General features: G+C 43.9%; 1 protein-coding gene across 4 annotated transcripts; it reads right to left on the reverse strand.

Moving 5' to 3' along the window:
* Positions 1 to 1701: 1701 nt before the first annotated feature.
* On the reverse strand, positions 1702 to 45374 carry tncb (tenascin Cb). Of its 4 annotated transcripts, none has more exons than XM_028577979.1 (23): positions 45111 to 45374; positions 33686 to 34255; positions 31651 to 32874; positions 30267 to 30530; positions 30067 to 30182; positions 29388 to 29541; positions 25036 to 25305; positions 23232 to 23417; positions 21061 to 21150; positions 20299 to 20562; positions 15213 to 15488; positions 11927 to 12199; positions 10638 to 10760; positions 9301 to 9444; positions 8971 to 9090; positions 7180 to 7323; positions 6770 to 6900; positions 6543 to 6675; positions 5613 to 5764; positions 4887 to 4983; positions 4413 to 4574; positions 3215 to 3378; positions 1702 to 1981 (listed from the first exon to the last, which is right to left on the reverse strand). In XM_028577979.1, the coding sequence occupies exons 2-23, from the start codon at positions 34170 to 34172 to the stop codon at positions 1871 to 1873; spliced, it is 5085 nt and encodes a 1694-aa protein (XP_028433780.1). In that variant the 5' UTR covers positions 34173 to 34255; positions 45111 to 45374; the 3' UTR covers positions 1702 to 1870. The 4 variants fall into 4 exon arrangements, with proteins under 4 accessions (XP_028433780.1, XP_028433779.1, XP_028433781.1 ...); XM_028577978.1 differs by lacking the exon at positions 45111 to 45374 and adding an exon at positions 39477 to 39528; XM_028577980.1 differs by lacking the exons at positions 11927 to 12199; positions 45111 to 45374 and adding an exon at positions 39477 to 39528.
* Between the last annotated feature and the right edge of the window lie 26715 nt (positions 45375 to 72089).

Below are 72089 nucleotides of genomic sequence, written 5' to 3' on the forward strand. Positions count from 1 at the left end.
CTATGGTCCCTCCCTTACCCCTCATATAGTCCCTATGGCCACCTGGCCAGTGCAAATGCAAATTGAAAAACCGGTTTTGGGGGAGAGTAGTTAGTAGAACTGCTTAAAAGTGGACTTTTCCTAGAACTACGTTACTTGAGGAAGCCTACATCCTCAGAAGATCTGTGGTTAGTTCTCCAAGATGTTTGGAACAACCTACCAGCCCAGTTCCTTCAAAAACTTTGAGCAAGTGTACCTAGAAGAACTGATGCTGTCTTGAAGGCAAAGGGTGGTCACACCAAATATTGATTTGATTTAGATTCCTCTTCTGTTCATTCACTGCATTTTGTTAATTAATGAAAATAAAACTATTAACACTTCCATTTTTGAAAGCATTCTTAGTTTACAGCATTTTTTCATACCTGCCTAAAACTTTTGCACAGTACTGTATATATCTCCTGCTGCCTCTGTTTCCTTCATTTAGAATTCCTCAATAAAACCTCATTAGCTGCTACTTTCTTTACTTAAGGGGGCACAAAAATGGTAACTCACGGTCAACTCCATGACTCCTTGTCAATGACAACTGAGCAAACACTATACTTTGAGGAAGACCATAAGATGTGATTGAAGTAGAAAATAAAAGGCCTGAACATGTTCCTTTGAAACAAAGTGTTTTATTGTAACACAGTTCACAGAGAAACACCGGTTGTTCACCCAGTTATAACAAACATAAAAGCATAAAAACAAACTTAATTTACACAGGCATTCTGCACAGGGTCAGTGGTTAGTGTGCTGCTGTGGCAGGGCTGGGGGGGCAGCAACTACTTCTCTAGTCTTGGCCTGTTCAAACACTATCGGCATCAACAAAAGCATCGAGACCTTACTATGTCCAACAGAAACTCAACAATACTGAGCCTCGTCCTGTTCCACACATATGAACTGTTTTCACATTTTGCAAAAAGAAAGAAAATATCATCACCGCATCTCAATATATACTGAGGAACAGGTCCTGCCTCGGATTCACAGCAGAAACCAAACACATGGAAACACACCAGCTTTTCTTTTCTCTGTTCTTTGTGCATGATGCCTTCAGGGGCTGACGTAATGAATGGAAACATTGCCATCCACGTGGACATGGGATGTGGTGGGGTAAAATACTTTTCCATATATTTTTTTTTCTCTTTTCATTTCCATCTCTATCACATGAGATGTTGCGTGAGATGAGGGAAGCTGGGGAGGATAAAGTGACACTGAGACAAGTTAAGCACAAACACAAACAAATGGCCAGTTAGACGGAGATATCTGACATCTGAGCAATGCCATCTGAGGAATATCCCTTTCCAAATCTTTCATTTAGATGGATACGTGTACAGACTGTAAGATGATCCAGTTGAATTGCTGAATCACTGTATTATCGGTTTTAGCAAAGAGGCCCTGAACCTAAAGAAGACCACATTGTACTACTGCATAAACAGCCTGTCCTTTCTGTGATACTCCAAACGTGAAATAGGAACTGTATTAATTACTGTACACAACATAATGCCAAAGCCCCCCCACAAATGCTGCAACACCGGAGGATGGATCAGAATCAGGGGACATGGAGTTGTTTTTGCTATCTTTGGTGCGTGAGTAGAATCTGTGTGGGCTTGATTTAAGTCCAGTTTGTAACATGCACATTGATTTCCGCACTGGCAGCATTTCCACAACCGTGTCATCGGGGGGTCATCTCATGGAGTCCATGCTGATCTGTGAGCGAATGGGGGGAGGGGAGGTGGAGGCAGCAGGGATCTCGGCAGTGGCTTTGGTTGCTGCAGGGTGTGTGGGTGTGGAAGTCCAGGTGGTCAATGGGGAGTCCAGACAGAGTCGTAGCAGTGTTGTTGGTGGGGGGTGTTTATGATCGTTTCCTTCTTCCTTCCAGGTTCCTGAAGTTGGATGGCCTGATCTTCATCTCAGCAAACTCGATGGAGTGCTCGTGGCCTTTCCAGTGGAACCAGTTGACACCCTAGATAGGAGAGATGGACCCATGAAACAACAGTACGGGACACTTCTGGGAACCCTAGATTACATCCAATGCCAACACTTCTGAATCCAAACTTTCTGATAACTATGCTATGAATAAGGTAAGGAGAACATTTTGCCTTTCTGCAAATAAACTACGTTTAACTTGTGGTTAAGCAGGATTAATGAGGAGCTAATGGCAGAACCACTTTAGACACCCATAGCAGAGGTTTTGATTTGTAGTTCAGCCTCTCATTAATCAGATCAAAGTAAATCCTGGGAGAATAATAGTTTCTCTTTGGGGATATTTCAAAAATTAAATAAAACCAGTGGATCATTTTATTCTATAGTTTGTAGCTGACTTGCCCAGTGGACTTCTGTATTGGCTGGTGAAACAGGTGACGACCCTTACATTATTTTTTTGGGCATTTTAGGCCTTTAATTCCACAGGACAGATGAAGACATGAAAGGGGAGAGAGAGAGGGAATGACATGCAGCAAAGGGCCACAGGCCGGAGTCAAACTCGCGGCTGCTGCGTCAAGGAGTAAACCTCTATATATGTGTTCCTGCTCTACCAACTGAGCTAACCCGGCCACTCCCTTACGTTCTTAAACCAGCCTCTGGAGACTCCACCAGCTGAGCCCCCCAAAACCGAAGTTGAGGTAACTCTCGAGGTAGCCTTACTTTCTTTTTTGATACAAAGGAGTTATCATCACTTTTACGTTTCTCCGCCATGTTTCATTCATAAAATAGTGATGCCGGGGCAGCAGGAAAAACAAGGATGATAGCAGCTAGCAGCTAACAGCTAGCAGCTGACCTGATGACAGCAAGGGTCCCAGGTTAAGAGGTCCCGGAGGTCTACAATTTTAAGCGAGAACACAAATGTATAGTTTTTATACAGACTTTTGTAAACATTAGTGTATTATCATAATTTGTTTAAAATGCAAATATTTTTTTTTTACCTCAACCTCAAACCAGATAAAGACTTGCGCACCCCCTGTGATCTTTGCCGCCCCCCTAAGGGGTGCCCCAGGTTGGGAACCACTGCTCTAAACCTTCCGAAAGGCTGACCCATGAACCCAATGAGGACCCCTAGAACCGCTTCCAAACCAGCTGTACCCTCTTGAGGAGTCCTAGAATACCCTCATATCTATCATCAAGACTAATGGAGCACCATCAGGGAGAACTCCTTTAGGAACCACTGTTCCTAGGGCAAACAGTAACCGAGATACTGCACCTTGCTGTGACTGTTGTCTCCATATCGTCCCATGAGGTTGACGCGGTGGCAGTTCTTATACCAGAATGCTCCCTTATAGGACAGGGCACAGTTGGTGACAGCGATGTCGTTGTCGTGGTCGTAAGTGGAGAATGGACGCCCGTGATGGTACGTCATAGAGTCACCTGCAAAGACACACAGCAGAGGGGCCGGATAAACGCTGGTACACTTTCTCTTACATTTATGTCACAGATGAACACGTCACATGGCCAATACATGCACAGACAAGTCTGTTCAAGTCTGTTGGAATATATTGTGATTCAGATTGTATTATAAATAAATAGAGAAGAAATTCAACGTAAATAAAAGAGTGTCCCCACAAATCTATTAATTAATTAATAGATTAATTAAATTAAATTAATTAAATCTATATCATAACAAATTCAAAGTAAATTTGATACAAATGATGTAAAAATGGACAAATCACACCTCTTCACAGAACAATTATAGGAAAAAGAATGTATTAGCTAAGATAACAGTAGACCACATATACATACATACATATTTTACTCAGTTTACCATTTCATTTTGGCACACACACATTGCACCATGACATCCAACCCTACAGAACACATCTTGTGTAGAGACCCTGATGAACCCAGACATATCACCGGGTGGTCAGGGGTCAGCTGGGAGCACAGGGAAATAAGGGATGCATGTCTCTCAAACAGCCTTAACTATAGAGAGGATTGGAATAGTAAAATCTTATTTTAATCCCAGTTCTTGAAAACCCGATTTGTTTAAAAGATGTTGATGTTTATGTAGCTGTGTAATGCATGTTTGTATCCTTTTCATGAAAAGTGTTGTTTTATATATTATTATTCATTGTGATAATAAAAGTTAAAGGATAAGCGGATATCTTTATTTTGTATTATTATTTTATTATTACAGGTGCTGTGTGTGTTTCACAGCCGGATTTATCATAAAAACCCATCAGTGTGCCACACTGTTACATTACCAAATGTGGGTTAATCTGTCGCTGAAAGTAATCACAAACAAAGTCACAATTTCCTCCTGTTTGAGTAACTTTTGATAAAAAAGTTTTAGGAAATGACTGAACATTTTTCAAAAACACCCAAATATATATCTGTAAGCTGTTTTAGCATGTGTGCCTTCAGTAGACACAAATGGGTCTGCAGGCTGCAGAAGTCAGCGTTACCTGCTGTTCCACTGTATCCTCCTACGTGGACTTTGTAGCGGGTCCGGGGTTCAGAGATGGAGAACTTGTCATACTGGGCGTAGGCTGTTTCTCCCTTATCTCTCAGGTCCACTCGCAGCTCGTACGGACCTCCAGCTGTGATCTTATGCAGGTTGGAAAGACCTGAGTGAAAGAGGACATTCTATATAAGCTGGACGGACAGCCATGACAACGATCCACTGATGGCTTTGATGAGATATTATTATTATCAGATAATACATTCTTTAACATGTTTCAAGGTGTATTTCTTTCATTCCATTATTCAATATGTTTCATTCAAATTATAACATAACAATTATTATAATTAAGTGGATCACTGAACCAGAACTAGTCCGGTCCAAATCAAGCCACGAAATGCAATGCCACTGAAAACATTGGATGCTGAACATGTTGATGTACTATATGTCCATCTCCTTGCTCTGATGATTAAATTACCCAGCCAGAATTCATCGTTCATGTCACCAAAGCCAGCTGTGTAATTCTTCCAGTTGCGGAAAAACTCCAGTTTACCACTCTGTCGTCGAAGGAACACCTAAAAGAGAAGGAAAATAGGTCACCACATCAAGTGAGCTGTATGTGAAATATATCTGACATTATGTTACACAGTTATATATAGGTTCAAAACAAAATGAGAATGTCTAAGCCAAACAAGCTTAAAAATATCATGGATATTTGTTTGACAAAAATGCTTATACCTCCAAACTGAATGGCACAAAGAGGCACAGCAGAGCATAGACTCAAACAGCAGCAGAGAATGAATCACAATTGCTGTGGACGAAGTCCACACGGAGATCCACTGGTAAGAGCCAATGAGGTTTAACCATGAATCAACTAATTTAAATAGCTCACGTTACTGTATTGTGTCAACAGTTAACTTCATTTATTACATATTGTATTTGGCATCTTCTTTATTATTATGCGGGGTGAAAATGTTCCACCAAAACAAGTTCCTTCCTAGACTATTTTAGCAGAGCCATCGTCGCTGCGTCTGGAGCTTAGCGCCGCCCAAGACCGTTGGGATTGGTTTAAAGAAATGCAACTTAAACAACCCAGAGCGTTTTTTTTCTCCTATCTCCCAGAATGCATCTGTGGTGTAGCAAGACCTTACACCACAGCACTATGGAGATAGAGCTGGCTATGCAAGTATAGCCAGTGACTTACGATCCATCCACCTCCATCAGTGCTCATGTCGCAGTAGACCTGGAGGGGCTGGCTCTCATCCCCACCCAGATAGATGGTGTACAGGTCTGATGAGGTGTCTCCATTCAGAAGGGCCTGGGAGCAGTCCTTGGGGTGTCTGTACAGTACACCAGCTACAAACACAAGCACACAACACAGGACATGATGGAATAATCAACACAGTGGACTACACACGATCTGTAACGAGGGAGAGGGGATGGAGCTGCAAAATGATCCTCATACTGTAGTATGTGTGCAGGGTGCACAGGGATTGGCGGATCACTTTGACTACTGTTACGGCTGCAGGCACAGACTCACCTGGGGCCACCCAGCATGCTTTGGGGGAGAGGCAGGGTACACCCGGGACACCAGTCCATCACAAGGATAACATCATAGATAAATGAGCACAAATGTCTAAATCTCAAGTCTAAATGTCAATCTACAGCATACATCCAGGACATGGTCAAACCATATACCCCAACCCGCCCACTTCACTCACTAATCACTCAACGAAATGCCGACTGTTCACTCTCCTGGCTCCCAAATGGTGGAACGAGCTCCCTATCGACATCAGGATGGCCAAAAGCCTACACATCAGGCTAAAAACACATCTCTTCCGACTACAGTTGAAAGCACTTAATTGTAAGTCGCTTTGGATAAAAGCGTCAGCTAAATGACATGGAATGTAATAATGTCTTTGGACTGTGGGAGGAAAGTGAACCACCACGAACCTCCCCAGCACTAACCCAGCACCTAACCAGGATCTAACTTTGTCATAGTTCAGGAGTTATGAATTTGCCCTCCCACTGCATTGTTAATAGTATTAAAAATACAGCTACTGAAATATATTTGACATATGTTGTAACAGACTCAGAACCCAGCAGGGCTGAGACCTGTCCAGTGTCCACTCACTGGTGGTGAAGACAGTAGTGATGACTCGGCTTCTCTTGGGACCAGCGATGGCCTGCAGCTTGACTGAATACTCTGTGGAGGCGCTCAGCTGAGCCATGTTATAGGAGACAGCGTTGGGACTCAGGACCACCTCCTGAAGGACGAAACATGGTCAAAAATTGGGTTCCTAAACACATTGTAAAGATTGAATGCAGTCCTAAATGTGTGGAGGTCTGGTGTCCACTCACACGGACAACGCCATCTGTCGACTCAAAGCTGAGGATGTATCCGGTGATGTCAGCGCGAGGTGGCTTCCATGTCAGCATACTGTTCTCTGTCTGAATGTTACTGGCTGCCAGGTCCTGAGGGGCGTCCACGTCTAAAAACACAACAGCCGTTTAAATCTGTTCATATTTTACCAACATCAGTTTCTCTATCGGCTGTTTCAGCGCCTCTTTGTGATGTCATTCATGATTTAATTAAGCTTTCATTCACATATTTGTACATGACATCACTGTGGCATCATGTACTTTTGGTTCAGATGAAAATACACCTTGTAGTTACAATAACAAAAAAGCCCACTTGACTGCTTTGGTTGTATTTTTGATTTGGTTTGAATCAGTGAAGCTCAAATCAAGTTCTTAGCAGGAATTCTCACCAGTGGTGAACTCAGTGGTGGTGGCTGCACTCTTGGCCAGGTCCCTCACAGCATAGACCTTCACAGTGTAGTGCGTGGCAGGCGTCAGAGAGCTCATCTCAAACTCCACTACGTTTCCTGACACACGCTCCATCACTGGAGCCACTGCAACGACACAGAGCCGACAGTTAGGGAGGGAGCCGACTGGATTGGACTGATGTCTCTGACAGATTATTTCAATCTGCTCATTGGCCCTGTTGTCTCACTCAGATATAAGGTAATCAACATTCCTTCCTTCTCATTAGATCTTCATTGAAAGGCAGTAAAGATCATCTAATGATCATTATTTTAACATCTCCATCATCAATCCACATTTTTTTTAGTACAGTGCCAGTTCAAAATATGCCAGTTTGGAACGGGACGATTGCTTGGCCTGTGGTATTGCTGCTTGAAGCTTTCTCCAGAACCATAGTTCCCCAAAATAGAAGAACCCCAAAGCACTTAGCAACCACTCTGTATATCCTACTACTGACCTACTGTGTACTCCTACTTCAGAGTAAAACTTTGTACTACCACATTTACCTGACAGATGTGGCAGATTCAGAATTTATTCACAAAATATCACAATTAAAATGTGGAATAATCACAGACATTTGCCTCATGGACTGATGGCAGTGCACCATGTGCCACCCAATCCGGCCGTTATGAGAGCCAATCAGATTAAATATCTGCGTTAATCAACCAAGTTGGTGTGTGTGTGTTTGTGTGTGTGTGTGTGTGTTCTTGAAATATCTCATGAACTGTTCATCCAATCTACTTCACACTTGGTTCCCTGGGTACCCATTGGTTTGGAATTTGGGGCAGTTTGGACAGCGTTTTAGTGTTGTCTTTTTTTGTCAGCGACATCGCATGTTGATATCACCACAGTCAGCGTTTAATGAGGGCAGGGCTGTCTCGTCATATAGCCTATCGTTAACAAATTTAACATTTCAGCAGAGGTGTTCATTTCCAAACAGGCTTAGTGGCTTGAACTTGAACAACCGGACCCAGGGTGAGCATAGTGGGTGAGTCTGCATCAGAAACAAAAAGTGGTGAATTTACAGCTCACAGCAACTTTATATAATATAGTGTCTATACGATCTAGTGTCGGCAAAAATGCCTTTTGATTGAATTTCCTCTAAGCGAGTGAATTTAAACAGGGCTTTTATTGTGAAGGGTAAAACATGTTTGTTTTTTTGGGCATTGTAGGCCTTTATTTCCACAGGACAGATGAAGACATGAAAGGGGAGAGAGAGGGGGGAATGAGATGCAGCAAAGGGACACAGGTCGGAGTCCAGGAGTAAACCTCTATATATGGGAGCCTGCACTACCAACTGAGCTAACTCGGCCACAAAACATGTTTTTTATTGAGTTTCCTCTTAGCGAAATGCTGAGTGAATTTAAGATGGACCTTTATTGTGAAGGGTAGACACTGAAGAGCCAGTGTTATGGCAGCATTTTTTCCTCAACCTTTATTCAGCAATCTTTTAGTTTTATTCACAGTTTAATATCCAACGCTGTTCAAACTGCTCCAAATTCCCAAGTTCATTGGGTACCCAAGTGTGAAGTAGATTGGATGAACGGTTCATGAGATATTTCAAAGACAGACACACACACACACACACACACACACACACACATATACATACAGAGGCTTCCCGATTTATTAGAGAGATAAAATTGACTTTTTTATATACGTGTGTGTGTTTATACATATATCTAGAAGTATTGTCTGTGTTTGATGGTGTGTTTGCGTATGTGTGCACTACATACCTGAGTCTGCACTGTAGGTGATGACGTAGCCGTCTACAGTGGCAATGGCGGGCTGCCAGAGCAGCAGAGCCTCAGTGTCTGTGATATTGACTGCAGACAGACCACGGGGTTTATCCAGAGCTGTGACACACACAAACACACACACACACACACACACACACACACACACACACACACACACACACACACACACACACAAATCTAGTATCACAAAACTGACAAATCTAGGCAAATATACATGTTTGTATGGAGCTTTAAGAGGATGAATGAATGTGTGTGTGTGTGTGTGTGTGTGTGTGTGTGTGTGTGTGTGTTCCACATCAGTCCTACCGGTGGTGACACTGTCTGATCCAGGCTCACTCTCCCGTTGACCCTTGACAGCGACCACGGTGACCTCGTAGGTGACCCCGGGGGTTAGGTTGGGCAGCACAGTCTGAGACTCCGAGCCGTCCACTGTCAGAGTCTTAGCATTACCTGGAAGTCCAAACAACAACAAGTCAAGATATCAGAAGTTTGGCTGGACTTTTTTTTTTTTACAGTGTACCCTGATGACCACCCCACAGAATCTTGGCAGAATCTTAACTTATTTTTGTGTTATATACATGAGTAGGCCTACAACAAATGTTGAGTCATTTTAGCAGTTTGGTCTCTATTTTTGTATTTTACAGGTTTACATGTATTTTTAAGGCCAGTTAGGGTTCACAGTCTATTTTGGTCAGGTTTATAGGTCAGGTTTATAGCTGTATATTCTAAAAGTAAAATATGATGGAATGTACTTGATAGATCAAGTATTAATATCATCTTAAATAATTACCTGTTATATAAGAAACGTTTTTATAACTGAAAGGATTGTGTTAACTTCATAAACCGTCAGATTAATGTTGAGCCAGCTGCCTTCTCATGGAACTGTGCTCTCCACATCTGCTAATGTACTTTTATTATGATGACTCCAGGATCTTCAGAGAGTGAGGTCCGCGTGGATATAAATTGATATTTAAAAGGTGAAAACAATTCTTCATCAACTTCCTGTTCCATCTGTGTGCCAGGCTTTTGACACTTTTGTGTCATATCTTTCTCTGTTACTTAGCAACTTCTAAGGGAACTTGACATGTATGGATTAAATTGAATAGTTCAATTCAAATCTTAGAACAGTAGGCTGCATTTTCATTCCAATGGATGCTGAAGTGAAGGGGCTGAATGACATCATTTGGAGATAGCCATTAATATATAGAGATATCATAATGGTAGTCATAAACTTCAAATTAAAAAAATAATATTATATTTAATTTTCTTTCTTTGCATGATGTTCTAATTATTACTTTCATTTGCTCTGGACCTCTCACGCCTCATTCAGAAGAAGTACCTTTAGCCCGTCACTAGGGGGCAGAAGCAGTCTATCGTTGGAGAAAAGAGTTTGCCCTGCAGATGATGGAGGACTGAACTGATTGATAGGTCAACAATAATACAGCAGGGGGAATGTCCATACTGGTGATGAAGTCATTCATAAACTGGAATATACTTCCCTGGTTGGAAGATAAAACTAATAGTGCTACGGGCTAAATCTTTATGTTGTAAATGCTTAGTTTCTTTACTTGTTTTACAGTTCTGTTCAGTCTTGTTAATCAAGTGACAGTGGCCAGATGGTCCCTGTTTTGCAGGACACTGACCTCCATGAGCAGGCACATAGGTGACCCTGTAGCTGTCCACCCAAGCTCTGGGAACCACCCAGTGAACGGTGGCCGACGTGTCGGTGACATCAGAGAAGCGGAAACCCTTGGGTGGACCCACATCTGGCACAAACAAGACAGACACAGCAAGGAAGGGGCAAACACAGAGAAAGTATAACTTTAGTTGATATGTTATGTGCTTTTTAAGACTGGCGAGGACAGGGAAACAGAACATACGGTATGTCTGTCACATCGGCCAATACATTTACATATATTAGTGGCTCTGCTTCAGAATTAACAGAAGACAAGAAAAGACACACATGAATAACATGTTACTGTAGCCAAGGCAGATCCACCACTGAAAGGCACGCGTTAAGAAGTGAAAGAGAGTATGTAAGAGAGAGCGAGGTAGACAGACAAAAGGGGCCTGGCGAGGCCCGGCTCACGGTGGGACCCTTCCTGGCTAACAGCGAGCCACAGTATCTCGCGTGACAGACCTGAGGAGATTAACTTGCCCCCATTTCATGGCAACACAAAAGTGAAACATGCGCCACGCAACCCAAGAGTAAAGCCTTACCCCCAGGGAGTACAGGGGACACACACCCATTCTATGTGACACAGACAATCCCCACCCCTCCAAAGCACACTTTACAAAGAGCGACCCGGACACATGGGGCCAGGCAGTCAAAGACAACATTTGGGAGGACAACTGGACAGAGACAACACAATCAAAGAAGCGGAGTAAAGAGCTTAAAGAACTGAGTAAATTTCCTTGAAATATGACATTTCAAAGCCTTTCAGATAGTTTTGGGTTGAAGCTGTTTGGCTCATATGTGCAGATATTCAGCATCTTTAAATTAGACCTTGTTATTTATCCACAATTATATTAATTTAAGGTTGGGTTAACATTCAGACCATCATGGGATACTTATGTGATCTCTGATATTGCTGTAAACCAATCAGGAGCACCGACAGACACCCCAACACCTAGCATCTGACTCAAGGCACATAACGCAGCCATGTAAACTATCATCATTAAAACGGATTACTTTCTAAAGTTAACCCTTTTTTTGCAGCGTTAAGTGCCTTAGATGAATACGACCCTCTGTTAACAGGTTAGTAGCCAAAACGTCAGAACACAGGTGTTAATGATCATGTTTTCATGCTGTTACCATAGAAGACAAAAGTGACAAGATACGACATCACTACACATTGACCACGCTGACAAGACCAGTACAGAGCTTCAGTTCACAGCTCTGATTTTTCTTTTCCCTCCCTTCACCGTGTACCTGTTCTCACCCACTCCATTACAGACTTGGACCTTCTTCCCAAAATGAGCCCAAAGATTTCGATTTTGTACTCGGTGTCCTCGGTGAGATCTGTGATAGCTGTGCTCCGCTCCTCGCCACCCAGCACCAGCTCTCTTGGTTGGCCTGGGCCCTCGGCCTGGCTCACCATTATGACAAAGGTGTCGAAGGCTTCCTCTTCAGCCGTCCAGGCCAGACTAAAGCTCTCAGGGGTGACATCGGAGACGAGGAGAGCCTCCATCTCCGGTTCGGCCTCTGAGTGACAGGGGAAAGTCAGTGTGCTTTGACATTTGAGGAACATGGCAGCGAAAAAGAGTGTATCAGTGTAAATGCCAGTGTTGGTTACATAAAAAGCTCAGCATCAGAACTGGAGGAAGGGGAGAAAAACTTCAGGTTGTTGAGCCTCAACTGGCCTTTCAAAGCCACGATGGTTAGTAAGATGGAAAACTGATAGAGATAAAATTGTAGTTAAACAATACATTAGTGACCTAGGGCTGCCACTTTTTATTCAAAATTTAAACTACTGTTTGAACATGGGAAAAATATTCCCCATCCAATTTTTAACAGTCTCCTTGAATGAAAAGATCAAAGTGTTTAAGACAAGAAGGCTGAAGTTTGGACTCCAGCAGGGGCGTTCCTATGTCTGTCCAACTCAGACCAGTGAACTGGGCTATTATTGTCCTCTACACTAACTGTTCTTTATGGATAATCACCAAACCATCTGAGAAGTAACGTGAGCATTTTGGATTCGATACCATTGATGAAATTGTAAGGCAGTGGAGGCACCACGGATAACGGTAACAACTTTAAAGGCACTGCGAAATAAATAGGTGTGTCTCTGCAAAATATTTTGTTCTAAAAGATCAACTACTACTATCACTCACCTTCTTCAAATTCATTCAAACTTTATTTTTTGAAATAGTAACAGCCCTGGTCGGATGAATCTTATTCTAAGTAAAAGGCTTTGTCAAACTACAGCTGCTTCTCTTAGAAATGTGCAGTGCAGTAGCCTACAGTGCAAAAGCTAGTAGTTAAGTAGTCATTAGCAGCAGCTAATAATGGCAGTGATAGGAAGAGATGTTGCAAGACAACAGGAGTCTACAGCTGCTGGAGAAAAAGCTGTGTCTCTGCAGATCATGAGTCGGCCGAAGCTAATTAGCTGGAGAAACTTCCGGTAGCAGCACAGATGGATCCACGGACCAGACAGAGCTTTTAAAAGCAGCCGGGATAGAAGCAGATATAAGTGAGCTCAGGAAAGCCGCAATAAAGCCCAGCACCACTGATCATTAAAACACTAGACCAAATGCGAGGGTCTCAGGGGTCCTTGAACTAGCCTGAAACCCCTTTTTATTGTGAGGAAAAAGGCATGAGGCATTTGTTACGAGAAGAAGTGGTGGAAATGAGAAGCAGAGCAGACAAATCCCAGGGAGCTGTCACTCTTCATTAGCCGCCGGGCGGCTTCAGCTGGTCAGTGGAAGAGAGGGAGGGCCACATCCATCAGCTAACATGTGCTAGCTTGCTACTGTTTTCACCCTCGCACCACCACCCCTTCTACCCCTCACACCCCCTTCACACCCTCAAGACCTGAGGGAACACAATCGCCGCTCACAAAAGGCAGCCTGTTATTGGAGGAGGTCTGCGCCGGCGCCAGCTAACCTGCTGAAAAGGGGGTCTGCAAGCGAAAGCCCAGAGCTGGTTCCAGTCTCGCCTGATAACTTTACAAGAGCAGCTTGTGGTGTTACGAATCACAACCGAGTGGAGCTTGTTCTGGGAGCCGTCCACATCTCTTTGTGGTTCCATCAATCATTTGTTGTATAAAACCCAAGTTTCCTCACTCCCTTTTCAGAGGACTTTATTTCCCCCACAACGTCTACCTCCAGTCGACCAACGATGACCACCGTGCATCACATAATCAAATTAGTCAGCACTTGTATTCACTAGTTGGAATGTTTTATAGATTAAGAGATGCTAATGAAAAATGTTAAGATGGTTTCACCAGCCATTAGCATGCAGACAATGGGCCATGTTGAGCGCATGCCATATTCTGCGTGGCCCCAGAAGCCCCTGGCACCCTAGCACCAGAGCCCAGGGGCAGTGGCAGCATGAGAATTAAGACTTGAGGGAACTGGGGATGCATACAGAAGAGAGGCCTCACACAAAGTGACAAAAGCGCCTCAGGGTTTTTTTTGTCCTCTGTCAGTCCTCCCATCTTTCTTCCACTTGACTGATCCTCGTCAGTGAAATGCTGAAGGATATTGTCGGAATAGATGCACACATAAAAAAAAAAAAACTGCTTATTTTTGACATCTAAATAGTTTTATAGGGTGACGGTAAGGGTGTTTTGCTTTATTTGTCAAGGTGCTCAGAGGCCATTACAAGGCGTCATTAGCAGAATTTGGTTTCACTGTTTACAGCCCACTCTTTAGGCACATACTGTAATGCACAGCATGTTAACCATGGGTAATGACTGTGATTGGTGTGGTGGGTGGGGAACTAGAGCACCTGTTGTGCCCCAGTTTCACAGCACTCTGACCTTGTTTATAAGTTCCTGCCTGTTCACATGACAGACCAGGTGCTGCTGTAGGCTGGACTCGTCCCAACAGGCAGACTGACAGCTTAAAGGTGGGTCAAATACGTATCTGCAGCTGGGCTCATATAGACTGAATGGGTTTTGTGTTGTTGAGTGTTAGCCCATTTTCCTGCATCAAAGGAAGGGATACGTGCATGATGGATGGCTGATGAGGCAGTGTTGTTAAGGGATTTGGATTGTGAAATTGGCTGAATGGATGTTAACCCAGTAAAGAATATCTTCCACCACAAAAGCTGGAAGATTGTCTTTAGAGTTAGATGGACAAAACCAGCCTCCATCCCTACAAGTGCACAAAGATTTGTCAAATTTAGATCTCTGGGATCACTAAAAAATGGCTCAGTTAATACTTTTGCTTCCAGTTATTTCGCTGCATCACTTTTTCGAGAATATTCTTGAAATCATTTAATATCTGTTATAGCCAATGAAAGTGGCAGAGTCATTAAGACATGAAAATTGATAGCGCTAATTGAAGTCTGACAGTGTACGACCAAACTGTAACACCTATTAGAGTCAATGTAATGTCAAAGAGAACCACACCAGAATTGAATAGACAAACATCTTTTGACAACGGCAAGTATCTGCTCCTTAGAAAGTCCACATGGAAAAACAGTGGTTAATGCACTGTTGGCAGAAGAAGAAGAAGGAAGCAAAGAAAAGAGCAAGCCCCAGCGTTGATACCTGTGATGGTGTCTGCAAAGACTGGGTCTAATAGGGCCCCCCTGAACACCCCGTACAGACTGGCCCTGTACCAGGTGCTGGAGGAGAGGCCAGAGATAGCCAGGCTGCGAGCATCGGCGGGCACCGTGTGGTTTTGCCACTCAGCGCCCGTCTCTGCATCGGTAACCTCGATCAGAAAGGCCTCCAATGCCCCGTCGTCAGCAGACCAGGACAGGAGGAAGCTGTCCCACGATACGTCGCTGACGGTGACGTTGGTCACCACAGGCTTCTCCTCCTCTGGGTGATGACAAACACATCAACATAGAGTTACAGGACTGGGACAGACATACAGAATGAGGACAAAAGGTTAGACCAACACAGGTTTGTCACAGCCAATCTTGGACAGTTTTAGACTGAAACTAGATTTAAACAGCAGATTTTAAATGTTCAAAAATCCAGAATTGGCTCCATATGTCGGTCTAACGTTACAACACACAAAGATACACATTCTTATGTTCCATTTCTTGGTGACAGCAGTGTACTAACAAACAAGGACAGTGGATGAGCCCACCTTGACAATATCAGCTGCAAAAAAGGGTCAGACATTGATGAAGAGCTCTCATTTGTATTTCAATCAATTAATTTTGCTGTCAAGACAAAAGGCCTTCACTTTGTCTGTAGTGGAAATAAGGGAATGCCAGAGGGAAAACCCAGCCTCATTACCAGTGGCTGCCTATACCCATCTCCTCTGTATTACCATATAATGGGAAGACTTAAAGATAGAAAGCAGCAGGCAGACATGCTGATGCAGCTTGTTTGCATTAATGGCTGTGAATGAGCCATTAACATTTGAAGATGCAGTGTAGCCCGACCGGTATGGCAGAAGTACACCGTCCACTTCAAAGTTATGGGGGGCATGCAGAGCCCCACAAGGGGGGGTGTGCAATCGTTCAGAGAGGAGAGTGGAAAGAGATGGTGCAGGTAAACATCAAGGCTGCCATTATCCTCTCCTCACTGTGTGGCAGAGTGTAGACAATAGTAGTGTGATGGGGGGATGGGGGAGGGGGGTTATAAGAGTTCATATGGAGAATGAGGTGCATTTACTGTGTGATAGTCTGATGAGTTCCTGGCCCTATAGTGTGGGGAGGATTTGAGTCAGCGTTGTGTTCACGGCTGCAGTAAAAAGACATAGTGCTGTACAGCAACACTATAAACAATATATACACATGTGATACATGCTTTATAACACGCTATCATGTAGTTGTAAGCACATATAAGTGCATATGTATTTGTCACCTCCTGTGCACACCCATAAGTGAAGGCTGCTGCAAAGACATAATCAAAGACAATACAGGAAAACATTGTCTTCATATGAGAAAGTATATTTGCTCGCACATACTGTAAATTAATAAAGACTTAAAAACAACTACATTATACTGTGTTATAAACCATGAATTCATGTTTTTTACATATAAATGCTAAATAGGGTCTTTAGCCTTAAGACAAAAAACTATTTGGCTAAAAGGATTTTAAGAAGTTCTAAGCTACATATTGGGGAAAGTAAAGGGAGACATTCTAAGCAAAATTTCCTTTTAGCTAGCCTTCCAATGCCTATATCAAGGCACGATATCCTTTTAATAGGAAATGCCCCCCCCCCTCTAACTTTAAAGGGTCAGTTAACCCAGATTCCAAAACCACTTAAGCAGAGGTATGTAGCCGTGTTGATATGTTCTGGTTTTATTGGCCCGAGGCCTCTGCCCCAGTACAATGGAGGTGAATGGAATACCATTTGTGGTGCTGACATTACAAAATGACTTGGGGAAAAATGGTTAACAGCAACCTTTCTTTCCAGAAACATATTGTCACAAATGTTCCTACAAACTTTCTCTTCAGTAGAATGTAGTTTCACTAAAAACAGAGAGCTGCAAGTTCTATCATCCAGAGTAAAGGGACTGTCTTCTGTTTCTGGAAAGAGACTCTGCTGTTTGCATTTTTCAGTGCCACAAACTAAATGTGATCCTTCTCCATTTGACTGAGCTGTGGCTTGACACCACCAAGGCTCATTTCAGAGTTTTGAGTAAACCAACCCTTAAAGCCCAAGTTCACATGCAGATGAAGATGTGTGTAATGACTATATCAAATGTTCTCCTGAGATATTGCATTCTCATGCTGATATCTGCCATTTGATACACACTCATTCATATCATATTACAGCACTACACATGTGTTTGTCTTCTCTAACCCAGGCGAAGTCAGTGCTGCACAGATCACGTCAGGGCATGCAGGACAATGATCTGGCTTTTTACATGCTCTATCTTCTCTGTTTTTCTCCGCAGAGAATCAGCTGTCAATGCATTTTATGAAGTAAGACATCCCAACATAATTCCAAAAATGATGGCAATAGATGTATAAATCGTCCGACACTGGTGATCAAACATACAACATATCAAAGACTCTCTGCACAGCTGATAGCAGTTTAAGTACAACAGCTGTCAAGCATGTTAGTGCAATTTCTTCATTGGCACAAATATGGGCACTGGATGTTAGGACTACTGCTGAAGCCGTTATCATGTCCACGTCTGTTGTTCCCCGAGCTCAACTCTTCAGTCAGCTGATTACTGTACATTACAATAATCCTGGTTTTTGTCTCTTGATTTCAGAATTTGAATTACATCAGTTTGTTTCCTTTTTTCATTCTGTATCTTAATGTTTAGAAGCACATTTTGGCTTGGTATTGATTCTCAGCAGGTCACTTAACAGCTCTTCTTTCTGTGATTGGCAGGCACAACCCAAATCCCTCCCCTCTCCTTCACTCCCTCCTGTAAAGCGAGTACGATCAGTGTTTGTGCTACGTGTCTGGAGACGATAAAGGCTGCAGATCGGCCGGGCTGTGGATTAGAGGGCTGCTGATTTTGGAGACAATGTTTTAACAGCATGTGGCCTTTTATCTGAGAGAGCCGCAGTTCATCGTGGTCAAATAGCACGAACCAGAGGGGAGCGGGGCTCACGCCAACAATTATCACATGAATGAACATTGTGCGGGCTGCACATATGTCCACACACACACACACACACACACACAGGTCTGTATTCTGTTGTTCTTGGCAGCGTGCAATCCAAAAAAATGCAAAAAAAGAGAGTTATTCTGAAGCTCACCAACTTTTCCCTCATGCCATATCGATTTTTGCCCGTGGCCGTGCATTTAATGGGCACTTGTTGCACAACTGGAAGATTTACTTTTGAAATGTTTGGCTTGGAGGCAGCCTGACCGCAGCACCAGAAATATGCCACGATCCCTTCATTTGTCTTTTCTTGTTTTGGTTTTAAAAAAAACATGGAAAAAAGAAAAATAATCCCACATGCTATATAAATGAGCCTGGGGGACTTACATTGAGACGCTAACAATGAATTCAATTCATCGCCTCAGTTTGGCTGTAGTAGTGAAGGACAAAAAAATGCACCTATGGTTATTCTCTAAGCTCATGGAAACAGAGGAGCCTCTGTCTGTCTGTGGATACTAAATATCTCAGCAAAGCTACTTCTTCAGTCAAAGGCTCTGCTTGGTTTTCAGAGGTCAGCTCAGCCAAAGGATACTAAAATGCTCCCTTTCTTCCTCGTGGTGTTTGGCTATGCAGAGCATTTAGTTTTTATCTGCCCAGATTTTGAGATATTTTGACATGACTGTCAGGATTGCAAAGAGTTGTGGAAGAGGCTTGGCCGAGATAAGCGACTCCAGGGTACAGGAGTGGTGTTGTCTGAGTGCAGGCTCTGACCATGTCTTAGAGGAAGGAAAGACCAGTTCCTTTCACTGCTCTTAAGATGGAGAGAGGCAGAATTCCATACTAGCTCAAACATCACATATGTTTGATTTTTGATAGCTGTATAAAGTTGATACGACGCGTTAGCCAACAGATCCAACAGACAGGAAGCAGCATGAATTCATTTGGAGTTTCTGAAAAGCTGACAAACATTAAGTCCAATATTTATTCTCCTGCTAGCTCTGTGCTGGCTCTTTAACTGTTGTCTGACTGTGTGCTGTTTGGTGCTGGACAGGTAGAGAAAATTAGGTTTATCATCGTTTATCGCTAAAAAAACTAGCTGTGAGACTAGTGAGACTGAAACAAAACAGTAAAGGTGTGGGCTGTAGAACTGAAACAATTTATTAAACTAGAGCTGGGAGGGGAACTGATCATTCTCAATGGGTTCGTCACTCTGAGTGACCCTATCCATTGTACATAGTCATTTGTCCCATATACTGTACTAAAGACATTAGTGCAGCATGCGGTCAATCCAACGGCCTGCCCTGAGACGCCCCAATCACAACCATTTATCTAAAATGGGTCATGTTTGAGCGAAGACCTTACAGAAGAGTGCCAATGAGGCGTTTTCGAAAACAACCAAGATGGCCACGGCTGATGAAGCCGCTAACCGGTCAGTACTGAGCAAACTGGGCGGAACAATCAGCTGCACTTCGAGCTTTTATGGACCAGAAAGACGTGTTTGTCTTACTTCTGACAGGATTTGGCAAAGGGTTAATTTACCAACTGAGGCCAGCTCATCTCTGCAGCTGTACTGTCCACCTGCTTTGTGCTGAGTCCTTCCCCCCTAATGTGCTGTGATTGGCTGGTAATACTGTGCTGTGATTGGCAGACCTGGTCACTGGTCGCTCAGTGCTACGTCACACCCGTTGATAATGCTGCCTGGAAATGGAAAATAAAGTGAGAGGTTCCAGACCAACTGGTTTAACTGTTCTTGGTCTGACATGCTACAGGACAGTGTTTCTGGAAAGCCAAAACTATCTGTGGGGCTACCACTTGAGGTGCATGTGAAAATATGTGTTTTTTAGTTGGGATTAATCAATTCTTTAAAATTGTGCACAAAAGTAGCCATTGTTAGAAATGGTGTCTGGGTAATGATACAGAGTAAAAAGTATCTGAAATGTCAGCATATTCACGTTGGAATAACTGCCAAAGATCAACCTCCAGACATCTGGGTCAGAAAAACCTCCCCTGCCTCCCACTGTTTCCTCCCACACATGTCAGACACTGTAAGGTCAACCACTAGCGCTGAGTCAGGAGTCAGGAGCTGTGTTTCTGGCAGTGCTGACCTGTTGGTGCTGAGGTGGTGCTGGGTGCACTGGTCCTGCGGCCCCTCTCTGCAATGATGCTGATGGTGTATAGCATGCCAGGTGTGAGGCCCCTAAGAGTGTGGGACTCCGAGCTGCCTGGGAGCACCTCCTCAGCTCGGTGGCCGTCAGCAGACACATAAACCAGTCTGAAGGAGTCCAGTTTGGCTAGCGGGCGTTTCCACTCCAGCATAATGGTGGTCTCCGTCACTTCTGCAACACGCAGGTCTTTGGGAGAATCCAGGGCTGGTCAAGGAGGCAGAGCACAGGTTGTCCAGGAAGTGTTAAGATTTGAGACTATAGAGCAATGGGTCTAGGACTAAACTTGACATTATGTTCAGATGAGTCTTATGAAGTACATTGCTGCGATGATTTGATGTGTGACTGTATTTTCAGGCACAATGTGCATTATTGCAGTTAGAAAGATGCAAATTTGCCCAAGGTGGCACAAACTTACACAAAGATGCGTCCGCTCCAGTTTAGAATTATTCAGCTTGAGCAAAAAATTTGTGTGAGTTTTATGAGCTTTATGAATTTACTTCATAAACTGATAAACACAAACACAGACAGCTAACGTGTGCACAACTACAGTACACAATCAACACAAACGGTTGCGAGAATGACATACTGTCTGAACAAACATGAGCACACAATAAACTGAAGGAAAATGAAATAATAATTATCATTAGCATATAATATTGAAAGACAAGAGAAAAAAGAAGAACAGAAGTGAAAGCATGTTACCAGTCACTGCGTTGGTGGTCGTCGGCAGACTCTCCCGCTCATCTGTCACTGCCGTCACACCCATCCCATACTCGGTGCCCGGTCTCAGGCCTGCACAAAAGGGCAAAGTCAAAGCACTGGGATCCACAAATTAAAAGCAATGTCATGTTTTGTTTGTACAAATCCACTGAGGTGTCACCAAATGAACGATTGGGGAGGCTCTGTAGTCAAGTGGCCAGCTGTTTTGGCTAATGGCTCCAGTGCCTATGGCAAACACAAAACGCTCTCATGTGGCTTGGTTGAACAATAGATTGCAGCCTAATTGCATTTCACGGTAAGCCTGTGCTCACATCAGTGTTGTATTTGCATTGATGGATCTATACGGCCCTTGTCGCAGAGCAGAAACACTACTTGCTATGATACAGCGGGCTCTGGAGGCCCTTTGGTCCCTACAATTAAGTCCCCTCTCGGCCTGATCGCCCCTTATTCCTTTATTAACTCCCACAGAGGTCATCGCACACAGTCTTGCAGCATGAAATTACACCTAATGGCCAGGAAACTCATTACCAATAAAATCACGAGCGTGAAGGCAATTACAGATAATAACTGTGTGAAAGAAGTGAGAGGCCGAGGTGTGTGTGGAGCGGAGTGGGACGTCGGCTGAATGGACACAGTGCTTTATTTCCATGGGATGGGCCTCCCAAGGACAAAGAATTGGGCCAGACAAAGACACTATTAGCCCCTTTTTGGAAGCTTTTTTTGTTTCTCATGGTGTCTAATCCTGCCATGCTGCAGCACACAGTGCAGAAACAAACACATCCACCTCAAAGCATGGCTTTCTACTGTCAGCGGTGCAGACAGATGAAAACGCACCCGCTTCTCTTGTTTGAGCAAGATCTCACAGTGAAACAAGCGGCAGTGTTATTCCATTTAAAGTCTGAATGCCAAACCCCCCTGGGTGCTTTTCTAATAAAGTGAGCCTTTTGTATGCAGGCAAACATTTCACCCATTTCATCTGAAATGAGCAGGCTAAATATAACATTGACCAATAAACAGGGAGCACCACAAACACTTGTTTAGGAACATAAACAAATCATTTGTTTTCCATGAGGCTTTTCAACTGGGTTATTTAGAGGCAAAGTGGTAATGGGCTAACAGCAGACACAGGAATGAGAACAGTGAATATTCTTTCAACGCGCAGGACTTTTTACAGTAGATGCCATCAGAAATATCATAAACAAATCAAACTGGTCCAACCCCTGAACTCTAGAACATGTCTGCCCACTGCCACTGCCTTTGTGTCTCATGCTAATGAAATGTAATGAGATCATATAAAATGTCATCTGAATAGAGATTCAGTTCTTTAGTCTGCATTATAGACATTAGCATCGCCACAAGCTGGCAACCCAGCAGTTGTTCTGCTGAATGGTTCAGAGGCATTAGGAGCTCCTCTGAGTTCACTGTTCTGCCCAAAGACACTTCAGCTGAAAAACTGAGCTTATATGAAGACTAAAGTGGAAACAGACGTGAGGAATCAGCAGGAAGAATGGAAAGACTGTGGGATCCTGACACTAAGCTAACGATATGGCCAACGTTACTTTGGCAGCAAGTATTTTGTTACCAAGTCAAATATGCAAAGTTTTAGGCTAACTATATGTCAAAAAGTTAGGCTAACACACGTAACGTCAGACATATTTGAGTTGGCAGTTCTGGGTTCTTTACATGGTTGGTCGTAAATATCAGCACACAGCAGCTTTTAGGCCTTTTTCTGTTGTTTGTTAGCAGACGGAATAAAGAGGAGGAAACCTTCACACAATACAAGTCAACGGAGAGATGTTTCCCCCCCGGTGGGGGTGGGACTTAAACGTGATCTGTCTCAGTATACACTCGGCAGCCACTTTATTAGGTACACCTGTACAACACCATAGATCTCTCTTCAATGACATGTTTACTGAGCTGAAAGTTAAAGGAGCTATTGGACATTATATTCTACTACTAACCTTTTTAGTTTTCATACATGAGGGGGACAAAATATTAGAAACACCTCTCAATATAACGCAGTCCAGTACAACACCATCACTAACTACGATCTCAATGCTAAACCTTCTTGACAGGGTTAACAAAAACAGACACCATAAATGTAAGTGTGTGTGTGTGTGTGTGTGTGTGTGTGTGTGTCTGGGCTCCAGTACCGGTGATCTTGGCCCGGGTGGTGTCCTTGGGTCCCGGGGTGAAGAGCAGCTCTCCGTGCTCCCCCCCTGACAGAGGTCCGTACTTGATGCGGTAGTTGTCCACCGGAGCCTGGCTGTTCTTCCATTCCAGAGTGATGCTCTCGTCAGTCAGCTCCACTGTCTGCAGGTCTCTGGGGGCGTCCAGGTCTTCAACACAGAAAGGGACTTTAGAATGATGTAACCAAAAAATAAATAAAAAATAAAAACTATATTTCCTATTGTTGCCCACCCCTTCAACAGTTCCCTTTAAATTGCTCATATTATGGTCATTTTCAGGTTCATAATTGTATTTAGAGGTTGTACCAGAATAGGTTAATGTGGCTTAATTTTCAAAAAACACCATATTTTTGTTGTACTGCACATTGCTGCAGCTCCTCTTTTCACCCTGTGTGTTGAGCTCTCGGTTTTAGCTACAGAGTGAGACATCTCACTTCTTTTCCATCTTTGTTGGGAGTCACACATGCTCAGTAAGTACTGCTATCTAGTCAGAAGCAGAGTATGAGGGCGTGCCCTGACAGTACCTAGGTAAGGACTACTAGCCAGTCAGAAGCATAGTATGAGGGCGTGCCCTGACAGTACCTAGGTAAGGACTACTAGCCAGTCAGAAGCAGAGTATGAGGGCGTGCCCTGACAGTACCTAGGTAAGGACTACTAGCCAGTCAGAAGCAGAGTATGAGGGCGTGCCTGACAGTACCTAGGTAAGGACTACTAGCCAGTCAGAAGCAGAGTATGAGGGCGTGCCCTGACAGTACCTAGGTAAGGACTACTAGCCAGTCAGAAGCAGAGTATGAGGGCGTGCCCTGACAGTACCTAGGTAAGGACTACTAGCCAGTCAGAAGCATAGTATGAGGGCGTGCTCTGACAGTACCTAGGTAAGGACTACTAGCCAGTCAGAAGCAGAGTATGAGGGCGTGCCCTGACAGTACCTAGGTAAGGACTACTAGCCAGTCAGAAGCAGAGTATGAGGGCGTGCCCTGACAGTACCTAGGTAAGGACTACTAGCCAGTCAGAAGCAGAGTATGAGGGCGTGCCCTGACAGTACCTAGGTAAGGACTACTAGCCAGTCAGAAGCAGAGTATGAGGGCGTGCCCCTGACAGTACCTAGGTAAGGACTACTAGCCAGTCAGAAGCAGAGTATGAGGGTGTGCCCTGACAGTACCTAGGTAAGGACTACTAGCCAGTCAGAAGCAGAGTATGAGGGCGTGCCCTGACAGTACCTAGGTAAGGACTACTAGCCAGTCAGAAGCAGAGTATGAGGGTGTGCCCTGACAGTACCTAGGTAAGGACTACTAGCCAGTCAGAAGCAGAGTATGAGGGTGTGCCATGCTAGCAGCTAGGCAAGCATTATAATGTGTGTTCCAAAGTGACCACATTTGTCTCTGAAGTAAAGGCTGGACTACAATAGAGCTGTTTGGAGCAGTTGGTGAACAGTGTTTTCTGTTGGAGATGGTAAGTCCCTTTGGGGGGGACTTCGGGCTTTTTCACTTTGTAAACCTATAACATGCACAAAAAGATAAATAACACCAAGGAAAGGGGAAAAGCCAAAAAGCAGAATATGAGCACTTTAATGCTCTGACACACCAACCCGACAGCCAACCGTCGGCAGAAAAGGCACACACCCCAGCAGGATCTCCTCCCTCATAAACATTCAACCATTAGTGTTTGTGTGGTCCAACCCCCCCACCCCCCAGGGAACAGCTGAAGGTAGCAGGTTCAGGAATCCATCTTGGTCTGAAAACACATAACAGTGTTATTTCAGCCTCACCTGTGAGGAAAGACTCGTAGACGGGAGCGCTGGTCCGTTCTCCCCTCCGAGCCGACAGCGACACCTCGTACTGGGTGTCGGGGGTGAGGCCCCCCAGGTGGTACTGGGTGTCAGTGGAGGACAGCTCCACCAGCTTGCGATCAGCGGGGTCGGAGCTGGGCCCGTAGGAGACACTGACCCCGTCCACCTCCGCCACGGGTTGGAACCAGGTCACCAGCGCTGTGGTGTCTGTCACGTCACGCACGTCCACCTGGCTGGGGGCATCAATCACTGGAGGGGGGGTACACAGATGATGAAATGTTGTTCTTTGGCATACATAATGCACAACAACAGGACTTTTGGATGTCTCTTTTCATTTGCTGTTTTCTTTTACACATAAAGCACTCTGAACTGCTTCTGTATAATATGGTGCCATACACATACATCTGAATCCAATTACATTTTGTCTCCCACAGCGCATCAGGAGGAGATCTTTAAAGGGCTCTTTACTGTGGGAAGGTCTGAGGTCCTTTGACAGGGGAGCTTTGTATTTATACCCATGTGTCCTATTAAGGGGAAATCCTTTAAGTTCCACATATTTAATTTAATCATATTTCATTAACTCTCAGCCCACATTTACATGAACTTCATCGTAATATTACATTGTTAAAAAGAAAGAGAAAGGGAATAAACATTTATTATTTATAGAGGCAAAGACGTGTGTCTGCTTGTGTCTCAGTTTGATTTCTTCCCAGCTAGAATGTGTGTTTGAGCAGAAGTAGACATTGTTCATCATGTTATATTGGGGTGCCGGAGCCTTGCTGTAACCATTGATTAATTGAAGCCTGACCATAGACCATGAAGCTACTGCAGGAAACACATGGATGGTTGGTGTGGGGAGGACTGATATGTGCACGGATACAGTCATTTCAGCATTGCAGGTGCTGTAATGAGACGGCCCGCTTGCATTTATGAGGTTATTCAGCCTGTTTACAGATCAAATCCCTGCACCATGAAGGGCGCTGAAATTGATTTGTCACACGTAAGCAACTTTAGGAAAGTCAACCTTCTGCGCAGGGCTGATAAAGTGAAGAATCTGCATTTGAGCTTAACACAGATTTGTCTTCTGTGGAGGCTGCGAGTGTGTCGTTCCGGTGTCACGATACCATTCTCCTGGGAGGCCGCCATCCCTCTGAGCCTGACTGCTTGACTGACTGGTGCCTCCCACTCATGGTGGGTTGGGTGGGAGGGGCAGGGGGAGGGGGAGGGGAGACCGGAGCGACTCGCTTCACACAATTAGCCCCTCAGCATGCAAATCCCACAGTATACGCACCCGCAAGCTGGTGTAATGGGAGACATTAAGAGAGCCTGAGTGACACGGAGAACTCTGAACCTCATAATCCAAGTAGTGCTGACACGTGCACACACACACACACACACACACACACACACACGTGTGTGCGCCAGTGCACACATAAACATCCCCTTTGACTTTTTCTTGCATTACGAAGTTTGTTCAAAATCCATCAATGTCGATGTGGAAAAAATGTCCAAATCCTTTTTCACAAACACACAATGGCAGACACATTTTACAGCACCTTATTGCTGCCACCATGACAAAAAAGATTATCTTTTTATTTTTTATGTCAGAATCTCATATTTATTGATTTCCTTTCCACGTTATTACAAGAGTTTTCATGTTATGACATTTTTCTTTCTATTACGAAATGATTTGGTTTTTCACATTTCTTGTTCCCATCTCACTTCATCTTGCTATCAGAAAACTTTCTCGTTATTACCCCAAATCAACATGTAAACAGAAAAAGACGAATCATCAACAATTGGAAGGTAGTTCTAACACTACGGTGGACGAGAGACACCTCCATGGAGACATGCTGCCAACGGTTTGACATTTTGGGAAAAACACTTTTTCTCTTTGTTGTTGAGAGTTAAATCAAACCATATCATATCGGTCTGTTCGATTTGAAGCTGAAGACAGGAGGTGGTTAGCTTAGCTTAGCACAAAGACAGGAAACAGTGAAACAGCTAGCCTGGATTAAAACCCACAACCAGCACCTCGGAAGCTAATTTCCATGTTTTGTTTTGTTCATTTATAGTTCTTTATTTGTGCGTATAAAAACTAAAGAAATACACAATAACATAATAGGTGGGATGAAAACCCCTGAGGGCTTCTAAATGCAACCTATCTAACAATAATATTAAAGACTAATAATTAAATTTATAATACAAGAAATCCTACGGATGAAAAAAAAATAAAAAGGGGTAGGATTAAATAAGTGTATACTTCTTCCTACTCCTTTCCAGGCATGTCTATGCTGGATCCTGCATTGTATGTTATGGATAATGCTTTTCATTTCATTTTGCTTAGTTGCAAACTAATTTATACATTTTTGTGTTTATGTTTTGTTTATTTCATTTTTTCAATCATTCATCTTCCAGGTTTTATTTATTATTTATTGTTTTATTATTTTTGATTTAAATCCATATAGAGCGAAGAACAGTGTGTGCTACTTCTAAGAATAAGGGAGCTGAACTACAGAGCAGGCATTATCAATGCACTTCCTTTTCTCTGGTTCCACTGTCGATCACACTGTAGAAAAAACACCTGAATGTGCTCTCGCTGTAATTTACCAGCCCAGCTCTTACTGCTGAGTGTACATGCAAGGCTTATGATAGGCCTCTAATGGCCTTTCCATGCATACTTCTGTTTATCCTGGCACCGCGCAGACCATTTTCACACCATAAATAAGCAAAGAAGTGGCCTGACACACTGCTAGATGGAGCTGTCATTTATTGCACTCAGTGCTGAATGTGGTGAACATTGCTGCGCCTGTTGAATCTGCTTTGTTGAAACAGAAGTCTCCCAGGGGTAACAGCCACTATGACTTGCTTTTAAAGAAAATACAAAATTCCCTGTTTTAACCCACCCCCAAGTCAACACCTACAAGAGCTAAATATAGCCTGGTGGTTGGTGGTTGATCTGGCAGGTGAAGTCACAAATGTACTGTAACCCTGTGTTCTCTTTTTATATTGATCCCCAGCTCTGAGTTCCTCAGACTGTTACAAGCCACTGAGCTTTATAGCCTCATGAAACAATGGAGATAGCTCACAAATTGGCAATAGAACTGGAAATCCATATCAGTTTTTACTACCCCCCTAAATTGCAACAATACAATGAAATCTAATGAGCTGATCACAGGGGGGTTGACATGTCGGGCTTTTTTTAATACTCTGTTGGGGGCTGCAAGATGGATTACCTAGATATAGAACCCAATGAACCTACGACAACCTGTTTTTGTATTTTACTTTGACAGCTCTAAGTGACAATTTATTCCACAATAACCTCTATTTCTGGTAAATCAAAGATCCGCAATCTGCAGCACTGGGTCAGAGTTTAGGCGTATTATCCTGCAAATGTGTTTTAAATACAACAGTTAGGATTAATACAAAGAAATTAAGATTACAAGTATTTGATGTAGCCTGTACATGTCTTTATCAACCCACTCTATGAATGTTTCTGTGTTATAAGTGTCATGAAGGGCAAATGCATCAGCACTGATATTAATTCACAGTGTCCTGAAGATTTCCCCTACAAACTATGTCATATAACAGAAGTAAACTCTCTACTACAAGGGACAGGAAGTCGTTTTTAATTTAATAAATATTAGATTTTTTTATGTGATAGCTGATGTCTCTAAAGTGGTTATAATGTGGTTTCATTAGAGTACGATACATTTGCTTTCATATTTCACATCTTTAAGTAAAGCTACCATGTGCATAAATCTCATATTGGGTTCATTCATTAACAGTTTAAAGACATGTTTTATTTTTTACATTATCACATCTGGTTAGGCTTGCATTGCAAACATAGACTATAAAAATAATGGACGTAGCAGCAGTGACATCAACCATGGTCCATTGGTTTGTGGACTGACTTTTGAAGCCTTGAGTTTGCATTTTGGCCTTCGCCATCTTGTTGCATGTTTTTTTTTTTTTTTTTTTATATATACATACATTTTTCGATATAAGCCAAGTACAAAAACTTGTGATTTTTCAACTTATTGAATTTCCTTCGTTTCCCACTGTTTTACTGCGCAAACTCAAAATTTCACAGGTGGATGAAAAACCACTAATATGGGAGTAAAGAATAGAAGAGAATAACATTCAGCCATACAAATATACAGTAATGTATTTCTTATGTGATGCCAATCTCCTTTTCATGAATGAAGGCCTGATAGTAGGTTAGAGAAGCCATGGCATACCAAGTACCTCCTGCTGGAATGAAACTATGAAAGCATTCCAGTAAGTCTAAAACAAAGGACTGATAAGCCAGTGTGAATGTGTACACTCACTTGTGATGACGTTCTGGGAGGCAGGCGGTCCACGCTTGTTGTTCTTCACCACCTCCAGCTTGACCTCGTACTCCTGGCCGGGGCCCAGGCCCGACTGCTCAAAGGTGGTCTCTGGACGGCCGAGGGAGTTGAGAATCTCACCATCTTCCTCTTTCTGCCAGCACCAAAAAAAAAAAAAAAAAAGTCATCAACCACTACAAAGACTAGTCCTGGCATAATGTGTGGAGTGGGAGGAAAAAAACCCAAATCATACATAATGGCGCTCTGGGTGGCGTTTGGACTCAAGAGTTGACAGGGGACTCAGTTTAATAGAGTGTGGCTTTGAGTCGATCCCAGTAGTTCTGCTTGGGAAAGTTTCTATGAGCACTCAAAAAAGGAAATAAGTAACGTTGTCTCTGTGCTCTTTGGTCATCGGAGCTGTCAGGAAATACTAACAGTTTTAACTGCTGAGTTTTTGCATTCTGGCTCGGCTCCATATTCCACAGGATACCCATCATGATCCTCATGTATGCACTTTAGGCAATTACTGAATTTGAAGTTGGGGTCTGCAGTGGTTCGTATATGGTTTCTACCAGAGGAAAATGTGCATAATGATAGAGGCTGTGGTAAAGTAGGATCTAGAGTTCAACCACCTCCTAGAATACAGAAGGTCCTTTAACATATTGGGTAGCAGACTCACTGTGTTTCTGAAGATGAGGTTCCAGCCATCGAAAGAAATGTCTAACGGGTCCCACTGCACCTCCACTGACGTCTCCCGCACGGACTTGAACTTAAGTCCCTCAGGCTCGGGCAGATCTGGGAGGCATAGAACAAAACTCTTAACTACATTTCATCTAGATTTATACACTGCATGTTGTGCCACAGATGAGATTGACATACGTGTAGCCACACGAGCACTGACAGGAAGACTCCTCTTGTTGTTGAGCACAGCAAAGACGCTGATCAGGTACTCCACGCCAGGCTCAAGCTCCCGAATAGTAGTCGTCTTCTGGTCCCCAGGCACCCGCATGTCCATCTCCAGACCTCCAGGGGCCGTTGGCACGTAGGTGATCAGGTACTCGGTCACACGCATCTCATTCTCCCAGGACACGTCCACCGTCTCTGGGGTGACCTCCACCACTGTCAGGTCCTTGGGAGGTGAGACTTTGGAGAGACACTGGAAATCACTGATCTGTAGGGTTGTTAACTGTTTGGAAAATGTCTGTCTGTCTATGTCTGTGTATAATTTCAAGCAGTGTGAATGTTTTGGAGTTATATGCTGCACTAATCAATATTTTGACATGAGCCGCTCTGTGTAATTCGAAAGTAGTCGCTCATAGTCACAGACCAACAGAGAATCCTGCAGTGACCCTCAGCTCTACAGAATGTTGTTTTTGCCTCTTTTAGCTAATTGTTACAATGTTTTTGTTCACTCCTACCACTCTCACAAACCCTGTTGTAGCCGCAGCAGGCAGCCGTTTTTAGCAAAAAAGAAAACTTTAAAAGAGACTGTACACTACCTGCCAGCAGCAAACAGCAGACAGACACAGTTGGAGAGCAGCTGGAGAACATAGTGGAGCATTTAGCAGCTGAACACATCCCCTCCACCCCTCAGGGCGATGAATAAACCTGGCCCAAGAAAGAGATCTACAAGGGTTCTTTTATCCCAAAATGCAATTAAACTACAGTGAAGTAAAATATGAAGGTGTAGGCTGTACAACATGGTTATGAATGCCATGTCTGTTGTACAATTAAAAGATCTTTGTTCTATTAATGTGTGATGTTTTTGTGTGTTATGTTGATATTTTCCTTGGTAAGATAAAAGACAATTGTCCTGCCTTGGCTGAACCATGAAGTTTATTCTATTTTATTCTAAAGAGGCTGATATATTTCCCTCAGGAGTTGGTCGAGACCAAAAAAAGAGCTAAAACCGAGAAAGAATATTGGACTGGTACATTGAGATCACCAGGCGCTAGACTCCAATTAGTCTCCTGACAATGTTGCTCCATGTTTGGTGGATGTGTAAACAGGTAGTATTTTGCCAACACATCAGTTATATTAACTTTAAAGGGTGAGAATATGTCAAGCACATGCCATTTTAAGCTTGTTGTAATGTTGTGACCCCAATTGGCCAAAAGAAAGGATTCATTTGTAGAATAAAAAATGTATCTGACTTTTGCGGCACCCACTGCTAGTATAATAAAGTAGACTGTGGACTGTGTGGTCTAAATAGCACAATGAACTTGTGGAAAGCTGTACAGTATGAATGCATGGTCTATCTTACCCCCAGAGCAGTCCTCCCCAATGAAGCCCTCGTTGCAAACACACACTCCGTTCTCACAGTGCCCCTGGTTTTGGCAGTCTTCTGGGCAGGTCAGCATTGAGCAGTCGGGCCCAGTGAAACCTTCATAACACATGCAGTTGCCATCAACGCAGTAACCTCTATCAAGACAGTTCTTGGGACATGTCTTCTCACTGCAGTCCTCACCAGTGAAACCCTTGTGACAAACACATTGTCCGTTCACACAGTGACCACGGTCCAGGCAGTCATTGGGGCAGGTCAGCTGGCCGCAGTCTTTCCCAGTGAAGCCGACAAAGCACACGCACTTGCCATCCACGCAATCTCCTCGTCCCATGCAGTCTTTTGGACAGGTCTTGATGCTGCAGTCCTCCCCAGCATAACCTTTGTTACACACGCACTGTCCGTTAACGCAGCGGCCACGGTCTTGGCAATTGTTAAGGCAGGAGAGCTCGCTACAGTCTTCGCCCTGGTATCCTATGTCACATACACATTCTCCGTTAATGCACTGGCCCCTGTTGCTGCAGTTCTCAGGGCATGAGAGGATAGAGCAATCTTCACCCTCAAATCCTGGATCACAGATGCACTTCCCATTAAAGCAATGGCCTCTCTCGTTACAGTTCTGGGGACAGGTGAGCTTCGAGCAATCCTCTCCAATGTAGCCGGTCTGACACACACACTGGCCATTCACACACGTGCCACGGTTGTTACAGTTGCCTGGACAAGTGAGCTCACTGCAGTCTTCTCCAGTGTAGCCCTGTTCACAGTAGCAGGTGCCGTTGATGCAGCGTCCACGGTCATAGCAGTCGTTTGGACAGATGAGTTCGGAGCAGTCGAAGCCCGTCCACGGCTCATCGCAAACGCACTCATCATCTTCGCAGCGTCCACGGCCCAGGCAGTTGTTGAGGCAGTTGGTCTGGGTGCAGTCCTGACCAATGAAGCCCTCTTCACAGAGACAGGACCCATCTACACAGTGGCCATAGTCACCGCAGTCCAGCAGGCAGAGCTCTATACCACAGTCGTCCCCACCAAAGCCCTCAAAGCACTCACATTTGCCATCCACACAGCGGCCCTGGTCCTGGCAGTCGTTGGGGCACTCAGGTTCGGTGCAGTTGGGACCCTTCCATCCAGGCTCACATATGCAGCTGCAGGTGTCAGTGCTCCAATTCCCATGCCCATTACAGTAGGGCTTTGTGGACACTTCACCTGCTGGAAGGCAAAAAAGGAAAAGGAAGTATTGTAAAGCTATGTGATTCAAATTGTTCAGTAAAACATGTGCAATGCATCCTCTAACCCCAGCCGCTACTGTATAAGGCAACTTGTCCTATTATTAATACATAGCATTTAATGGATATGAGGCTCTAGCTGCATTCCATATATATTGTCTATGTATGTTGATATACCACCATTTTTCAGAAATATAACATAGGTTTTTGATTGCATTCTAACGTCCAGGTGACCATTGGTTTCAGTCCATTTTAACAAACTGAAGATGTATTTACAGAGACTTGAAATGTTTTTAATAGATTGAATGTTTTCAAATGCATGCAAGGATGCTCTGACAACACATAACTGTCAGTCCGCTGCTAAGAACCTTTGCATTGACAATTCAAGTCATGACAGAAGACAATCAAAAAGCTAACTTAGACATCTTGAAAAGGAACATGGAAATCTGGTTGTTGTTTGCATTAAAATGTTTGCTGGTCAATGTTGGAATGCAGAAACAGAGAATTTTCAAAAAGGTCTATGCTCACAACTCCAAATCTATGTATTTATGCATGCTTTAGAAGTGGGATGCTAATCATGTTAAAGCCTATGCTTAGGTTTTTGTTTAGAAAAAAATTTCAGCTTTTGAAATTGTGTGCTGCATTTCTTATTTTAAATCTATATTAATGACCTTTCTGCTCTCAAACACAATTTGCTGGAAGCACTTTAGAAATAGATTTTACTTGAGTTGACATCATACATAGTTAGAAACACAGAACACAGAAGAAATACAGTATAAGGTATGTAGACCTACCGGTAACCTGAGCTCCACAGCAGCCTGCCCCACTGCTGCACTGCTCTCTCAGACTAGACAGCTCGGACTCCAGCATCTCCAGCCGGTTCAGGATGTCCTTGATATCGGGCACCTGGTTGTCACAGCCACATGCCTGCTTGGGGATATTGATGCGGTGGGTGAAAACGATCTGATTGTCACCGTCCACTGTGTGCTCCATGTGCTCGCTGTTCTGCATGTCCGTCGAGGCACTCTTGTGTTTGAGTTCAGTGGCACCAGGCGAGTCCAGGTCCACAGAGCAGAGGGACGTAGAGGGGACATTGATGTTGTAGACGTGGTTGAACACCACCGGCTGGTCGGGGTGGGGCACGGTCACATTCTCCTGGGTTTTCTTGGGCATCAGTGCCTCTCTACGGTGGCGGATGACCTTCTTGACCAGGCCGGCAGTGGAGAGCTGGAGGAGCAGGGCCACGGTCAGGCAGCGTAAGAGGAAGCCTTTCATTCCCATGATGACACCGTGAAACTGCGGCTTCTCAGAAATTAGCAGCAGAGTGCAGACTAGAGTTTGTTCAGGTATCACGTGTTCTTGTCCTGAGTCAAAGAAGGACAGAAAGAAGGGAAAAATGAACAAGATTGCTTCTTCCAGACACCTGTCACATAGTTCTTCTTTATGTCTTTATTCTCAACACATTCAACCCAGAGCAATCCTCACAGAGTTCTGCTTGTAGCTACCTTTATGGTTTGCTCTTTCCATTCAGGATAGAATCATTAACAAAGTCACACACACACACACACACACACACACACACAAAGACGGCCATAGCCAGACTGAAATATTATAGTATCCCACTGAAAAGCAATTAACCTTCTTCTATTGCCCCTAACAAAAGTCCTATCCTGTTGCTGCATCTGACCCACTTTGGCCCCCCTTCTCTCAGAGGAGGAGACGCACACTTAGCAGATGACATCGAGGCATTCTTCTTGCAATTCCTCCAAGGAACTACTGCAGGGGTGGCATGTGACCGTGGCGATTCGAAGCTTTCTTTCTCTGACCACGTTGAGAAAGGTTGCCAGCAACACTTGCATGGTGGGGAGCCTCCTGTTTTCTCTGCAGTCCAGACCACTAGCCAAGCTGACAGATTAATACCGGTGCATGGTTGGACCATCTGTGGGCTTCCTGTAAAGCACAGAGGTCTGCACAAACTTCCTTGCTACCTGCAAACAGTCAGGTCAGCATTCCCGTACTCTCTGACGGCCACTGGGTTTTCTTTTATTTCTGTAACATAATTTTTTTTTGCTTTCACCAAATGCTTCGGAGACACGATGCTTTTAAAAGGTCTGCTGGAGAAATGTGCTGCGGTTGTGGCATTGAAGCCAACCTTAAAACCTGATGTTTTTTCTTGCAGTTTGATCTTAGCGTTAAGTTAAATATACAGGTTGGTTAAAAGTATGTCCTTGTCGTATACAAGTCTGGGTCTGTTACACCTAACCTTTGCTGTTATGTATGAAAACGAGGACTGACTAAAAGCATTTTGTTTCTCTAATAATCACTCTAGTTATTTACAACTGAACGATGATGAGAGTAATTAAATGAAATACTTACTACGTACTAGTACCAAAAGGGAGAACAAATTATGAAAACAGATTTCATGCATGGCAAAAGTGTGTTTGGCTCAGAAGAGTCTGGCTCAGCCTGAGTTTATATAATACACTTTTTACCTTATCAGCGAGATGCTGACACCAATCATTAACTACCTCTAATAAAACCAATGTGTGCCTTGGCTGCTCTAAAGGTGAATAACAGCTGTTAGCAGCCAACATGAAAATGTCTTGAATAAGCATAGAGCATATTCCAAGCCTGTGGTGGAATATGTATGAAGGGGTTTTATTTTGCGGATGCAGTCAAAGCACAGGGCGTCTTTGCTGATCATCGTCATGTGGAACAGTCAGCAGGTAATATTCCAGGAAGAGGTGCTCATTCTCCTCATCCCAGGCTGACGTGTGATTAGGCAAGCTGACAGCTCAGCTTGGAGGGATCCCACGGTTTCAGCCCCCCCCACACCCCCTGCACCCTCCCCAGTCCCATGATTAGACAGACAGGGATGAGCGCCTCCATGATGGGCAGACTGTAAAAGTGCTAATGTGGCTTGCTGATGGGAGCGCTGAGGATCTGGGCCCTCAGGGGTGTCCCCCTCCCTCCCCTCCGCCACCCTCCGTCTCACCCTAACACACTATGTCACACATGCACATCCACACGCACACCAATACAGTCACGCCGCTGTGCCCAAGCATCACAAACTAGGGATTAAATCAACAAAATAGCCAGAAAATTGCTTTGAGTCGCTGCTAAGGTTTTAGTTCTGGGCGGATGGTTGGCTTTCTCACTTTGAAGGCTGGCTGCTCTCCACATGGACCTCTGAGCAGGGCAACCCTGAGAGACCAAAGCGCACTTTGTTTAAGAATCTCTGGCTCTGGCAAAACTCTTTAGCTTTATTCAGAAATACATGAAGAGTAGAAACTTCCAAAGACTCAGGGAAGAAATCTGATTTTAACCTTTCCCCTCTTAGCTGCAGTCTACCACTCTTTAATATGAAGCAGAACAATCACAATAAGAGAATCTGAGTGTGACCCTGAGAAACACAGAGCTGATCCTTCAGTTTGGACTTCCTTCATGAGCACCCTGTGGCCCTGGCATTATGCTAATGCAGCTGGTTGCTGGCACTGTAGACACAGACGTGATGCAATCTGACTGCTGCTGCTTTCTTATTCCCCTACTTGGTTTTGCTGTATAGTTAGCTTCTCAAACAGCAACAAAGCCTGTTGCCTGCATTGTGGTCGAATGTGAGGCAAATTTCTTCTAGGGGAAACCTGCTGGCACGCACACACACACTTGGTGCAACGGATCTAAATGACCCTGTTGTGAATGAGAGAAACACATGAAGTGTTATACCTCACACAGTGGAGATCTGGAAATGCTTTATAGATCCAGTTGGCGTCCATTTCAAAAGTGATTATGTCTCTCGCTGTCAGGAATGTTAAATTCATTTTATAGTAATTTGTTTGGGATTAAAGTGACGGGGTGCGCCAATCAAAGAGCCAACCTAAAACCATGACCTGGCCCTAAATGTAACCCACCCCTACCCTGAAAAAAACGGTGCTTCCTTATCACAACCAAGTTCATTAAACATTTAACATTTAATTAACAAACTCAACATCTTTTTGATTGTCTGACCAACATGTTTCGGCGTTTATGTACACGCGTGCAACATGCATGTCAGTGGTATGTACAACCCTTCCAACAAAAGTTGATACTCGTCAGCATTGAAACAGAGGTGAGTGGTTACATCCCTGATTTTCCCATCAATGTAATGTCAAAAACATTGCACCTCTAACCAGCTGAGGCAGCAGTAACTCCCTCCTTCCTCACAGGAACAAGTGTTTTCCAGCATGTCCCTTTTTTATGCGTTATGCAAGTCTAAAACCTTGAACCCTGGCACATCAAGAGAATGCATTTATTTCTTACAAAGAAGAACCAAGGAGATTGAGATGAGAGTAAAACCATGGCAGTCCAGTCAGCACAAATCCCCAGAAGGTACTGAATACCCCCAGTCTTAATGCAGTGCTCTACCACTTAGCATTGATCTTGCTTGCATTTGAACAGTAGGGTTCGAATGGAAATAAATCAATCCTCGGTGGATGATTACTTTACCAGTGTTATTCTTTTCTCCTTTTAGACACAAGTTTTACTTTCAGTTGGTTGAGAGATTGATGAGCAGACTTTCCGTCTGGGGATGGTTGCAGACATCATAAGTTTCTTTCAAACTCAGCCAGAGCCCCATGCTGAATAACTTAGGTGGTTTTGTAGTTCACCTTTGCAGAGACTGCCATATGGCGGGTCCAAGATCAATGAAAAAGAAAACTGTTACTCTGCAGGCAGCGGCTATCTGTACAGCCGCTCTGATGAGAAAATGCTATTTGTTTGGCACCACAGAAAGGCAAGTGTTATCAGCAGCCATGTGTGGTAGTCATTTAAAGCACACCAACATGTGCAGTCAGTGCTTTAATGACAGGAAAAGAAAGATTTGCTAACCATCAGTAGATAATGGCAGCTGTGAGTGTGAACAGACAATGCAGCCGCTGTCTGATAACTCAACAACAAACAAACTGAATAATGAAGTGCTGTGCCCCCTTTGGTGTGTTAAAGCTGTAAATATTCAATGACTACCACTACAACGCAAGTCCCAGGACTGTATGTTAAACAGCTCTGATAGGATGCACACGCTTTCTTTTCATTTCTGAAGAATTTATCAAGCTTGTCTAGTTTTGTAGGTCACTCATGACAAAAACGCAGCTTGCCTTCTTTGGTACAGTATCCAAATGTGGGTCGCTGGTGTGAGGACTGAATGAAGGGTTATTGTCAGGGGCTCTTTTTACCTTGCGATACTGTCACACTGTAACAAGGGAAAGTAACCAGCAAATGGGCCTCTGTCACAGACACTCACTGCCATGGCCAGAATCATCAAATCCCACTTTTAAGAGCTCTTATCCCAAAGAAGTGCAAATCTACAAGAATTGCAATGTGCTGATGAACATATTTATTGCAATCAACTTGCCTTCAAGGTGAAGGAAACCTCCCACAAAAGTCCTGAGCGAGAGCAGGTGAATATTGATTTGGAGCCTGTATTCGCACCAAGGTCAGCCACAGAGATAGAGAGTTGCTGAGGATAGCACTCTGGTTCTGAGTTATAATCATCAAACACAGAAATGAATTTCCAGGAAGAGACATAGCTTGAGGTGACTGCTCGACGCCCGATCGATGGACCGTTGTTGCTGCTTCTCAGAAGAGGTTTTTCAGATTTTATCACCTCACGCTCTGGAAGACACACACCGTCTTTCACTCTCAACCTTTTATAACCGACGTTATAAAAAAAAAAACTGAACTGCTGTCCCTGTTGTGCTGAACTACACAAAACCCAGATGGCAGAATAAAGAAGTGAACTGCTCGCTCAATGGCTAAGGAGATGCAGTTAGAAAACAAGACTAAGAGGCAATCAGTTTTGACTCATTTTATGTGAGGGAAATGAGTCAGCAGGTAAGACAAGTGCAGGATTCGTTCAGATACGGCAGTGATGTGGTCAGGCCATGGCACTGGGACACAGCTGATTGGGTGAAGACGAGCCTCCTCTCAAGTCTGCTGCTCGGGAAAATCCTCCGGCTTCGCTCCCGTGTGACTGATGCAGTTTTCCAAATCAAGTACGGTTCAACAGGTGAGACCAACATGAACGCCCATCACAAACATTACCTGAGCTCAAACATCTGTCATCTCTAAGGTCATGGAACCAGCTTCATACATAAAAGAATATCTTTTAAGTATAAAGCTTCATTGCAAAATATGTCTCTGTGACTTTCACAGCATCATCTTTTTATGTTTACAAAAATGACTATATGTAATGTGAAATGGGTCCATGTTTGCTTCAGTCTCTGCTGTTGTTTAGTACCAGAGCACACCTATGACATGCTCATGCTTCAGTTGTGGCTCAGGTTATGTAACCAATGGAAGACTACATTATATTAGTCAACTCTTACTATAAAATGAAAGGCTGTTTTGCTGCCTTGTTAGCTATAGCTTGATAAAAAAAATAATAATTGAATTCACTGTGCTGCTCAAAGGCTACTGGCAACTTTGAAGGTGGGATGTTTTCTTGCATGTTAACAAGGTCGCCGCTGTCGTAGACAAACACATCATTCACAACACTTCATATGTCTTATTTAATATCTCCAGATCAATACAGTGTAACAGTTAGAGACTTACTTTTTTTGTTTGGAAGCAGAGAAAAGCGCCGTTTCATCGAGGTCCTCTGACAATTGTAGGCCATCCAGAATCTTTTTTAATCCATCATGGAATTACAGTATTTTATAGTGTCTTTGTAACATAAATAAATGATTATGAATCAACTTGCACGTATGTTCCGTTTGTTTCGGACCGATTGTGTCGCCGTAGTGCTAGCTAAATGGCTGAGAGCTAGCCCCTTCCAGAGACCTCATCTGTGTCTTCATAGCCCTTCCAGAAGCTTAGAAAGTAAATTTGTCAGTCTGAAGATGAAGTTGCCCAAATTTGGTGTCAATTGAAACATGTGGGAGGAGATAGGTTTAAGAAGTTTAGCAGTTTTTGCAAAAAGTAGTGATGGACTTCAAAATTGCTACATGATAACAGCAGAACATAGTTTTTGTCTATTGGGGCTACAGTTTTGCATAAGTTGCGACATTGTAGCATGTACTGCTGATTTGTTATGAATTTTTAAAGTTTAGTATTTAAGATGGCTGTTGTAGCGCCACCATCAGAACAATTAGCTTTGCTGCTCGGCCCTGATTATATTCAACTTCTGACAAAGCTTCTTTGCCTTTAAAAGATCAAATATTTGTTATCCCCTCTCACACCTAACAAATCTGACTGAAGGCACTAACGTGAAATCAATAAAGCATATCAATATTTTCACTACAACATTCATATCATTATGTCCCAGATGGTACAACATAAATAATAATTTGACTTGTTAAACAGATATGAAATGGGGAGGCTGTGCTGATTGGCTCTCCTCTGTGACCCCATTGGATCTGATGACACAGATAGCGGGGGATTGGGGGGGGTTAGTGTGTTCATGGCTGATAAGGCAGATGGGGAGGCTGGATCTGAGATACCGGCAGAAACACTTATCTGGAGACTCGGAGAGAGCGCCGTGCCAAGGCTGAGTCCTATCGCACTCACAGAACCGCCACAGTGCTTTGGAGCCAGAGCTGACATGTCTGATTGATACCGCCCCAAAAAAGTCTATTTCTTCAACCAAAACCAATTTCCGACTTTGACACTAAGATACGGAGAAAATGAATGTAGAGTGAACAAGAGTGCTCACTGGGTCAATCGCATAGCAGACAGTCAGATCTCAATTTGTTTTTTACTGCATTGTGATTTGACTCGCGGCTCGCCCTGAGGCCCATCCATATTCTTTATGGCTCTTTCCCTGCGGCGCCTCCGTCTAGTGCTGCTGTTCTCGCTGGGTCCAGATGGAGAGGTTGGAAGCTAGTCATTGTTCATGAGCTTTTGAACATGCTGGGTGCTGGTGACCTACTGTTTATTAGCTAACCCCTGTGTGGTGTGGAGACTTGGCAGCCTCATGTGCAGCCTTTACAGCACATCCACCTGCTGTTTTTCTCCAGGCACTTGTAATTGTGTAGCCCTCCGTTCTACCTATTTTCTCCCCTCAGCTTTCACACAAGACTGCAATTACTACAAAAATCTGGCTTGTACCGGGCTGCTGCCTGTGTCGTAATGCTACACAGAGGTATTGATGTCGACTTCTATACTCGTCTAAGCTTACCATGTAAGGAACACCTTCCTCTCAGGTAATCAGCTGCAAGGAGAGAGCACCATCTCAAGAGAGTGTTTGGCTTGCTTATACAGTATAGCATGACTGTCTCTTCTTGTGAACTTACTACTAACAAACAGTATTTGCTTTTTTGTACCAAACAAAACTATTTTTAATCATCTGGAGAACAGAAAATCCCCTTTTCCTATGTGAAATATTTTTGTAATTTGAGTCGTACAGTGACTAGCATGTTAAATCCAGACACTGGAGGAAGAGATTCCCAAGAAAGTGCAAGGAATGCTGAGTAAACATGTAAAAGGACTTTGCAAGGCCTTCCACATACTGCATATTGTAGCACTTTACACTGGAGGTTTATTGGTTGCTTCCATTCAAGCAGGATGGAAAGTGTGGAAAGTGGAGTTTTTTCTCTCCACTATAAATGGAAGCGAGTGTGTTGGCGGTGATACCCGGACATCTGTTTGTCCTTGTTTGTGATGAAAGCCTGAAGCGTGTTGCATGTCCAAATTGGGAATGCCTTTCATTCAGACACTTGTATGAGCCTAATGACCCCGGTCCCCGGGGTCGGCTCTTCATTGGCTTCCCCGTTCTTTTACTATTTTCCCCAATTTAAATTGTCTGCCCCTCTCAAAAGGGCCTCCATCTTGTTCCAACAACATTATGGCTCATGCATTCCAATGTGGGAGGTCACTGGTGGAGGCAAAGTGTCAGAGCAAAGTGTCTACCACATGTGTTCATCTATTCGATGCCTCCAATGAAGGGGCGGCAAATACAAAGCCATCCCGGATCCCACAGCTCCAAGACTTCCACGCCTTTCCCGTTGCACATTAGCATCAGAGAACCATTAAAAATCATCTGGGATGCTTTAAAACGCTGGATTTCTTCGAGGGGTATGGGGGTGTGTTCTGCAATGATGAGTAATCTGACTAGGCCTGAGTGGGACACAGAGAAAGACTATGGTGACTGTTGTGGGGATATTACCATCATTGGTGCCTAACAAACATGTGTTTGAACAATACTCTGTGGAGAAAGAATCCTTCAAGTTCAACCAATAATCCCAGAATTTGAATCTTCCTTGATCAGATTTTCCTAAAATGTACGTCATGTAAAAAAAGTGACACCTACTACACAACTATAGCTGAAGCTGATGGGAATGTCAGTAGTTTTGTGGGTATTTGCTTTCAAAACAAAATCTTGAGTCTGAGCTGCTGGTGGCACTAGAGGAAGTCAGAAGGATTCATCCTCTGGGAACCATGAATCTCTGTAGAAAAATGATTTTATTTTCTATACTTCAGGCAGTGATTTGTGTTTTACTGTTTGACTGTCCTCTCTTAACATTAGACCTTCAGTTTCACTGTGGTGAATGTGTCTTTTGGTTCACTAGATTCAAGGTATTGAGAACCATCTGGACCACAGGTGGTCATAGAAACTGGGCAGCAAAGTCCAGGTGAAAACATCCAAAGATGTACTCAAAAGTTATATAAAATTTGGCTAAATTTAATTGAACATCGCAGTATCTAAATATGGACTATCTAAACATTCCATCAGAAACCAGTGACAATGTTGAAGAAGAGAGACAGAGGGAAGGGCAGGAGAGGAGGCGACAATGTTCATTTAGTCCAACCAAAACATATCTGCATCCCTCCTGAGTCTAGTGTGGCTCATCTGAAAATACCCTCCAGGAGCAAAGTGGGGTTAAAGACAGTCACCCTCTCAGAGCGCTTTGTGGGGCACGGAGCGTTGGGAACTAACAGCTGTCCAAACAAAGGCTTGTTTCCCACTCATCGTTATACCGAGTGTCACTGTCAGTGGCTACTCTTATACATAACCAAAGCTTCATGAAACATTAATGCACCAAACCTGCGCTGCCACCAACAATTAGACAGCAGATATGTGTATATATACATAAATAATCAGTATGTCAGCCGAATCTCACGTTCGATTATCCTTGAAATAAATCACAATAAGACAAGAGATATGTCCGATGGACTGATTGAACCAGTGAACCTGAAGTGTTAGCTGCTGACACTCAGCCAGGCTCCTTCATTGTGTCCGCATCTCCGCATCAGACACAATCACCATCCAGCAGACGCTGCCCTGGTATCCTGTGGGTCTCCTCCATCACAGCCTACCACACACACCCACTGACCCCCCCCCCCCATTAACTCTCTCTCTCTCGTTAAGATATACTTATGAATTCCAACATCAGGCACCATGAGGATACGATTTTCCGCAAATAGCTACAGGGTTCTACAGTGTAAATCTGTGAACCCTGCAATAAATCCTGCCTTAGAGACCTGCTAACTTAGCTAAAGAATCCCATTAGCTTCCAGTGGAGAATCCCACTGTGGGCTGGATACAGATTTGGAGACTTGCTCACTCTGGCAAGATTAAGATTTGACGCTAAAAACTCTGACTGAATAGTATAAATGAATATTTACATGGTCTGTACGACCATGTAAATATTGTAAGCAGAAACAGCCCATCCGTTCTCATAAAAATTAAAAGTTGAAATCATAAGCAGTAAAATGCACCCTTCTCAATGTAATACACTGGTCTGGTATGACCAGGAGCTTATTGTGGCTAATGTTAGGAAACCTTATCCAGACATGGCTGTGTAACTGATACTCAGAAACATTACTAATGATTCTTCTTTACTTGTGCTGCTGTTACACTAGATTTTAGTATTTAGCCTTAACCCGTAATTGACACATATGGCCACAGAGGACGCTGTTAGGGAAAAGTTACATCAGCTCGTTTGAATTCTTACAATTTCTTTAACACAATTGATGGACGGTAAACATTGTGAGCACACAGAAAAGATATATTTACTGTCAAACAACCATATCAGTGAATACCATCTTATTTAGTAATCCATCAAACATCCTTTATTTCATATTGTCTGTTTCTCTTTCTGCAATCTCAACTGATAAACACATGAAGCTGACCTAAAGATATGAGACTGGGAAGCACATGGAGAAAATGTGTGTGTGTGTGTGTGTGTGTGTGTGTTTGTGTGTGTGGGGAGGGGAAGGGGTGTTGGAGATCTGGGAGAGGAACCAACCAGCAGCATCTAATACAGAGCAGCTGTCTGTCTCCTGGGTTACACAAGCCTACTGTCTGCTGGCAACCATAAAGTGTACAGCTGGAGCTTCTCCGGCGAGCAACACACACACACACACACACACACACACACACACACACACACATGGACAGGGACACACACAGACACACACAGACACACACACACACACACACTAACCCTACCCAGTTCTCCTCTGCTATCCTATCAGCATCAGCCCTAATGCCAGCAGAAGAATTAATCTGATCATCACAGACTTCCATCTCTGAACACATTACTCCTTTAACTGTAACTGCTCTGCTAATAAATAGGAAATAGCCAGCGAGAAGAAAACTTTGACAGTAAAAGATAATTGGCACCCAGGTGCAGTCAGTAAAGAGCCAAATGAAGCCGGTCTCTGAAGTCCTCGCTTGTAAAACATGATGAATTACCGAAGACGCTTTGATGGATGGAAATGATGTTTTTTTTATTGCTAACATCACCTGCATTCTTAACTGGCAATAATATTGATAATCAATTAATGGTCAATCAGAGTCATTTATCAAGTGAACATGTCAAATGTTTATTGCTTTTAGTTTTTCAAATGGGAGGATTTTAAACTTAATTAATTAACTTAATTTTGGGCTTTTGGACAAAAGTAATTTGAAAATGTCACTCTCAGAATTTCAGAATAGCATTTTTTATTTTACTGTTTTAACGTTTTGTAAATTAAACAATTATAATCAACAGAAGAATCGCAAATATTCTCAGCCCCACAGGGCATTTCATCAAAATGACTAAAACAGAAAATAATTACTCCAAAAAGTTTAAATATCAATTTATATAAAAATAGAAATAATCTGGGAGAATGTAGTTGAAGTTGTAAAGTTGCAAGCTTTGCATTTCATTTTTCTCAATGATGGTAATTAATAAAGCAATCAGCCCATTCATCCTGCTCCCATTGGAACACAGCGGCTCCATGCAGGTAAGGAAGGTGACTTACCACACAATGCCCACAGCGTCTCCACTGACTAGAAAATGGAACAGTGTTGAAGAGCGTCTTATCAGCCAGCCCCGATCCAAATGTTCTCAGCAGTGTGTATCTCTCAGAGCGCTGACAGCTCTGTCATCTTCCCTCTGCTCCCTGTTCTCTTACAGCGGTTACTCGAGTCTACCTAGAGAGCCGGCTGATGCTGTGCAGCCAGTGAGGAGAGAGAGAGAGAGAGAGAGAGAGAGAGAGAGAGAGATAGTTCCCTTTCTCTTGAACAGTAGCCCCTCTGCGGTCAGACTCCACTCCCACCTACTGCTCTCTTAAATGCCCCCCACCCATTCACCCTCCTCAGTATTGTGACTGAAAGCGAAGGAACTGAAACAGGACGCCTCAAGGCTGGAGAGAAAGAGCGAGAGAGAGTAACTGAGAGAAAGAGAGTCGGAAAGGAAAAGGGGGGCGATGGAGGGGAGGGGGTGCTTGGACCATTAGCAGCAAATTGCAGCAGGCAAGCCAATAGAAAGCAAGATATGAGTGAATGCAGGGCCTGCATTTACATAGCATTTAAGAAGTTGAAAGCAGGGAGTGAACAGGGAGCACCACAGCTCCATTTGTGACACTGATGAGGACACAGAAAAACACTGTATAAAGTACAATAAAATCATCAATGCTGCTGTTTTTGGTTGTTCTGTATAAAAGCCCAGTCACGCCAGAAAGGGGCACTGTGAAATCAGTCAAATTAACAAAATATTTGGTTCAAGAAGCTTGACGATATATACTACTGGCAGGTCTACTTGGTGAACTACTGTGGCTGGTGTGCTAATGGCTAACTTGCTAGTTAACTCGGGCGCTGAGTGGACAATAAGTTGTCTTTGTGCTTTCAACGTGTCTCATATCTGTCTGCACACGTGACATGACATTTTGGGATACACTCTATACTCTGACTGTGGAGGATTACATAAAAGTGCAGCTTATAAAGAAATGATAGCTTTCTCCATTTTGGGCTCTCCATTCCCTCAGAGGTTAGCAATGTTGTGTTTTGGTCAACAGTGTAAATTTGCATGTCAATGTTTACTAAAGTTGAATTTGGCGCAAACTATTCAAGTAGATATATTACATTGAAATAAATAGAACCAGGAACTGTTTTAAATGTTGGTGTGACAGTGCTTTACCATTACAATCCTTAAGATTTCAGTCCTGGTTGATTTGGTGATATGTCTGTGTGCAAATGCATTTCAATTATACAGTAGAGGTCAAATGTTTGCATGGATCCATTTGATTTTAGACATATTCTCACTCAGACACAAGCTTCACGCTAAGCTAGACCAAACATAATGTGGATTTGAGTATTGGGTCCGATCTCGGGTTCTATGAACTGAGTGGACTCCTGAAGACCTTTATAATACAGTTTTGTTTCAAATGGCACGTGTATTGACCACCAGGGGCAGCGATCAGTGAGTCTATCAGCAATATAACAGAGGAAGAGCAACTTGTGCCGACATGGTTTAAAGCACAGCCATACTTACCATAGCAGCATCTCATGTTGCTTAAATTGCTTCCTCGAGTCCTCCACTTGCCTCCCTTCCTAGCATTTTAGTCCCTCCCACTAAGGAGGCACGAGAGAGATGCGAGGAAATCATCGGAGGAGAGAGGCAACGAGCAAATGTGTTTTAGAGGGATGAGACGTCCTTTCCTCTGAAGCGTCCCATGAATTTGTCAGCTGTTTGGGCGGAGTTAACAACTCCTTCAGCTGCACGCCTTCTGGGAAGGCTGCTCTCTGTTTCCTCACCTATAGCTCCTCAATGATCCCTCCTCGGTCCTCGGGGCAGAAATAAGAGCTTTGAGATGGCCTTCACTGAGGAGGGACAGAACAACTTCTGGTTCAGCCGAGGACCGAGGAGTCGAGGAACTATCAGATAAGCAACATGAGATGTACCCCATGTCTTAAATTCTTGCCTTGACAGAGAAGGCCAGACAGAAGACAGTCAGCAACCACAACACCCTAATTCAAATGTCCGGCACTAGCTGTGAATCCCTTGTGTGTGGGTATGCATTTAATAAAGGTATATTTTAGCCAGTTACAATGACAACTACTGCATAGAAAAGCAATTTCAGAAAGCAAATGTATAGACTGGTGATGGCTGACAAAAAGTTTGAAATATAAATGCTATCACAAATGGGTATAATGCAATTATTATGGATTAGTATGAGTTTGAGTTGTGTTCTGGAAATTGCCTCGCCTAAAGGGTAGGTTCTTCTTTTTTGACTCTGACATTCGTTCAACTGCCCAGGCAGCGATCACCATGTACAAGCTGACACACTGGATCAGTAACCATCTCTTGATTAGAGTTTGCTTGGGGTACCAAACGTACGCTGGTTGCAATTACCAGCCATTCTCCACTCCAGACTGTGATGTAAACAGGCAGAACCGCCTCCAATAAACACAGGAACAAGGAGCTCAGGAGGATCCTGCTCACACAGCTCCTATCGACCCCTTGTTCTGGGGGAAAATGCAGACTTCAAAGAGCAGAGAAATGAGCATCAAAAGATCTTCCATGAGAGCCAGTGTGGAGGATAGCATGACACTCATTAAGTCAGAATATGACCCCTCAGACTGATCATACAGGGCCTGCGGGTGCTGATGATGGTGGGGAATGATAAAGACCTTCACATATATAACTTCTCTCTTGTGTTTGATGTATAATTTCTTGAGAAAACTTTAAAAGGTGTCGGGTCCAGGGAAACAAGTCAGTTTCAAGCTAAATAAATATGTTTTTCTAACATATATGCAAAGGCCTTTGGGGAAGTGTGCTTTTCAAATCTCAAATTCCCCAAGTGTTGATAGTGATTGGTGGTATGTGAGGGAAGATCCATACGGAACATCAGTGGGGTGTGTGTGCTGAGGGTTTGGTGGAGTGTGGAGCTTTTCTCAGCAGGGGAAATGATCCTCATCTTGTTGCTGAGAGCTGGTAGCCAGTCAGGCAGAAAATATCCTCTCTAATCCTATATACAGCACAATGGCACATATGTAGCACGGCTATCGGGTGATAAAAAGCAAATTCAATGACTTGAGGGGCCCTAAATTCATTTTCATCCCTGCTCCCAAGAGAGAGGGAGGAAATCTATACAGTCTGGGGGCATAGATCTTTTTTAATGACTTCTGGCTTTAATGATATCATTTAGATGAGATGATGGGTTGAAAGCTTGGCTATGTATAGCACCTGGTTTAAATGACTGTAAATGTAGAGTCCCTGCATCTCTCCATCTGTTCCTGTTATCACCTTCCTGTCGCACTCTCTCTCTCTTTCTCTCTCCTTCCTTCACAGCCTCGCCAGGCTTCGCAGAGAATTGCTATGGGAGTTCTCCACCTCCCTGTTTGCGAAGGCGTACCTGTTCATCGACTTTCAGAGCAAGTGAACTGAGCGGGTTTGATTTCCCAGATGACACCTCGTACGTGCATCCTCGCCTGTCATCCATTCCTGCCGCTCCGGAACCAGGCGTCTGCATGAGGAAACCCATTTTATTTCCATTAGAGCACAACAATGTTCAGTTTTATCGGCTGTCATTTAACATACAGAGACGGAAAAATGCCACAATACAATGCAGAGTAAAGAGAGAACAGCTATCTGCACTGCATGTTACAGCACTGATGTTGTCAGGGACTGCATAAGCACAGGCTATTTCCAAAAACAGGTTCTCCCGACAAAACCCAAAAAATCCAATTTATGATCTGCAAAGTGCAATGGAATCAATTATGAAAGAATATACAGTAACTTAATTGTGGAGCTGGTATTCAGTGTATAACTGTGTAAACTGGAAAACTTAATCTAGTGGCAGCAAGAGGAAAAGTGAGTCACAGGTTGCCTACAGCACTTATAATAAGGTCTCCTTGCCACTGTATAATTGGTGCCATCTAACTTGAAGGAAAAGAAAGGGACTCTGTGGGAAGTGAGACACGTTCTGTCAATGACAGTGAGACCTAATTATACTATGGAGCCCCTGCAGCCATGGAGGATGTCAACGCGGGCAGCAATAAGGCAGCAATGGGGAAGACACACCACCCGCCATGGGTGTGTGTGAGCTTGCAGGTGACCTGGAAAGACCTGTTTACCTCATTAAAAATGAATCACAAGGTAATAAGGCCCCACTCCCATTCCCTCCCTGCCTCCGTGTCTGTCCTTCATCCATTATGCAGCAGCGAGGTGGGACGGTGTGGGTTAAGTCCTCAGGGAGGGTCACTTGGACGGAGACCCAGTCTGCCTCCTCCTCCCTAAGCTACTGAAGCCCCTGCCTCTGTAATGCAATAATGAGACAATAACACAGTGGTGGGAAGCCTAATGTAGGTGATGAGCACTGAGGTAGGGAGTCCAAGTAGAAGCAGTCATCATCAGCAACAAGCCTGTGGCCACGCCAAGTTAAACAAGGGAGAAACAGCCTATTAGCAGTGATCCATAATTCATAACGCAGGGAAAAGATGGGCCCCACCATAGCTTTCATGAGACATGCAGGCACAGAAAAACCAAGGGTTTCTGTTTTTGCTTTTCTGCAGCTGTTTGCATAGTTATTTGCATCATATATGTAAAGGTAATTGTCTACTCTAAGAGGGATTGTAGTTTAGAGGTCAAAGAAACAGGCTTAAGATGTGAAGAACTAGGAAGAACCTGACTGGAGGAACTAGAGAGAGGAACAAGCCAACAATTCTACAATTAAAGGAACATGTCAAAAATAATTACTTTTACTTTTAAGTGTACTGTAAGACCCGCTGTGTTTTAATGTGCTGGATAATGTCCTTTTTCCCGCGATGCGCTACATTAAAATCAATGCGACACACCTTACAAACAGCGTGGAGGTTGTCGATATGACTAGGTAAGATGCATGTAAATTGTTGTGCCCAACACTGTTGAAATTTACAGCTATATTTTGATTTATTTGCGGAAACACCGCCTTCACCTGCCATTTTTATTGGCTCGTTTTCGGGATCAACTGCGCAACTGGGTTATAGGTTGCCAGGTTGAGGTGACAAACAGGTTGAAAATTGTATATGGTGTGTGGATTGTGTGAATAGGATGCATTTCATACAAGATCTGGCAACTGGTCAGCATTAGACAAACATATTGGTCTGATTATTTATAAAGGAGTTTGGGCCATGCATGTTACGGGAGTTTCCCGGGAGAAATAACAAACCGGGAGGGGTCCGGGAGATAGGGCTAAAAAACGGGAGGAACCCGGGAAAAACGGGAGTGTTGGCAGGTATGAGCTAACCTGGCTGCCCTGTGGAACGAACACCTCTAAAGCTGTTTAACTTGTAAATAAAGAGTACAAAAGTGGAGTAAACAGGTTGGTAGTACTGAATGGTGGGCGTGGCAGAGGGTCATGAGGTAGGCGTGACAGAGGGACAGCAGGTGGGTGTGACAGAGGGTCATGAGGTGGGCGTGACAGAGGGTCATGAGGTGGGCGTGACAGAGGGTCAGCAGGTGGGCGTGACAGAGGGTCATGAGGTGGGCGTGGCAGAGGGTCAGCAGGTGGGCGTGACAGAGGGTCATGAGGTGGGCGTGACAGAGGGTCAGCAGGTGGGCGTGGCAGAGGGTCATGAGGTGGGCGTGACAGAGGGTCAGCAGGTGGGCGTGACAGAGGGTCAGCAGGTGGGCGTGGCAGAGGGTCAGCGGGTGGGCGTGGCAGAGGGTCAGCAGGTGGGCGTGACAGAGGGTCATGAGGTTGGCGTGACAGAGGGTCAGCAGGTGGGCGTGGCAGAGGGTCATGAGGTGGGCGTGACAGAGGGTCAGCAGGTGGGCGTGGCAGAGGGTCATGAGGTGGGCGTGACAGAGGGTCAGCAGGTGGGCGTGGCAGAGGGTCATGAGGTGGGCGTGACAGAGGGTCGTGAGGTGGGCGTGACAGAGGGTCAGCAGGTGGGCGTGACAGAGGGTCATGAGGTGGGCGTGACAGAGGGTCAGCAGGTGGGCGTGGCAGAGGGTCATGAGGTGGGCGTGACAGAGGGTCGTGAGGTGGGCGTGACAGAGGGTCAGCAGGTGGGCGTGACAGAGGGTCATGAGGTGGGCGTGACAGAGGGTCAGCAGGTGGGCGTGGCAGAGGGTCATGAGGTGGGCGTGACAGAGGGTCATGAGGTGGGCGTGACAGAGGGTCAGCAGGTGGGCGTGGCAGAGGGTCATGAGGTGGGCGTGACAGAGGGTCATGAGGTGGGCGTGACAGAGGGTCAGCAGGTGGGCGTGGCAGAGGGTCAGCAGGTGGGCGTGACAGAGGGTTATGAGGTGGGCGTGACAGAGGGTCATGAGGTGGGCGTGACAGAGGGTCAGCAGGTGGGCGTGACAGAGGGTCAGCAGGTGGGCGTGGCAGAGGGTCAGCGGGTGGGCGTGGCAGAGGGTCAGCGGGTGGGCGTGACAGAGGGTCATGAGGTGGGCGTGACAGAGGGTCAGCAGGTGGGCGTGGCAGAGGGTCATGAGGTGGGCGTGACAGAGGGTCATGAGGTGGGCGTGACAGAGGGTCAGCAGGTGGGCGTGGCAGAGGGTCATGAGGTGGGCGTGACAGAGGGTCATGAGGTGGGCGTGACAGAGGGTCAGCAGGTGGGCGTGACAGAGGGTCATGAGGTGGGCGTGACAGAGGGTCAGCAGGTGGGCGTGACAGAGGGTCAGCAGGTGGGCGTGACAGAGGGTTATGAGGTGGGCGTGACAGAGGGTCAGCAGGTGGGCGTGACAGAGGGTTATGAGGTGGGCGTGACAGAGGGTCATGAGGTGGGCGTGACAGAGGGTCAGCAGGTGGGCGTGGCAGAGGGTCATGAGGTGGGCGTGACAGAGGGTCATGAGGTGGGCGTGACAGAGGGTCAGCAGGTGGGCGTGGCAGAGGGTCATGAGGTGGGCGTGACAGAGGGTCATGAGGTGGGCGTGGCAGAGGGTCAGCAGGTGGGTGTGACAGAGGGTCATGAGGTGGGCGTGACAGAGGGTCATGAGGTGGGCGTGGCAGAGGGTCATGAGGTGGGCGTGGCAGAGGGTCAGCAGGTGGGCGTGACAGAGGGTCATGAGGTGGGCGTGACAGAGGGTCATGAGGTGGGCGTGGCAGAGGGTCAGCAGGTGGGCGTGACAGAGGGTCATGAGGTGGGCGTGACAGAGGCAGTAGAGTGGCAGCTCTTGGGTTCATCAGGAACACAGGTTGCCTGGCTCTGGGGGCCAGGCAACCTTTAAAAGCCTCTTGGATTCAGTTGTGCCCTTTCCTCTCTTTCCATCATCCTGGCTTTTTCCATCATCCTGGCTTTTGGATGCTCTTTTGATTTGTTTTGCTGCACCATACAACACTGCACATACATTCTTACTGATCACACACCCCAATGTTAGTTTACGTTTCATCTTATGTCCTTATTTAAACTCATAAGTCATTTGTTTATTGGCTTTGTTGTGTGTGACTGACCGGTGTGCAACTGACTATCTATAGCTTCCAAACCACACTACAGCCAGAGATGCTGCAGAGACCTACTGATGGATACACTAAAACTACATGTTGTCATTTTTAGATTTTGGTTCATGTTTGGGTTACAAGAACATGATACAGGATATAGCATGTAAACAAGTTTTAGAGGTTAAGGTGTATTGTTTCCTGTCTCCAGTCTTTATGATATAGCTGTTTCCTGACTGGAGCTCAGAAAGAGACCAAACCACTGTACTATTCCTTTAAAGATTAAGAAAACCTGACATAGATGATGTGCATATATGATGCTGTGCACACTGTAGCCATAGAATATAAATGGTATGCAGTTCTTTGTTCATACTGCAAGCTAAGGCAAAGGAGTTGTTTCAGGCCACACACAGTCACCACTGCTGCACCCATCTGTATAAATGGCCAATAAATGTCTTCAACACAACGTCAGGACCTCGTATCTTTGCTGTGGTCCCTAACCTTTGACCTCATAAACCATTCACCTTTTGTGTTGATACAGTTAGCACCCTGTTCCTTCAGACTGCCGCCTGCGAGTGACAATGCTGACAGTGCACATACTTTAACTCTCACGATCTGTTTTATACACAAGACATTTGATGCTACAAGATGACAGAGAATATAAGCACCCTTTCAGACCGCAGACTGATTTACAGGCCACGTGTTACGCAATAAAAACTAACCCCTCATTATTCCTCTATCACACAATTATGTCTTTATATAATAAATGGCCCATTTTAACCACTGAACACCAACATCCTTACAAACAGAGGTCTAACAAAACATGTCAAGACAAGTAAACCATTCCCCCCTGGCTGGCTGTGCACAAAAGACTCTGGGTTTTAGGCTGAATGAGAACTTTATTACCAGGGACCTGACTAAGCTACAGGAAGCCAATGTTGAAAGTCCTGTTTAGTTTGAACGGTTAGGTGAAGGAAGGCTGTTCAACTAGCGATGACAAATAAGACTTTAAATAAAATGAAACGTCAAATGTTTTTCAATCAAGTACTTTGATTTGGAAGAGAGAGGATCCATGATCTGCTTGGACTGTCCAAAAATTGCTGTCGTCCATTCCCAGATAGCACGGAGCAGAATGTAGTTAGCAAAAGGTGGGGACCTCCTGGGTGAACTGACCCCCTGAGACCTGACCTCATCCAGGAGTGACAGGGAGCAATGGCACACAAACCCACTGGGACACCCAAGTGAACCCAGGTTACAAGTCTCAAAAATGGAAGTGGAAAGGGTGGAGAAGAGAGTGAACTGCATCATGCGTATCTTTAAGACAGCTCTAGACGACCTAATGACTGTGTTCAGACATTGCAGAACATTATCAACATAGTGTCACCGAACCAAGAGTGAAGCAGTGAATATTAAGGCCCTGAGAGAAGATGGCAAAGAACTAGTGGCGACAAAGCCCAACTGGCGTTGCCTCAGGTCGCCTGTGTCCCGCACGGTGTCTTGGCCAAAAAGTTGCACTTGAGCACACCGCAAAAAACTATAGCCGACAGCCAACCACGTACATTCTGCGCCTGAGTGTAAAAGGCAAAGTGTAAAGTGTTGCTACGATACAAACAACAGAAGAGTGTTTCCCCATTTAGCTAGCAGCAGCACAGAGCCTACGGTCCCTCTGCTTCACCCCCGTCCAGACGACAACTGACACCGAGAGATGGCTAACCAGACTGTCCGGGCCATCGTCTGTTCTCTCGGCAAAGAAGTGGAGTGACCAAGCAGCCTGATTCAGCCGTTGGCTAACGTAAGTTGCCAAAGTTGCCAAACTCAAGGCTTCCAGTGTTGGTGTTGGAGGAGAATTTACATCACTTGTTTATAAAACAGCTTATTATTTCACTCCTGAGTTTATTATTTCCTGTGGGGAAACGTTTTAGCCCCTTGTCATGCCTGACTCCACTGAGAGTTAATTTCCTACACTGCTTATAGGTATATTTTCTTTCACATTGCTTTGATATAAATAGGACACTGTGCATCATTAAAGGGCTACACTGGGATCTTATTTACTTGTTGTAGTTTTTTACATATGTACATAGGTTTGTATTAGCAGGTATTATCTTTAAAACCTTTCATTTTCAGTTTACAATTCTGTGTGCCTCATTTCTACACAGAACACATATCAGCCCACACCATATTTTTTTTGTAATAATATGTAACAGCATGGATGCCTCCCGAGACGTGGTCCTTATCTCTTCTATTTTAAGCCGTGCAGCCCCTATAGAACAGTATGGCAGATCCCACCCGTTGTCTCCTCGCTGAACCCAAGCTCATATTGAACATCACACAGGTGGAGACAGAAACACAGCTACAGTATATGTCAGACTTTATTGCTTTGTAGATTAACATGTCGGGGAGTTCAGAGTATTCCTACAAGCATATAAAGCCTGAGCTACAGTAATATAGCTTATGATTTAAATACGATGTGATTTGTGCCGCAAACCAGAAGCATAAGCTGCAGGATTCAATCTGACATCAAGGATCCAGAGCTGATATTTTACTATCAGGAGCAAGTTGCACTGCGGTGAACAGAAAAAAATCCTATATCCTGCTTCCTCAGCATACAAACACAGAGTGCGCATACCTGCCACTGTTTGCTATGGTGGCCCTGAAAGATCAACTACTACTCAAATAGAGACAATACAACCAATTACAAAAATCACAACAATTTCTGCCCCGAGGACCGAGGAGGGATCATCCAGAAGGGATCATCGAGGAGCTATAGGCGAGGATACAGAGAGTTGTTAACTCCGCCCAAACAGCTGACATATTCATTTGACGCTTGAGAGGAATGGACGTCTCATCCCTCTAAAAGACATTTCCTCATTGCTTCTCTCCTCCGATGATTTCCTCGCGTCTCTGTTTCTGTATTTGTATTTGTAGAGCATTTCTGTGTTTGGTTGTGTTGTAGCACTTCTGTGCACTTGGATGTCTATATAAATTGCAGCATGTTTTATTGTGCTGCATACTGTTTGTCTTGTCAAATCAAAGAAGATGTTTCCTTAATTTGATTGCGATTTGTCTTTTTTGTGGTTGTGTTTTCTTTAGGTGCAGTGCGTAAGATCTCAGGGCCAGCGTAGTTTATGCTATAAGTTAAGGGAATAAAGATGCACTAACTGAAGCTTCCTTCAATACACATTGCAGATATAGACATGGGGGGGGGCATCCTCACAGACAGAGCCCATAATTAAAGCTAGAGAGCTCCCCATCACAGTGCAGCTCCATTCAAGCCCAGCATCTCTTTATGGTCGCTTTACCACAGTCTGGTTGGGCAAAGGGTTCAGGCCTGTGTCTTTTCCTCTTTTGTCTGCTCTCCTGGGGGACATGAATGAGAGGTTGGGGCCCGAACAAAAGGCAGATCATGGGTCTATTGGGGGGGACAAATGAGCTTAGTTTGGGTAATGGCAACCAAAAGGAAAGGGAGGTCTGGGGAAGTATTGAGGCTCACCTAAGACCGGAACGGGAGGGGAGATGAGTTCTTCAGGATGAACAGCTGAGATCCTCCTTCCCACACTGCACATGCTCCGTCACTATCTGACAACAACAGGGCCCGTCTACAGGCCGAGAGTTATGGGGGGTGAAAGGGAGAGAAACACCAGCTGATTGCATGTTTCTCCATGGTAACTGTTAGCTCTGATCAATGATGTAGTCTAATAAAAACAGACCGTGAACTATGACCTCTGGCTGGTGATCATCACAACAGCTATTGTTTCTGCCATAATCTAATATATCATAACACTTACTAATCACTACTGTGTGATTATAGATACAAAGAGTTTATGTGGCAGTTTTTTCAGCTTAAAAAATACTAATATTTTTATTGCAAAAAAAGTGGGGAAAGTGAATTCAAGTTTATGTATGGCCTAAAAACAGTATAATCAGTGTCTATAAAATAGCTTCATTTGCCAATTAAAATGTCTGCTGTGCCGCTGTATATTCCTTTACCACTACAACTTGTACAGCAACAGCCAGGCCTTCTAAGATCAAGATAAGACCTTTGCTTTAAAAGGAGATGGAGTTGAGATTTCTCTAAATGTCACCTTATCACATATGCCATTTGAATTGCACCTTTCCACCATCCTTTGCTGCCTCACACTTTCATTTTTTTGTGTTGTATAAAACATTTCTTTGCGCACACCCTTCTCCTTCCGCATGCACACACGCACACACACCCACACACACACACACACACACACACACACACACAAACACACACACACAAACACACACACACACAAACACACACAAACACACACACACACACACACTTCACCGTCCTGATGTCATTCCCCCCAACTCCCTTGTGGCTTTCCTCGTCTGCTGCTGCCTCCTTACTAATCCTGCAGACAGCCACACAGAGAGCAAGTTTCACTGCAGACAGCAGAACATCAGCTGTGTATAACAGAAGAAGAGAAAGATTGTCTGCATGTCCACAGCCCCTATGCATATGCATAACGGGTATTGGAAACTTAATGTGGTCCATGATGATGTCATGGTTTCATTGATTACATATCTGTTGCTGAATTGATCTGCATGGTACTGGCTCAGGTCGTTTTTACTGTAACCTGAACAGAGAATCAAGCACTTGGACCAGATACGCATACATACATTTTTACGTTGTTACGTAAAGAGCAGCAAAACCTCGGACTGTGTTCAGTCGTGTTTCTCACAGATGCACTTCAATTCAGTTTTCACTCACGCTGTACTCTCATAACCACAACCCCAAACATATTTTTAAACTTCTAATCAATTTTCATGTGTTTACGTCCATACCTACAGTGATTGTGTGCTGGCTTACAACACTGCTGCTGCTCTGCTAACATGCTGCTCATGCTACGCCTTGTGTGCAGATGGGGTTAGGAGCTCCAGTGGATGTTTTAGCCTGACTCTCATTCCGCCTCTTAGCAACAGTCATTGTTTGTTTTGTTTGGCCATAACCCTTTCGATAACTGAAACCAAGTAGTTTTAGTTGCCTAAACTTAGCTGAACCTGAACATGGGGGTGCAGAGTTATGGAACAGCCTGACTTCACATACCATCTCCCACTGTACCAACAGCCGAGGTTGGTCAACATTTGGTTTCTTTTCCCTTTGACCTAACCATCAAGGGGTAGTGACCCCACATCCCCCTCGTTAAAACCTACTTCAGTCCCTTTTCTGTAAAGTCTTTAGGAACCATACTGTGGAACAACATGAATCAGTCCCTGTCAGTGTTTAAAAAATACAATCCCAGAACTGGTATATAGGTAAGGTTTAGTCTTTATTCTTCTATTTTTGTAACACAAGACGAGGCTGATGTCCTCATCAGGGCGTTAGGAGACTCCTCCAGGAACACAGAAGACTTACTGCTTCCACAGAGTATACTCCTCATGACCAGGAAACTGGTGTAAAATCAGTGGACTCTTTTGGCCAAGTAGTTTCAGGTGCCTGAATATAACCAACCTGTAACCACAGACATGTTGGCCATTGTTCTATTTTATCATTTAAGAATGCAGGCTTGCTGAAGTGTCCCGCTGTCTAAATATGTTTTAAAAGAGTTCTGGTGTTTCAACAATATTATAAAAAGCAATGGGGTTTATCATGGGACATGAAATCTTTTAGACATGAAGAAGCTTCTTTGTTGAGCCGGTAGGACCCCCGGCTGTCTCTGGTGCTAATTGATGCTCTCTTACTGTCTCCTGAGTGACATCTACTATCACCTTGTTAAATGGATGAAAACACAGTCTAGAGCCAGATGTAATGATGTCAGTGATGTGACTGATGACCGACGGCGACCCCTGGATACAAGGCCGGCCGACGGGATGACAGGCGACGGAGATGAGCTGCTGAATAATGGGCCCCTGTCAAAGCCTGTTCCTCTGCTTTAGAAGAGCCCAGCTCCCGTGATTGATGCCCACCCCAGGACGGGGCTCTGATAGGCTGTTGGTGGTCTCTGAATGTCAATGAAATGTAAGTGTTGTTTCAGTCATGTCACGGTGCCACAGCCGTGCACAATATCTTCATTTGCTATAGTGGCGAAGGCATTAAAAAAATGCCATGTTTTGCAAATCTATTTAAGCTCTGTGAGGGAATCTGTCAGAGAAACTGTGGTGCAATGAATTTTAATGAGGACAATTCTATTAGAAACACAATGAAAGAGGTGTTTCTAATGGAAACCGAGTCATGGGGATGTTAACTTTTATGGCTTATCTCCACTGCTTATATTAGCCAGCAGTAGAGCCGGAGGCAGACACACAGCCAGGAAGGCTTGTCTTTTTACTCTCCACCTCCTTCTCTTCTTTCTCCCATCCTTCCTTTCTCCTTATTACCATTTTTTCTCTCTCTTTGCTTTTGTCAAAAAGCCAGCACGAGTCAGACTTCATAATATTTCAAAGCACTGTTATTTTCCACTATCCACCTTAAATAAATCACCTGTGAGCAAAAGAAGGGAGCCCTTGTCCATGATAACTGGGCAGCAGCTGTGATGGACAGAGGTGAGAGGCGAGGGTAAGAGGTCAGCGGCCCGGAGAGGCTCCACCGGACAATAGCGCGCTGGGCCAACACCATTCAGCAGCTGTGAAGAGGTTCGAGTGCTGCTCTGCTCCCCACATCCATTATATATTTCTCAATCAGCTTCAGGATGAGCAATTAGGGTGCTGTCCATGTGTGCTCATTGTGCAAGAACAGCAGTGATGCTCTCTGAATGCAGTAATTAGCCTCTCATGAGCCTCGAAATGCATATTCTGCCATCTTTGTCCTAAAGCGTGTTGACAAGTCGAACTAACAATAAAATTAATGTTTGCTAAGAAATTTGTGTTACCTGTGTATCCCTGGTGTATGTTTGGACCTGTTTGCTAATTTAGTTAAATTGTGTCTTACACATAAAAAAAATACATTTTAGTTTTATTTATTGTTAGATGATAGCACCCCCAACATTAGTGTTCTACAGTGGGCGTACATTGTTTGTACCAACTGGCAATGTTGCGGTTATTTGATTGAAGTCATATCTGTGTGGGCAGAAAAATGGTTTCTAATGTCTCTTCACTGCTAACGGCCACAATGGCAGGTGATCAGCGGTCGAATAGCTTCAGAAATCCCCTCCCCTATATATCCAAAACCCATCACATTCACACTCACTTCACTTTGGAACTGGCCAGCTGTGTGGAGCTGAGAAAGCAGGCAGAGTTTGAGCATTTTTGTCATTTTTCTTTGCGTGTAGTCTGACTCATCGCATGTAAATTGTGGTATCATCCTGCTACGCAAGACTTTTTATGTACACAAATGAGTGCAACACTACGAATGTCTTCCATGAGAGCCTGTCTGAAAATGTGCACTGTTGATTATTGACATTGATTTGCATAGTGGTCGGACAACACCGCGGCCATTCTGTGATTTGAGCAGCCTCTAAGTTGTTCTATGACTCGTTACTCCATGTTGTAATGAAGAGAGAATGAGGAGGTCAAAGACTACTCCTTGCGCTGAATTTGTGACTGAATTTTTGTCTGCTCATTTGCCATCATCCTAGCTTTCTCTTTCACTATACAGATTTAAACGTACAATATGTAATTTTCTGCCAGTAGGGGTCTCTCATTCAAAACAATGGATGTAAAAGCGGACTTTTGATGATGTCGTGAAGTGGCGTGGGATTATGGGAGTTGTATTTTTTTATTGTTTAACACATTTGCCGATTAAAATATATCTGTATGCAGATGGTTTTATCCATGTTACATTTAGTAATGTTTAGTAACTGTTATTCATGTCATTCTGATAAAATTGCTGCAGTTTCCTCCATATAATTACGTTTTCTTGATTCGATTTGTATTGGTAGTTGACCAGTTAACAAGCAACAAGTTAACATTAGCCAGCAGCTAAAACCACAATATCACAATATATTTCACGCCAGTGTCATTTTTTGGATGTTTACAGACTTAATTCTGGTGCTGGCAGCCGAGTATCTTCGGGGCTGGCCAAGCCTCGCGTAAGGAGGCAGGTTGGGGTGGTGGATGGGTCAGACAACACAGGACTTTCACCCACGAGACCATCATGTCCCGTTCTTGTCCCGCGTGTCACTGAAACGTACATTTTGTAACCCCACCCACCATCTTTTCCTAAACTTTTTTTTTGTGTTAAATGTATAGCTTTGTTCCAAACCTTAATCTGCACAACAAACCTTCACAACATGAGAGTTGCACCACCTTTGGTAACCCTTAAATCCACTGCACACACATCTTTCCCTATTTACTATTCATTTCTCTGTTTTTATTTCTTTTAAAAGGTCTATAATGTTTTAGTTTGCTTTTCATGCTGTAGTTGTTTCTTATGTTAATACGTTATGTAAAGCACTTTGTGTATTAAGTTTGTACAAATACACTTTCCTTGCTGAAACGACTTGATAGATTTTTGCAGATTATAATTAGTATCTTTGTGGAAAGACAGTTGAAAAGACCCTGCAGTATCTCTTTTCTCTCTCAGCTTGTACAGTATGCATCTGTAAAAAATGCAGTCAGTCTAATGATTCCTCTTTTCCTGTGCAGGGATGGAGACATGGAGAAGCAGAGAGGGAAGGATGCAGGTAAATGGGGACTGCTAAGTGTTTATTAATGAAGAACTAGCTTCAGAGACTCCAGAGGGCTCAGTGATCTCCCGAGGTGTAGAGTCTGCTCTATTTATTCTCACAAACTGTCAGCCGTTTGAGACAAAGAGAAAATATATCTGGAGCCCTGCTGTGCTTACTTATGGAGCCATGCAAATGTCTTGCAAACATGAATTACATCCAAATTTACCCCAGAGCTTTTCTTTAATGATGGCAGGTTTGAATTCTAATGGATTCCAATTATGGATGGAAAAACAGAGGAGAAGAAGAAGCAGGCTTTTAGTTATAATGGTGGGGTAACTGGCTGTAGAAATACACCCCGTTATTGGTCAAGGAAATAACAACAAAGTCCTTCATGTGTTCTCAGTAGATTGGATAATAGCAGCCAGAATACCTGTGACCAGCTTATCCTTTACATCCCAGCCATCATCTGCTGATTACATAACTAGGATAAAACGCAGCCGGACACTGATATGAGTGATCCTGAGTAATGACGCTGACCTTTCAGGAAATAAAAAGAGAAAGTGTTTATGTTTATGTGTTACTGCTGGTGTAGCGTGACTTTGTTAAATCACAGTCTTGTGCCATATTAATTCATTAAAATGTTGAAATATTGCCTATTTACATCCGACAGACACAGATCAACATTATCATTGATTTGGTGTCCAATATTCACTGTCCTTTTTTTGGTCTTCACCGAATCCTGAAATATGGCGCCTTTAAAAGGTAACCTCCGTTTTTTTCAACCTGGGCCCCATTTTCCTCATGCACTTGTGTGGCTAATAGACTGATGGGACCAAACATCTTTGAATGTGAGGTGTCAACAGACATCCTGAACCCCTTTTTTTGCGATCTCGCTCAATACTGGACCAAATTCAAAGATTTTTGGTCACATCAGTCTATTAGACACAAATGCATGAGGAAAAAAAATGGTAAAAGCTCTGTAATGCTGAGGCAAACTGCAGTCAGTGAACATTCTCATATAGTCATTAATCCACTGTTATGATCAAAATATTGGTTAGTGTAGCTTTAGTTACCTTAACCAAACCAGAGGGCGCAGATCAGGAAACGAATCAATGTGTCAACAAAGACAGCGACGAAGACGACTGAAGGCTAGCTAACATGTAAACGATGCATGATTTTAAATATCTAAATACGGGTTTCATGAGAACTGAAAAGCATTCAACACGTTTGTTAGACCTCTGGGACACACACAAGTTCACGTTCTGATGTCTCCCAGCAAAACATTTCTCTAGTCTTAAACTTGAAACATCTCTTTTAATGCGACAAATGAAGTGTTGACTGGAGATGAACTGAACTGCTGATGTGGACGCACGTGTTGTGCTGTCTGTCCCTCCAGAAAACATCCTACCTTCAGTTTGGTTCTACTTGATATGATATGTGCCTCCAATAAGTTGTGTTCCTGTATTCCTCTCACAGCTAACCTCTGTCTGACCTAGATCTCAGCAGCTTCACTGCACATCTGTATGCCAGTAGCAGGGCTGAAACCCAGTGAGAGCAGGCTGCAGAACAGAGAGCATAGCTGAAGGTTTCAGTGGCTCCCGTTCAGGGGGATAATCACACACTGCTCTGTGGAACAGCAGCGGGGATGGAATGGCTTCCACGTGCATGTTTAACATGAGCCTCATCAGTCTTTTTCCTCCTGGATGTTCACACTTTTCACATTCCTCAGCTCTGTGTGTGTGTGTGTGTGTGTGTGTGTGTGTGTGTGTGTGTGTGTGTGTGTATGTGAGAGAGAGAGAGAGAGGTGAAGCTATAGCGTCAGTACAGCAGCCCATAATTACAGCGGAAGCTTCAGTGTGAGAGCAGAGAGCCTGCTGGGTAATTGCTACTAAGAGCACCAGAGGAAGTATGGCTCCTTTACGTCCAGCACTTATTCAAATAAGAAAATGGGCAGAACCAAAAAACTGACAGGCTGGCAGCTCTGCGAGCCTGATTGCATCTGAGTGGCAGAAGAAAGTCAGCGAGAGTCGTGTGGAGACCTCTTCCTGACAATGTACACCTCGAAGGACATTTACCCTCTTATACCATGGTCACTTGTCAAAGAGACCATTCATTTATATTTTACTGTGTTTTACAATGGAAATCTAAAGGTTTTTTTAACAAATAACTCTAAGTTAGAATTAGACTAATACCTGGAACAATTATTCTCATCCCATACGGTTCATATGCAATGCAAACGTTCACTGCTCCAGTAAAAAGGATGGGCCTTAGATACGACTTGCCACCCTTAGCAACGGGAGAAATTAATAGTCTGCTCAGCTCAGAGAACCTTTGGGCTCAGCTACGAGCCAGGAAGCTAACGCTATGCTAGCAAAATTCAGAGTTAATAACATTGTGTACGGTTGGCAATCAGTACAAATAATGTGACACTGTGTTCAACAACAACAAGCTAGCTATCAGCCCAACCCGGTCTCACACCAGGTCGTTGTCCCCAAAACAATATCCAGACTTTCAGGACCAACCATCCTCCATGTGTAGCGTTACTGTCAGCAGCAGCCTGAAGTAGAGAGCTGAACAGTGAATGGGATGAGAGTATTCGCTGAGAAACAAAGTCAGTTCAGTAGAGTGTAACTTACTTTTGTCTTTTACAACTTGTAAATACTTGTATTAGCTACAGTGATGGGTAGCCTGTACTGGATATCAGATGGCAAACACTCTGTAGTTCATATGGAAAACAGTGAGGATGAATTCAAGTTTGACTTCCCTTTGTGTGAGTGACCAAGCATCACATATCAGCCTTCCTCGTCCACCTGGTGTGGCCTCTTCAAAGCATGCTGGACAGTTAATTACAGCACATACACACGCACACGCCTCAGCAAGCCAGCAACATGGGAGACACCCCTCAGGATCGCAGCAGCTGGCAGAGGGCTGCAGCCAGCAGTTCCTCAAATATATACAACCAGCTCTAACAGCCGACAGCACATTGTGACAAACAGAGGCACTACCAGAGCAGAGCTGCTCATAAAGCAAAAACACAGCCATCTGTAACATGTTAGCTGGGTTTATGGAGGAGGACGACATCTCTTCTGCCTCCTCTGGTACCCATACTTCCTCTCAACAATACCTCCTCAAAGAGATCATGTATTTTATACTGGAAATATACTGTATATATTTGCTATATAGTAGTATTTCATTTATATTATGTTAAATGTTTTGGGCACCCCACCCTAAAAATGTTTTGTTATTATTATGTCTTCTTTTCAAAATGCTGCTTTTAAAACATGTTGAAATTGCCAATTGATTAAAATGTCTGGCTGAACGGTGCTTTAAGCGCAGTGGTATTGATTAAAAAGTACTGTCATTAAGTACATACAAGGGGCTTTATTTCTCCTGTCACTGTTTACAGTGACATGTTCACTCGTTGGGAACCACTGGACTAAACTAAACTATATACACAGTAGTTAAACTGCAGTGAAATGCTATAGGCACCAGGATGAATAGTAGAAAATGCCATATAAACATGTAAGTCAGTCCCTTTCACTTTGAGTTCAGCAAGTAGAAGATGTGACCAGTGACCACCACTCATTCAAACTCCACAGCCCACTGTGTTACATGGCACCTTTTCACACACACACACACACACACACACACACACACACACACACACACACACACACACACACACACACACACACACACACACACACACACACACACGGTGTGGCATCAGGTGAACATACAAGGCCAGTCCGGGCCAATTGGAGAGATTTGCTCTATGACACTCCTACATGTGGATATTGGAGCAGTGCCCCTTTAAAGATATCTTGTTTCAGACGCATCACAAAAATAAACATCCAATTATTTAAAGTAAATGCTTCATGATATATCATCAACAGCACTGAGGTGGTTAAACGCAGGGCTTGAAATTAGGTGAAGTCCCTTCATTGTAAGGCTGAAGTAAGATATTGGCTCAATTTCCCATCATGGCTCCGTGTCACAAATACAGAGCTATACAGGGTGGCTGACCCCCCAGGAGGAGCGATGGACTATTACTCCAAAGAGATTCTTCCCTCAATAAAGGATGGGCAAGTCCATAACGATACCTGATGTTTTTGACTGGACGGATTGAATAGGCAGAGCAGTAACGCTATGGAACGTTAACACACACGTTACTCCTGGTGATCACAACAGCGGTAATATAATAATAATAATAATAATAATATGTCCTAAACCTCACAAAAACTGAGACATTTCTAAAATAATTAATCACATGTCCTACTATAAAAAATGAAAGGAAATACAGAGCAAGTTCCATAACACATGTAGAGAACACGTGTGAACACACATGCTTACATTGTACCAAATCACACACACACACACACACACACACACACACACACACACACACACACACACACACACACACACACACACACACACACACACACACAGTTGGAGGAAACCACTGTACCACTGTTAGGTTCCCATTTTCACTAACACACACTACTCAGCAGCTTTGTCTTGAGTTACAGCTGAAGCCTTTGTGCTCCATAAAACAGACAGTGACCTCCATCCTTCCTGCTCTGACCCTGGACCATTTCAGCAACCCAAAGCACAAACTGCTCATACAGCCGGAGCCTCAGTATGGATGGCAGTAAATCCTATTCTTTGCTCTGGGAGGGCACTGATGCACAGATCCACACAGGTGAGGCCAAAGCCCTGTGAGGTTGAAGCAGATCGGCATCAGCGCTGGTCTGAGGGGTTTATGAGACACTGGTGTGGATGTAAAACTATGTGTCAGCTTTCAGCTTGAGCCCAGCTGCAGACACAACTCCCTGACTCTATAGAGCTCTTTGGGATGAGTGGGTAAAGAAATGGGAATAAATGAATGCAGATACATTTGGCTTGCTCCTCTGGTCATCACTACGACTGCTGCACCGGGACTGTGGACAGGGCTTGGAAACCAGAACACTGCAGCAGAATTGGGTATAGCATGAAAGCAGCAGTGATTTGTTGAATCAAAATATTTTCAGGATTCATTTTGGCAAAGTGAGCCTGTGATGGGCTTTGGAGGCTCGCAGCATGATTACGCCCCTTTGGGCCACAGCAACAGTTGAAAGCAGAAACTTTTATAGAGAACTCTTGCAAAATCCCACAGAGGCAAAACATAACTTCTTCCTCAACCTCAGCACATTAAAGATGATGCATATAGATCCTGGCTTTCAAACCGCTGCCTTTAGATGACCACGCTTGTGCTAAAATCATCCCTTAATATGCATGTGTGTGTGCGTGCCTGCCTGCCTGCCTGCATGCTTGTGTGTGTTTGCGTGTGTGTGTGTGTGTGTGTGTTTGCATGTGTGTGTGTGTGTGTGTGTGTGTGTGTGTGTGTGTGTGTGTGCGTGCGTGCGTGGCGTATGTGTGCACCATAGACTGTATAATATTAAGTCTATGGTGTGCATGCACGTGTGTGTGTGTGTGTGTGTGTGTGTGTGTGTGCATGTGTGTGCGTGTGTGTGTGTGTGCGCAGGTATGTGCGTGTGTGTGTGTGTGTGTGTGTGTGTGTGTGTGTGTGTGTGTGTGTGTGTGTGTGTGTGTGTGTGTGTGTGTGTGTGTGTGTGTGTGTGCGCAGTATGTGTCCGTGTGTGTGTGTGTGTGTGTGTGTGTGTGTGTGTGTGTGTGTGTGTGTGTGTGTGTGTGTGTGTGTGTGTGTGTGTGTGTGTGTGTGTGTGTGTATATGTGTTCCAAGGTAAACACTTTGACAAGTCTGTATATTTCACTGAGATGTGGAGAAACATGGTTTGCCTGTTGATCACTTAGAGCCCGGAGAGTTGGGCATCGCTGCAGCTCAGGTCGTGTGATGGACAGGTGCTGCTGCTTCTGTAATCTCAGTGCATGGCTGACTGCTGCGATCTGTGGACTCACACAGAATAAGACCTTTACATTGACATGCTAGTCTGGAGTGTCGCAGGACTTAAAGAACGGAGAGCAGTGGAGATCTCCTCTTTCTATACAGCCATGCTAGTGTTGGAGGGGAGTGATACAAATAGCTCAGTGCGTGAATGTGTAGGTGGCGAGCAGAGGGACAGGGATGATCTCTGTGTAAACAATCTGAACATCACAGACAGAGAGACAGAGAGACAGAGAGACAGCTTGTGAACAGCAAACATGTTTGAACTAAATGCACTGGTGTCAGCGGGATCAGGCACAGATCAGAGACCTGAACCTCACTCTACAAGCTGACCTGAATAGGATGCTGCAGCTTTCTAATAAATAGATCTATATTACGTAATGTAATGTGTAACGCTGTGATGAACCAACAGTCAATGGTCAGCTGACTGTAGTTCCTATAATTCTCTGTTTACGTTAGTCCTTTGATCAATTGTTAATGTGAGAATATTGATAAGTGCAGCTTTAAATCTTCTATATGTTTATGTAAAAGTATCCCAGTGAAATCCAAAGACACAGTCTTTGACTTTAGAGAGGCCCAGGTGGATCTCTGCTGCTATAGCGTGGCTCCACAGCACCGAGCTGTTGCCTGATTGAGGGGCTCTTCACTCACTACGAGAAGGGCCTTTTTACAGGGACCCATCCTCTGGGATGACATGTCAAGCGGAGCCCAGATGGATCACATGAAACATCTCTTCAATGGTCATAACCATAGGACTGGATCTTCTACTGGAACCCCTGACCTCCAACGCTTATACTCAAAGCATTTATAAGAGTTAGCCCTCCGACCTGAGCCTCCTCCTCACAATCGTCTTATCCTTCATCACACTGAGCAGAAGATATCAAATACATGTGTGTCTCCCCCTTTTTTGTCATACCTTTGAGCCAGGTCGTGACAGAAGTGAGAGAGGACCTGCCCTACACCCTCTCTCCTGACTCTCAGACTCATTTATACCACTGGAAGTCCCTGTGGACTGGCCCATGTAATATATCGCCTGTCTGGAGCATTTGTGGACACATGAAGCCCTAAACGCTGAAGCATCCCTGAAGCTATTATTGCTGCTCTAATCCAACTGAAATCAAATCAACAGCCTGACTCCAGCCCTGCAACTGCTGAACCAGCTGTTTGTGTTTTGTCCATGCTTGGTGTTGAGCCAGTATGTGTTGTAATTACTGATACAGCCAGCTGAGCTACAGGCCTACATCCCAACCCATTCCAGCAGGAACAGAGGAGAATAACAAAGGAATACTTAGCCTAGGGAATTTATATCAGGTATTACAGTTTTTCTCAGTCGCTTTGGTACATTTCTCAAATCAGAATTGAAATTCTCAAAACTACCTGTTAAATTTTCACATCATTGTGTCACTTGTGCACATCAAAAAAGCAGTTTCTCATTTCTTTAAACAAGTTGCAAATGCTTTGGTACATCCATGCAAATGATGATGTACAATTCTCTGCTGTTTCCTACATTATCAATTGCTTATGTTATGTTGATCAAAATGTATTATAATGGGTCTCTGTTGAATAGTCTCACTCCCCACAACATTTAGGCATTAGTTCATAGCATAAGTCTTTACATGCAAAATGGTTGAACAAGTTGTCATAATATGTCAAGCATATTTCTATACATTCCAATTAGACTTTTTTTCTAAATCTGTCCTGAATGGGCAAATTCCACCCAGGTGAATCTTGACTTTCTCTAACGAAGGTGCATTTCATGAACCATCGACTGACGTATGAACCATCGACTGACATATATACACTACCGGTCAAAAGTTTGGGGTCACTTAGAAATTTCCATTCCACTCCATTCCAGACACAATACCTGCTGAGATCAGTTGTATTGTTTTTTTTAACCAGGGCAGCAGTTTTCAGATTACATTATTTGCTTACATAATTGCAAAAGGGTTCTCGACTGTTGTAGAAAGAAGTGGCTGAAGAAACACTTGAAATTCATGCTTTTTGGTCTAAACGTCATACCCAAATTAAAAGTGGTACAGCTCCCATATACTTTGACACTCAGGGGTGTGCCTGATATCATTGGAAAGGTGATTGATGTGGGTTTGTTTGTGTATTTGAGAAGTGTTGTATTTTGTAGTTTTTTGGCTTTTTTATTTGCACTTTTCAAATAGAAATAAAAAAACGCACAGACATATTTGTAGAAAAGAATTCATATAAAATCCATTTTTGAGTCTTTTAGCTTCTGAATTTTTTTTCTGTAGTAAGCTGAGACGTGGCTAATGCTGTGTTGTCTGTCACCTGTCAGATGTGTTTACAGCAGTGTATTTTAATAATTTTACAGATTTATAACTTGGACAGAAATAAAAAATCTCCATTCTAGCCTCTGTAACTCTGTGTCAGTAAGGCCTAGAATCACCCTGACACAACTTGAGTGTTTCCTTTCCAATGATATCAGGCACACCCCTGAGTGTCAAAGTATATGGGAGCTGTACCACTTTTAATTTGGGTATGACGTTTAGACCAAAAAGCATGGAATTTCAAGCATTTCTTCAGCCACTTCTGTCTACAACAGTCGAGAACCATTTTGCAATTATGTAAGCACATAATGTAATCTGAAAACTGCTGCCCTGATTAAAAAAAACAATGCAACTGATCTCTGCTGGTATTCTGTCTGGAATGGAAATTTCTAAGTGACCCCAAACTTTTGACCGGTAGTGTATATATATATATATAGCCGGAGCACAACACAATGTTACAATGTCTGACAATGGAAGGACAAGGAATTGCATGGGGTCAACAGCCAGAGAGAAGAAGGAAGACTGCACTGTAATTCCTACAGCACTGCATGTACAGTTTTCCCTAAGGAGATTGTCCTATGTTCACATTTTCTTTTTTTTCTTTGTGCTATGCAGTGCTCTCTTTTCCTTTCTGTATCGCAATGACATGGTCTGTCAACAAATGACAGTACAAACTGTAAAAAGCGTAAATGTGAATCTTGTCCAGTCTCTTGCAATCAAACTCCCACATACACTAAGGTGTAACCTGCAATTTACAGTAATTGTCATCAAAACGTTAGCCACAGTTTACATCAGAATATCCCTCCAGAGTACACTGTTATATTGACAACATGACTAAGCAGTTTGACTGTCTTATCCGTACACAATGACACAAGGACTTGTCATTCTGATGGCACTGACGTGTTCATTGACACAGATATTTACTTTGGAGAGATGAACTAAGGATTTTGAGCAAGAGACTGGCTTTTGCCGGTAATTCATGGTGTTTTGCTATTTGTACAAATTGTTTTGAGAAATGTACTTACTGTTTTGCAAATATCAAGGATGATTCGAGAAAAGTACCAAAGCGACTGAGAAAAACTGTAACATCCAACCTACTTGGCTTATATAATCCTCTTCTGAGTATAAAAGGTAAAGGAAATACCAGTGATCCATCTAAGAGCCAAAGATTTAGCCTGTATCTGGTAGCTCTGAAATATTGACATATAGTTGTGATGCATATTATCAGTCTGAAGAGAGAAGAGGAAAGCCTCAGAAACTGTATGGGTTCAAATCGGTTCTGGGATGTAACCATGCCAATATGAACTGACAGGGATGTTCAGACGACACAAATAGATAGATAGATAGATAGATAGATAGATAGATAGATAGATAGATAGATAGATAGATAGATAGATAGATAGATAGATAGATAGATCAATAAAGTATGTCTTCTTCTTTAGATGGAATCCATTAATATTATAACACATGTATTATAAAAAATAATATAAAAGGTAAAAGTAAAAAAATAAAGAAAAAAAGCATCACAACACTCCTTCCTGCAGCCTCTGCTCCTCTGATGCCAACCTACTGTTGCCACCAATCATGACCAAGCACCAGACCTGGGGCGACAGACCTACTCTAGAGCTGCTCTGTAGTTTCTACTGCACAAGAGGCGTGATCAACAGGCATAGTTCAAATGACCCTTACACAATTGGATAGTCCTTCAACCAATCAGACAGCTGCATCAACGGGTTGCTGCGCTTTGGTGGCCGCCATGTTGAATGTAAACAAAAAGCTGCTTGCCGTCGCTTCTCTATCGTCATCGTGTTAAACCCACCAATAGCGCGCCAGGTGGATAAGCCAGTTTGTGATTGGTCCCCGCAGAGTTGTAACAGAAGCAACATAGATAGAAAAAGGTACCCAGTCTAGCAGCGCTGCTCTCTGCTGAGGAGAATCTCTTCACACATCCAAGTTCTTCCTCATGATGACATCAGAAGATATAAGAGCAGTTTTGGATTGGGCTTCTCTGAGGTGATGAGTCAAGTAGCTGCAGAACAGACAGTGTTATCATTATCAAACCAGCTTTGAGTTCAGTCACTTGGTTTGGTTAGTAAAATAAACACTTAAAAAATGTACAGTACAGTCGTGGACGGATTGACACGAAGAGGCAGGCGGCTCCCACCGACACTGCTGTCTAGCCTTCCACATCATCAGTTGGCAATTAACCAGGCAGCCGCTCAGTGAGAGGGCCCTGCAGAGCTTTATTCCTGGATGTGTGCAGTGTGGACATGCTTAAATCTCCTTCTCTGGCCCGCCTCTGCTGTTGGTGGTGAAGTGCATCAACACTTCACAGCAGCACTGGCTCATCACTGTCTCATAATTCAGCTCTGCTGGGGTTCAGGCCCTAAGTCTGGTCTTCTGCTTTGCTTTCTGACACAGTCCTTTGGGTTTGTGCAGTAAAGTAGTGCTTGGAATGGACTCTGCTGAAAAGACACATCTTCCAACGCAAACAGTAAACATATCTGTTGGTAAATGTGCTGCCCAGCGGCCTGGCAGAGAAGTAGGCCAGAATAATGCAGCCCCTTGTTCTGTGTGAATGAAACAGAGTTGGCACTGGGGCAGCTCCACTGGCAGACGATTCGAAAGCAGAGGGCCTCCTGCTCTCAGGCAGAGGAGAGGAGAGGAGAGGAGAGGAGAGGAGAGGAGAGGAGAGGAGAGGAGAGGAGAGGAGAGGAGGAACCAGACCTGAGGGGGAATCACACATCCCAGCAGCAGTCTGCAGTTTGAAAAGTTTTCTGCTGATACAGAGATGTAATTGAGCTCAGAGGAG

This window comes from Perca flavescens, chromosome 5 (assembly GCF_004354835.1).
Source record: "Perca flavescens isolate YP-PL-M2 chromosome 5, PFLA_1.0, whole genome shotgun sequence".
Classification (NCBI taxonomy): Eukaryota; Metazoa; Chordata; class Actinopteri; order Perciformes; family Percidae; genus Perca; species Perca flavescens.

Excerpts from the sequence above, each read along its gene's own strand:
- tncb (XM_028577978.1), bottom strand. The coding sequence starts at position 39,513 with ATGAAACGGCGCTTTTCTCTGCTTCCAAACAAAAAAA. Across the intron at positions 9,091-9,300 it reads ATCAGACAGTGTCACCACCG|CTCTGGATAAACCCCGTGGT; the intron begins GTAGGACTGATG and ends TGTGTGTCACAG. Across the intron at positions 6,676-6,769 it reads CGACAGATGGCGTTGTCCGT|GAGGTGGTCCTGAGTCCCAA; the intron begins GTGAGTGGACAC and ends TTCGTCCTTCAG.